At 43.7% G+C, this 70,783-nt stretch overlaps 1 protein-coding gene, 9 non-coding genes and 1 pseudogene across 18 annotated transcripts; 10 read left to right on the top strand and 1 right to left on the bottom strand.

The window, feature by feature from the left end:
• Window positions 1–6,759: 6,759 nt before the first annotated feature.
• TRNAA-AGC lies at window positions 6,760–6,831 on the top strand. The gene has a single exon. It is a non-coding gene; the product is annotated as a tRNA-Ala (tRNA).
• Window positions 6,832–19,700: 12,869 nt separating this feature from the next.
• On the top strand, window positions 19,701–19,773 carry TRNAF-GAA. Its single transcript has one exon. It is a non-coding gene; the product is annotated as a tRNA-Phe (tRNA).
• Window positions 19,774–21,520: 1,747 nt separating this feature from the next.
• LOC112622275 (glyceraldehyde-3-phosphate dehydrogenase-like) lies at window positions 21,521–28,166 on the top strand. 8 transcript variants are annotated; one of them, XM_025381637.1, is made up of 3 exons: window positions 21,521–22,369; window positions 24,451–24,455; window positions 28,156–28,166. In XM_025381637.1, the coding sequence occupies exons 1-2, from the start codon at window positions 21,609–21,611 to the stop codon at window positions 24,452–24,454; spliced, it is 765 nt and encodes a 254-aa protein (XP_025237422.1). In that variant the 5' UTR covers window positions 21,521–21,608; the 3' UTR covers window position 24,455; window positions 28,156–28,166. The 8 variants fall into 8 exon arrangements, with proteins under 8 accessions (XP_025237422.1, XP_025237416.1, XP_025237419.1 ...); XM_025381631.1 differs by lacking the exons at window positions 24,451–24,455; window positions 28,156–28,166 and having other exon boundaries at window positions 21,521–21,737; window positions 21,792–22,829; XM_025381634.1 differs by lacking the exons at window positions 24,451–24,455; window positions 28,156–28,166 and having other exon boundaries at window positions 21,521–21,929; window positions 22,026–22,829.
• TRNAA-UGC lies at window positions 26,738–26,809 on the top strand. Its single transcript has one exon. It is a non-coding gene; the product is annotated as a tRNA-Ala (tRNA).
• A 3,743-nt stretch (window positions 28,167–31,909) lies between the features above and the next one.
• Window positions 31,910–31,981, top strand: TRNAA-AGC. Its single transcript has one exon. It is a non-coding gene; the product is annotated as a tRNA-Ala (tRNA).
• A 4,425-nt stretch (window positions 31,982–36,406) lies between these two features.
• Window positions 36,407–36,479, top strand: TRNAF-GAA. Its single transcript has one exon. It is a non-coding gene; the product is annotated as a tRNA-Phe (tRNA).
• A 5,729-nt stretch (window positions 36,480–42,208) lies between these two features.
• Window positions 42,209–42,280, top strand: TRNAA-UGC. The gene has a single exon. It is a non-coding gene; the product is annotated as a tRNA-Ala (tRNA).
• Window positions 42,281–47,118: 4,838 nt separating this feature from the next.
• Window positions 47,119–48,198, bottom strand: LOC112622277 (annotated as a pseudogene). Its single transcript, XR_003118968.1, has one exon. The product of XR_003118968.1 is annotated as a pantothenate kinase 3 pseudogene (transcript).
• Window positions 48,199–48,312: 114 nt separating this feature from the next.
• On the top strand, window positions 48,313–48,384 carry TRNAA-AGC. Its single transcript has one exon. It is a non-coding gene; the product is annotated as a tRNA-Ala (tRNA).
• A 13,573-nt stretch (window positions 48,385–61,957) lies between these two features.
• Window positions 61,958–62,030, top strand: TRNAF-GAA. The gene has a single exon. It is a non-coding gene; the product is annotated as a tRNA-Phe (tRNA).
• Window positions 62,031–62,905: 875 nt separating this feature from the next.
• Window positions 62,906–62,977, top strand: TRNAA-UGC. Its single transcript has one exon. It is a non-coding gene; the product is annotated as a tRNA-Ala (tRNA).
• The last annotated feature ends 7,806 nt before the right edge of the window (window positions 62,978–70,783 follow it).

Below are 70,783 nucleotides of genomic sequence, written 5' to 3'. Positions count from 1 at the left end.
TTCTTGGTGGCCTCTCCAAGAAATCACTGTCAAATCCAATATCCTGAAGCTTTTCCTCTATGTTTTCTTCTAGGAGTTGTATAGTTTTTGGTCTTATGTTTAGGTCTTTAACCCATTCTGAATTAATTTTTTTGCATATGTATGGAGATAAGGTCCACTTCTTTCTTTTGAATGTAGATATCCACTTTTTCCAATACTGTTTGTTAAAGGATCTGTCCTTTCTCCATTGTGTAGTTCTTGGCATCATTGTCAAAATTATTCATCCATATATGCAAGGATTTATTTCTGGGCTCTCTGTTCCATGAGTCTATATACCTGTCTTTATGTCAGTACTACAACCATCTTTTTTTTTTTTTTTTGAGATGGAGTCTCGCTCTGTTGCTGGAGTGCAGTGGCACAATCTCGGCTCACTGCAACCTCTATCTGCTGGGTTCAAGCAATTCTCCTGCCTCACCCTCTCGCCGTAGCTGGGACTATAGGCGCGCACCACCATGCCCAACTAATCTTTTGTATTTTTAGTAGAGAGAGGGTTTTACTATGCTGGCCAGGCTGGCCTCGAACTCCTGACCTAGTGATCCACCCTCCTCAGCCTCCCAAAGTGCTGGGATTACAGGCATGAGCCACCGCACCTGGCCCCTACAACCATCTTAACATTGCTTTGTAGTATGGTTCAAAATCAGGAAGAGTGAGTTCTACAACTTTGTTCTTCTTTTTCAAGATTGTTTTGGCTATTCGGGTTCCCTGGAGAGTCTATATGAGTCTTAGGATGGTTTTTTCCTATTTCTGCAAAAAAATACCATTGAGTTTTTGACAAGAATTCCATTGAATCTGTGGATTACGTTAGATAATAGGTACGTATTCACAGTATTAAAGTCTTCCACTCCACAAGCACAGGATGCCTTTCCATTTATTTGTATCTTCCCTGATTTCTTTTAGCAATGTTTTATAGTTTTTCCTGTACGAGTCTTTTACCTCCTTGGTTCAGTTTATGCCTAAATATTTTATTCTTTTTGGTTCTATAGTAAATGGGATTGTTTTCTTAATTTTCTTTTCAGGTTGGTCATTGTAGTTTGTAGAAATGCAACTGATTTTTGTGTGTTCATTTTATACCTTGCTACTTTCCTAAAGTTGTTTATTAGTTGTAATAGCTTTTTTGTGTGATATGATCATGCCATCTGTAAAAGATAATTTTAGTATTCTTTTCCAATTTGGATGACTTTTGTTTCTTTTTTTCTTCTTCCTTTTCTTTTCTTTTCTTTCAAGACGGGGTCTGGCTCTGTCGCCCATGCTGAAGTGCAATGGTGTGATCTCGGCTCACTGCAACCTCCGCCTCCCAGGTTCTTGCCTCAGCCTCCCAAGTAGCTGGGATTACAGGTGTATGCCATCGTGTCTGGCTAGTTTTTCGTGGTGATGGGGTTTCACCATGTTGCCTAGGCTGATCTTGAACACTTGGGCTTAAGCAGTGCACCCTCTCAGCTTCCCGAAGTGCTGGAATTACAGGCGGTAGTCACCGCAATGGGGCTCTTTTTCTTGTCTGATTGCTCTGAGTAGGACTTCTAGTGCTATGCTGAACAGTAGTGGTGAGAGTAAGCCTCCTTGCCTTGTTCTAGATCTTAGAGGAAAAACTTAAGGCCACTGAATATATTATCTGTGGGCTTTTCATGTATGGCTTTTATTAAGTTAAGGTAGTTTCATTCTATTCCTAGTTTGCTGAATGCTTTTTTCATAAAAGTGTGTTGAATTTTGTTGAATGCTTTCTCTATGTCAGTTGAGATGATCGTGTGATTATTGCCCTTCATTTTGTTAACATGGAGTATTGTGTATCCCTGGATATTTCACTCCCAGGCGTGCTAATCCTCTGATACTACCCTTCGTGGTGATGCAGTTTTCGGTATGCCCCAGTCACCCTGGGATAACAGTGGTGCTGGCAACGTTCTTTTTCACTCTTTTTCTGACCACACCCTACTGTTATGTTTCAGTTATTGCTGACCAGTTGTTGCATTGTTTTCAACAATGCCCTGAGGTATAAATTCCTCTATGAACAAATCCAACCAAAATGTAGCTCCTTAAATGGAATAGTTTCTGATGTAAGTATTTGATATTTGTCCCGACCCCAAAAGAGTTCCTCCTAACTGCCTTATCTCCTGATGCTCTCCTGCATAATAGCCAGACTGCAGTTTAAGATCCATCTTTCTTAGATTCACAAATTTCCTCCCAATTACCTTTCATCAGAATCTCCACCATTCTTGAGAATGCCCTTAGCTTTCAACTTCTCTATTCTCTGTTACAAATTAAATTAATTATTTTGGGAAGGATTGGAAGCTATCTACTTTTCGGCTCACTTCTTCTTTTTTGTTTTTTTTGAGATGGAGTCTTGCTGTGTCGCCCAGGCTGGGGTGTAGTGGCGCAATCTCAGCTCACTGCAACCTCCACCTCCTGGGTTCAAGCGATTCTCCTGCCTCAGCCTCCATAGTAGCTGGGATTACAGGCACACACCACCATGCCCAGCTTTTTTTTTTTTTTTTTTGTATTTTTGGTAGAGATGGGTTTTCGCCATGTTGGCCAGGCTGGTCTCAAACTCGTGACCTCAGGTGATCCGCCCATCTTGGCCTCCCAAAGTGCTGGGATTATAGGCATGAGCCACCATGCCTGGCTGGCTCACTTATTTCTATAGGAAAAATCTCTGAGCTATGACTCTGGAGCTAGAGGTGGGAACAATTGCATGCTTCTCTTTGTGAAAGAAATGTTCTAGATGCTGAACACTCAGTGGACAGAGTGCAGTAGTCTGAAATCCTCTTGGCTTGTATTTCCTGTTTTGAAGCCACTGCCTCACATGCTGCAGTAAGAGCTATTAGCACCTCAGTATTCTCTGTGTGCCATGCTCAAGGTAGAGTATTAACTATCTAAGGATGGAGGAAAGGTTTCTTCTCTGCCCACTGAAATTTGCTGAAAATGAAGTGACAAAGGCAGATTAATAAAAGAAAAAGACACACAGCATTTATTTAACATACATAAGCATGGGGTAATTGCAGGAGAGTGATTGCCCAGTGTCCCAGTGAAGTTCAGATGCATATACGCCCTTCTTCATACGGGAAGGGGAGATTGAAGCTGATCATTTTGTATTCCTTTTTACAGTGACATTATATTGATGTACCATAGTTTTCTCAAATTGACCCTTTTGTCAGACATTTGGCATTTGGATTGTTTCCTTTTTTTTTTTTTTTTTTTTTTTTGTGAGAGTGAGTCTCGCTCTGTCTCCCAGGCTAGAGTGCAGTGGAGTGATCTTGGCTCACTGCAACCTTCCCCTCCCAGGTTCAAGTGATTCTCCTGCCTCAGCCTCCCGAATAGCTGGGACTACAGGCACCCGCCACCACGCCCAGCTGATTTTTTGTATTTTTAGTAGAGACAGGGTTTTTCATCATGTTAGCCAGGATGGTCTCGATCTCCTGACCTCGTGATCCACCCGCCTCAGCCTCCCAAAGTGCTGGGACTACAGGCGTGAGCCACCGCACCTGACCTGGATTGTTTCCTTCTTTTGCTTTACAAACAGAGTTGTGATGAATAGTCATGCATCTATTTTCCTTCTTATGTATGTATGTATGTATTTATTTATTTATTATTTGAGATGGAGTCTTGCTCTGTCGCCCAGGCTGGAGTGCTGTGGTGTGATACTGGCTTACTGCACCCTCTGCCTCCTGGATTCAAGCAATTCTCCTGCCTCAGCCTCTTGAGGAGCTGAAATTACAAGCGCCCGCCATCACACCTGACTACTTTTTGTATTTTTAGTACAGACAGGGTTTCACCATGTTGGCCAGGCTGGTCTCAAACTTTTGGCCTCAAGTGATTTGCTGGCCTCAGCCTTCCAAAGGGTTGAGATTACAGGAGTAAGCCACTGTGCCTGGCCCTTTTAATTTTGATAGTATATATTAGGGATAGCTTTGTAGAAGTGAATTGTGGGTTAAAGGGTAAAAAATTATACCCTTTTTCTAGATACTGCAAATTTTCTGCCCTTGGAATTATACCATTTTCCATTCCCACCAGTACTCTATGAAAAGACTAATTTCTTGGCAACCTTGACAACAAAGTATGCTATTCAATCTAATTTAGTATGTATTTCACTTATTATGAGTAAGGTCAGTGTATTTGGGGTATCCATCACTTTGAGTATTTATCATTTCTGTGTGTTGGTTTCAGGTTCTGTCTTCTAGCTACTTTGAAATATACAATACATTGTTGCTAACTACAGTCACCCTACTCTACTATCAACATTAGAGGCTGGCTGTGGTGGCAGGCACCTCTAATCCCAGCTACTCCGGAGGCTGAGGCAGAAGAATCACTTGAACCTGGGAGGTAGAGGTTGCAGTGAGCTGAGATGGTGCCACTGCACTCCAGCCTGGGCAAGAGAGCCAGACTCCAACTCAAAAAAAAAAAAAAAAAAAAAAGAACCTATGCCTTCTATCTAATTATATGTTTGTACCCATTGACCAACCTCTCTTTGTACGCAGCTCCAACGCACACACCCTTCCCTGACCCTGGTGTCTATGATTCTACTCTCTACCTCCATGAGATCAACATTTTTAACTCCCACATATGACTGAAAAGATGTGAAATTTGTCTTTCTGTTTCTCACTTACTTTACTTAACATAATGACCTCCAGTTCCAATTACAATGGATTATATTAATATCTTTCCTAATAATTAGTGATCTTTACATGTCTGGAATAGACCCCACTTGGACATCTGTATTATTGTTTTAAATGTGCTGTTGGATTCTGTTTACTATTAATTTTATTTAAGATTTAGGCATTACATTTCATATATTTCATATGTGAAATTGACCTGTAGTTTGCATTTTTAGTGCAAACTGAAATGTTTGTGATCAATGTTATACTAACTTTATAAAATGCTGGTTTCTATGCTTCAAATAATTTAAGTAGCATTGTGATTTTTTGATATTTGACAGTTTGGTAGAATTTCTTTATGAAAGTATTTGAGCTTGGTGCCCTTTTTATTGAGTATGCCTGTTAAACTATTTTTCTTAACTCGTCTGTTTAGACTTTCTGTCTCTACAAGGGTTAATTTAAGTATGCTACATTTATCTACAAAATCCATCAAGTTTGCCAGTTATTTGCTAGTTGTGTTATATTATCTCTGATGATTTCAAAAAAGGTCTTCTGTGTTGATTATTTCCTTCAGTTAGTTCTAATTTTGTGTATTTGCACTTATTTTCTCTTTGTTGGCTAGAGGTTTGTCTATTTTGTTGACTTTCAAATATCCAGCTTTTTTATATCTTTATTAGTTCTACTTTGTTTCTAACTCATTCTCTGAATTTATCCTTATAACCCTTCCTTCCTCATGCTTTTGTTTTATTTTGTTGTTCATTTGATAGCATCTTGAGCTGTGTTTGATTCATTTGTTGTTTTTCGTTGTTATCGATATAGGTATGTGAGGGAATAAATTTCCTTCTGATAAATACTTCAGCTCTATCTCACAGATTCTATGTCACATTTGCACTTTTGTCCTTTTCAAAAAATTGTGTAATTAAAATTTGTATTTCCTTCTTGACTCGAGTTGTATTATAGCATGCTTTAACATTTTCAGATAGAAGGGACTTTTATTTTTTATTTTATCAATTTCTAGTTTTATTGCATGATGGTCAGAGAATGATGTTTGTGTAACTAATATGCTCTGGAACTTACGGAGGTTTTCTTCTGTGGTCCGTTTTAATGTATGTTTCACAGGTACTACAAAAGAATGTGGTGCGGAGACAGAGGTATACTGGACCCAAACACTCTCACCACACTCTTCCCCGTTCCTTGATTATTTCCGGTAGTGCCCCTGAATTCACAGTTTTATGAAAAAACACACTTTATTCTTCTTGCATGCGACCCATTGCAAACTTTTTTATTTTTTTAATAAGGTATTCAAGTGTGATTGACGTCCCTTTAATCTCAGTTGGGCTGATAATAGGATTAGATAATTCTATTATTCATCACATCCCCTTATCTTGTCTTTCTGCCCATTTAAGTTACTCTCCAAATATTGGCTGAGACCCTGTGGGTTCGTTGGGCTGGGAGGCAGAAATCCAGAGCTCAGAGGATGAGGTTAGTGAGCCAGACCCGGCACACGGAGGGCACGATGAATCGTTCATACTCGTGTTGAATGTATACCGCCCTCGTATCTTTTTCTGCCGAATCGGGAACGGACCAGGAGCAGATTCTTCCCGAAAGGGGGCGCAATCTGGCACGTGCTCCTCTTCCTAGCGCCCAAGTCCGCGCCTCGCTGGGCTCAGCACCCCGGCCGCCGGCGGGACGGACGCTCGGGTCCAAAGCAGTGGCTGCACCGACACGAACCTGTCTGCTTTTGTCCACCTGTCTTCCCTCGCCATCTGCATCTAATATGGTCTCTAAATGCTTCGCTTTGTACTTTGTGACTTTCTCGCAGCCCTTTAAAGCAGCGGAGAAAGAAAGGAGACAGTCAAAACTCGGGAGAAAATGTTTCATCCCTGGTTCTTCTAGTGGTGGCCGGGAAGTGACTCCGGACTGACGAGCAGAAAAATCCCAGGACCATCAATAGAGGCCTTCGGTGTAGAATGCGGTTTGCTCAGCTATCAGCAAACAGGGACACAAAACCTAAATTTAAGATATAAGAAATAGCTAAATAAAGTAGACTTTGGCTTGTTACAACTAATTGTTCTGAAACGTAGCAAAATGGTCAGATTCCGTCTTGAATACATTCTCGAGAGAGTGCCTTCAATAAGGGGGTGTAGCTCAGTGGTAGAGCGCGTGCTTAGCATGCACGAGGCCCCGGGTTCAATCCCCGGCACCTCCAATCGTTTTTGTATTTAAATTCTTTTCCATTGCTTTACTTTCTTTTCCTTGTTAAACAGAAACCAAACCTATTTCACAAAGGTTTCGCCATTAATATTAGTGCTGTTCCATTTCTACTCCTCAGCCTTGACACGACTCACGGGGGCTGCCGAAGCAAAAGGTGAAAAAGATGGAGCTGGAAGACAAAGACGGCTCCCGATTCCAAAACTTCAATGGCGTCGCCAAATTGACGAGCTCATTAACCTTTGGAGTATTATTACTTTGCAGTATTATTATTTAAAAAGTAGGAAATAAAAGATAAATGTAGAAATACTTAATAAAAGTAAAACGTAAGCTCTCAGACAATTTCCTTTCTTTTCTGGTCCTTAAATAGCCATGATCCATTGCAGGCTGAGCACTGAGAAACGCAGAGCCTTCCAAACCGGGAAATTGAGAAAGTTATTTTCATCAGGGAATGTAGAGGCGTCACACTTCTGACGAAATAGCTCCATTGAGAAGCATGCTCTGCTGAAGATCTCAAAGTTTACGCATTGATTTCCAGTTTTATTCTGTCTTTACTCTTGCCGGATAATTTGACTTCCCTTAGATGACGTTACAGAAGTAATTTTACCTAAGACAGGGGCGCCCTCTATCGTAAAGATATTTTTCAGACTCTTGGTCCACACAAGAGCTTGTTGGAAGAGCGAAATCTCAGCGTCACCTCAGACGTATTGAACCAGAAGCAGCAGTTTAACAGGATCCACAAGAGATTCTTTTGCATATTTAAGAAGCATTATGACGTGCTTTGACGTGGAGTAAGGGTGTATGGTATAAATACACGGCTGTATTATTTTCCCCAATTTTCTACTGTAACATAGAAAACGTAATTGCAAAATAATCTGTTTCTATTGCTGCATCATTTTTGTGTTCTTGTCATTGACTCTGTTCCCTCTCTCTCTGGTAATATTGTATTTATTAATAATTTTTGAATCACTATTCGTGATTGAATATGATGTAACGTTTTCATTTTCTTTTTTCTTTCTTTTTTTTTTTTTTTTTTTGTTTGAGACAGAGTCTCGCTCTGTCGTCCAGGTTGGAGTGCCCTGGCGCGCTCTCGGCTCACTGCAACCTCCGCCTCCCCGGTTCAAGCGATTCTCCTGCCTCAGCATTCCCGAGTAACTGGGACAACAGGCGCGCGCCACAGCGCCCGGCTAATTTTTTATATTTTTAGTAGGGACGGAGTTTCACCATATTGGCCAGGTTGGTCTCGAACTCCTGACCTCATGATCTGCTTGTCTCACAAAGTGCTGGGATTACAGGCATGAGCCACCACGCCCGGCCTTCATTATCTTTTTCATAAAAATTTCTCGGCCGGGCGCGGTGGTTTAAGCCTGTAATCCCAGCACTGTGGGAGGCCGAGACGGGTGGATCACGAGGTCAGGAGATCAAGACCATCCTGGCTAACACGGTGAAACCCCGTCTCTACTAAAAAATACGAAAAACTAGCCGGGCGAGGTGGCGGGCGCCTGTAGTCTCAGCTACTCGGGAGGCTGAGGCAGGAGAATGGCGTGAATCCGGGAGGCGGAGCTTGCAATGAGCTGAGATCCGGCCACTGCACTCCAGCCTGGGCGACAGAGTGAGACTCCGTCTCAAATAAAATAAAATAAAATAAAAATTTCTCAAGTTTTGCAGTAAAGGCTGTGCTAACTTTTAATGTAAACTGGGAAGTTTGTATCTTTGCTCTGAAACATTTTAAATAGGATAAGATCTTGTAATCATTCCAGAATACACAGCCCTCTCCTGATCAACTACCACCAAATCTTCAGGAGCTTTTGTATTAACTCCATTTTGTATTCTAAGCCCTGTGATAGATTTTAAAGATCCAAAACCCTTGCTAATCCTAATGAACGTGTGAGCTGAAGGATATCGCAAGAATTGGGAAATCCTGGGTTTCCGATATAATGTCAGGCCACCTCTCTCCCTGTTAAGTGATTAGGAAATTTTCAGTGGAGAAAATAAGTTCCAAAAGTCGTTCTTTCTCAGATTAAGATGTCTTGGGTTTCAGTTTACTTCTTTAAAGAAAGATTCAGAGCTAGTACTGAGGAGCCACACTTTCTTGATGTGGGAAATAGATCATTTTCTGTTCTGTTGACATTTTTTCTCTCTCTTCTCTTGTTTTCAAAGTACAGTTCCACAATGTCTCTTTGCCACTTATACCCACTGTGGAAGGAGAAAATTATTCACAGGCTTCAGTCATGGGAATCAATTTGCAAAGGAATATAGTAAAAGTGTGAGGAAGAATATCATGAATTATTACCATTGCTTTATGCTAGGGCTCAGGCCCAAATGGAAATATTTTTTATGCTCCCCACAATAGACTTTAAGGAAGTCCACCTCTGTAATTTAAGGTAGAAATGGATAGGATGCAAAAACCAAGAGTTTAATATAAGAAAGCTATAGGAAATATAGGATGGAGATTTCAAAAACATCTTGGGACAACGAAAACAAATGACATATGACAGACAGAAATACTTCTTTGAGAGCAAACAGTGCCTATCTTTGGCCTGGGACAATAGTGAATCATTTTAAGGTACATTATAGATGAATTTTGGAAATTCAACTATATTTTATTTTGGGGTTGTATACTTCAATGAGATCATATGTAAAAAATTTTTTCTACAGGGAGAAATTAAGAACCTCTTTCAAAAATCAGCTGGGCATCGTGGCGGCCACCTGTAATCGCTGCTACTTAGGAGTCTGAGGCAGGAGAATTGCTTGAACCCGGGAGGCAGAGGTTGCAGTGAGCCAAGATCGTGCCACTGCACTCCAGCCTGGGTGACACAATGAGACTCCATCTCAAAAAAAAAAAAATTAAGGACTTCTGAGAGGAATGAGGACGTGGCCATGTGTGAGACCCTGGGTAAATGTGTGGGAAGCGGCAGGTGGGCAGGACCATTGGTTGCACAGTGATATGGAAGCAGACACTACTCATTAGACCATGTAGTCAATCTGAATTAAAAGGTTGAGTTTTATTCTTTTCAAATACATAGTTAATTGAAGAAAAAATATTATTTAACCCTTTACTGTCTAGTTCAGGAATTCTTTTTTAATATTCAATCAAGGTGGGAGACTTACAACAGTGTAATCAAACCTCCCTCTCCCTGTCAACAAATCAAGATGTAAATACCAAAGAATATAGAGTGTGAATTCAATTTCTAGATTATCATATAAAAGTTCCTTACGTGAAAACTATTACTCCACCCTTTTGATCTGTCAACTTTAGGAAAACAATACTCAACCAGTTATAATCTTCTCTGTGGTTCTAGATGCACTAGAGATGTCCTTCACATGTCTGCAGGCTCCCTGAACAGAGTAATTAGGTATGAATGAGTTCTATCTCCTGAGATAAGTGGTTGGTTCATCAGAAAAATCTCATATATTTGGAACTCATCCTATGTCTCCCCATGCATAGATATTTCTGAATGCTTACAGAAACTTAATAAACAATTCTCACAGTGTTCTCTGTACCTTGGGGCAAACAGAGCAAAAAAAAAAAAAAAAAGAAAGAAAGAAAGAAAGAAAAAGAAACACCTCCTTATGAGGAACTTCGGGTAATCTAACTGGTATCTTGGTTTCTTCAGGTGCAAGTCAGAGAAAAATCACATGATGACTCTGGAAACTTTCACATCATCAAACAGCCTAGATAATTTTCCTCACATCGTCCCAGCACTTTCACGTACACACACACGCGCGCACACACACACACACCCCCCAAAGCTTGTAGAGTTTTTTGGGTGACACATCTCTAATACCCAATTTCAGTGAAACCTGCCATTTATGTTTCCTCTTACCTATTCCACTATCCCCATGAGCCAACTGAGAAAAATTCTGCCAAACCATAAGGTGGTCTCAACTTCGAAAGGGGCTCAGTGATATACTTACCAATATAGGTAAAGTCATATACATGGAGGATGACAATGAAGATGAATGAGAAAAGATAATACCTACTGGGAAACTGGCAGGAAATGAGACTTTCTGGGTCTTTTGTGAAAGTTTCAAGTCCATGGCGATAACCAGTGTGAATTCCAGGGTTGAAGATTATCTAGGAAGAAGTTCATTTTTTTGCTTTTCACAACTATCAGTAAATAAGTTCCTAATCTTCATATCTCAAAGGACACTTTGAGTTCTCATTGTACTCACACTTTATTGGTGCCTTCTACTCACTCCCACCTCCACGTATTCAGGTCAGAGCACTGGGCTGAGTTCACTGTGTTTCATCAATGGGCAGGATCCTAAGGAAGAATATGGTAAGTTCAACACGTTCCCAAACAAACTCGCCTCCTCCTCCTAATATCTTATTCATTCCTTCAAAGAACAATAAGCCTCTCTATTCTGCTTTTTTTCCTCCTGTTTGTTGAGGCTTTCTTTTACGGATTCCCCACTTTCTGGCTTGCTCTATAGATCCAATAAGTCTTCGAATCCTGTGTCTAGCTACCTATGAACGTGCTTTCAAAATTTCAAAGTTTTTCTCCATCCTTGAAGCTACTATTTACTTCATGTCTTGAACATTATTCTGGACTACTCCATGAACCTCCTCAGGTGCCTTCATGCTGTAATACAGTCAAGAACCCCTTGGCAATGAATAACAAGTTGCATGTGGTTTTACTCTCACCTGGGGTTTTCTCATCAAAGTTTTGCTCTTACCATTCCTGAGGAGCAAACAGCAATAGCAGAAATGTTTTATTCAGGAAAAAGCTGGTCAGTTTTCTAATGCAAGTTTCCAGTATTTTGTGTTCCATTTCAAACTTTATTTGCCAAAATTTCAATATCCCCCACAGCTGGGGGTCTTCTAACTTAAAATGGTCACAAATCCTGCTTCTACACCCAACACTTAGTGCTAAAACAATGAACCCAGGAATGGTGACCCACAGAATAGAGTGAGATATTCCTTTATTTTTCATTTTATTTAATTTTTTACATCTTTAGATTGGAGAAATACCTTTTTAGGGTTTTTTTTTGTTTTTGTTTGTTTGTTTTTTGAGACAGAGTCTCACTCTGTCCCCCAGGCTGGAGTGCAGTGGCACCATCTCAGCACACTGCAGCCTCCACCTCCCAGGTTCAAGAGATTCTCCTGCCTCAACCTCTGAGCAGCTGGGATTACAGGTGTGTGCCATCATGCCTGGCTAATTTTTGTGTTTTAAGTAGAGACAGGGTTTCACCATGTTGGCTCGGCTGGCCTCGAACTTCTGTTCTTAAATGATCTGCCCCCCTCCGCCTTCCAAACTGCTGCGATTACAAGCATGAGCTACTGTGCCCGGCTACCTTTTAAATTTTAAAATTATTTTTATTTCCATATTTTTATTGTTTTCATATACTGCAATAGTACTTGGAGGACCACACAAATATCTCTTCGCATGAGGAGATGTAGTTCAGTGATAGTACGTGTGCCTTACATACAGGAGGCCTCAGGATCAGCTCCCGAGCACCTCCAATGGTCAGTTTCCAAGTTCTTAATACCACTCCTCAATACAATGCACACTCAGGTGTCTTACTCTCTTTTCGTTGCCTGTCACATGAGAAGTAAACACGTGACTCAAGACGTTAATTTCTTTTTTTTTTCTTGAGTATTTTTTTATTTTATTTTATACTTTAAGTTCTAGGGTACATGTGTATAATGTGCAGGTTTGTTACATATGTATACATGTGCCATGTTGGTGTGCTGCACCCATTAACTCCTCATTTACATTAGGTATTTCTCCCAATACTATCCTATCCCCCTCCTCCCACGCTGCAACAGGCCCCGATGTGTAACGCTCCCCATCCTATGTCCAAATGTTCTCATTGTTCAATTTCCCACCTATGAGTGAGAGCATGTGGTGTTTGGTCTTCTGTCCTTGTTATAGTTCGTTCGGAATGATGGGTTTCCACCTTCATCCTTGTCCCTACAAAGGACATGAACTCATCCTTTTTTATGGCTGCATAGTATTCCATGGTGTATATGTGCTACATTTTCTTAATTCAGTCTATCATTGATGGACATTTGGGTTGGTTCCAAGTCTTTGCTATTGTGAATAGTGCCGCGATAAACATACATGTGCATGTGTCTTTATAGTAGTATGATTTATAATCCTTTGGGTATATACCCAGTAATGGGATGGCTGGATCAAATGGTATTTCTAGTTCTAGATCATTGAGGAATCATCACACTGTCTTCCACAAAGTTTGAACTAGTTTAGAGTCCCACCAACAGTGTAAAAGTGTTCCTATTTCTCCACATCCTCTCAGCACTGTTGTTTCCTGACTTTTTAATGATTGCCATTCTAACTGGTGTGAGATGGTATCTCATTGTGGTTTTGATTTGCATTTCTCTGATGGCCAGTGATGATGACCATTTTTTCATGTGTCTGTTGGCTGCATATATGTCTTCTTTTGAGAAGAGTTTGTTCATATCCTTTGCCCACTTTTTCATGGGGTTGTTTGATTTTTTCTTGTAAATTTAAGTTCTTTGTAGATTCTAGATATTAGCCCTTTGTCAGATGGGTATATTGCAAAAGTTTTCTCCCATTCTGTAGGTTGCCTGTTCACTCTGATGGTGGTTTCTTTTGCTGTGCAGGAGCTCTTTAGTTTAATTGGATCCCATTTGTCTATTTTGCCTTTTGTTGCCATTACTTTTGGTGTTTTAGACGTGAAGTCCTTGCCCATGCCTATGCCCTGAATGGTATTGCCTAGGTTTTCTTCTAGGGTTTTCATGGTTTTAGGTCTAATATTTAAGTCTTTAATCCATCTTGAATTAATTTTTGTATAAGGTGTAAAGAATGGATCCAGTTTCAGCTTTCTACATATGGCTAGCCAGTTTTCCCAGCACCATTTATTAAATAGGGAATCTTCTCCCCATTTCTTGTTTTTGTAAGGTTTGTCAAAGATCAGATGGTTGTAGATGTGTGGTATTATTTCTGAGGGCTCTGTTCTGTTCCATTGGTCTATATATCTATTTTGGTACCAGTACCATGCTGTTTTGGTTACTGTAGCCTTGTAGTGTAGTTTGAAGTCAGGTAGCATGATGCCTCCAGCTTTGTTCTTTTTGCTTAGGATTGTCTTGGCAATGCAGGCTCTTTTTTGGTTCCATATGAACTTTAAAGTAGTTTTTCTCCAATTCTGTGAAGAAAGTCATTGGTAGCTCGATGGGGATGGCATTGAATCTATAAATTACCTTGGGCAGTATGGCCCTTTTCACAATATTGATTCTTCCTATCTATGAGCATGGAATGTTCTTCCATTTGTTTGTGTCCTCTTTTATTTTGTTGAGCAGTGGTTTCTACCTCCTCGAAGAGGTCCTTCACATGCCGTGTAAGTTGGATTGCTAGGTATTTTGTTCTCTTTGTAGCAATTGTGAATGGGAGTTCATTCATGATTTGGCTCTCTGTCTGTTTTTGATGTATAGGAATACTTGTGATTTTTGCACATTGATTTTGTATCCTGAGACTTTGCTGAAGTTGCTTATCAGCTTAAGGAGATTGTGGACTGAGACGATGGGGTTTTCTAAGTATACAATCATGTCATCTGCAAACAGGGACAATTTGACTTCCTCTTTTCCTAAATGAATACCCTTTATTTCTTTCTCCTGCCTGATTGCCCTGACCAGAACTTCCAACACTATGTTGAATAGGAGTGGTGAGAGAGGGCATCCCTGTTTTGTGCCAGTTTTCAAAGGGAATGCTTCCAGTTTTTGCCCATTCAGTATGATATTGGCTGTGGGTTTGTCATAAATAACTCTTATTATTTTGAGATATGCCCCATCAATACCTAGTTTATTGAGAGTTTTTAGCATGAAAGGCTGTTGAATTTTGCCAAGATGGTAATTTCAATGTTATGTTATTTAGACTTCATGAGCCTCAAAACCACTCAAGGCAGTTGGCAGAGTAGAATAAACTTGTTGTTGATTAGTTTCCTATGGCTGCTGTAACAAATTATCCCAAATTAGGTGGCTTATAACAACAGAAATTTATTTATTTATTTATTTATTTATTTATTTATTTGAGACGGCGTCTCGCTCTGTGGCCCAGGTTGGAGTGCAGTGGCGCGATCTGGGCTCACTGAAAGCTCCGCCTCCAGGGTTCACGCCATTCTCCTGCCTTAGCCTCCCAAGTAGCTGGGACTACAGGCGCCCGCTGCCACGCCCACTAATTTTTTGCATTTTTAGTAGAGACGGGGTTTCACCGTGTTAGCCAGGATGGTCTCGATCTCCTGACCTCGTGATCCACCCGCCTTGGCCTCCCAAAGTGCTGGGATTACAGGCGTGAGCCACCGCGCCCAGCCAAAAATTTATTATTTCACACTTCTGGAAGCCAAAAGTCTGATATGAGTACAGTAATGTGCTACAGGTTGACATTTTAGTAAACCACAGACCGCGTATCCTACGGTGGTCTTATAAGATTACAAAGATTTACATTTTCCCAATCCTAAAATTCACACAAAATATCAGAATTGCTGTTGCCTTAGCATTACAGAAAATATTCCTGATACATAGAGTTTAAGATTTGCTTGCTGTTCTTTTTGTTTTTACAATGAGAACAATGTGTAAACCATTTTCTTAGGTCAATTCTTTCCTGAATTTTCAATGCGGTTATGTTATACTTTTGAAATGCAGTTAATTTGCTCTATTTGGAAATAGATTTGCTGATCCCAAATCAGGAACAGTGCTTTTCTTTTTACTGTTAAGGTACCTTTTCATGGTGTAACCGTGCCTAAGAGAGGGGGCACTCAGATATAGGGAAATCAAAAACAGTGGAATTGGAAACACATGGTAATTGTCTTTATGACATAGAGCACATACTCAGATAATGGTGGTCACCAGTGTTCCAAATACACAAGAGTTATGAGGGGGTATAGCTCAGTGGTAGAGTGTGTACTTATCATGCACAAGGTCTTGGACTCATTCCCGAGTACCTCCAGAGGTCCATTTCCTTCCTGGTGGCACTGTAAGAAGAGCTCCATGACCTTCCCTAGCTGTCCAAAATTTCCTGCCTTGTCAAGATATCTGGGTTGACCTCTACATCCCTCTCTCATACAGAGAGGTAATTCTTGTTCATTCACTTAAGGTTATTTGCTGCTTATGATTATCCACCTATTCTTTCTAAGCAGTCCCAGCAGTCACTAAGGTGAACCACGCACTGTGGAAGCAAGTACTATTCCTGGCCATCCAGCCAATTTCTAGCTGTAAATGAAATAATCAGAAACCACAGAACCGTGTGGCTTAAGTCCTTTTGTGTGTGTGGCGTTTGTTTGGTTGGTTTTTTTGAGACAGAATTTCGCTCTTGTTGCCCAGGCTGGAGTACAATAATACAATCTTGGCTCACCACAACCTCTGCCTCCTGGATTCAAGTGATTCTCCTGCCTCAGCCTCCTGAGTAGCTGGGATTACAAGCATGCACCACCATGCCCGGCTAATTTTATATTTTTAGTAGAGGTGGAGGTTTCTCCCTCTTGGTCAGGCTAGTCTCGAACTCCCAACCTCAGGTGATCCATCCACCTTAGCCTCCCGAAGTGCTGGGATTACAGGCTTGTGCTACCATGCCTGACCTTGCGTTTCTTCTTCTAAACAAAGTTGCAGAAACCCTACAAGCTTTCACTAAACGATTTCACTGCCAGTGGCTGAGGACCTGATATGCTGGTGGTCACTCTTTCCATTAGAAACCCACAAACTCTAAAACTTAATGTAAACTATTTAACTACAAGCATACAATAAATGGCAAACATAATGACAAATGACAAAAAGACCACAGTCCCTTCAGCTGACATTTGGTAGGGGGAACATACTTCTCTGGGTCCTCTAAGGAAGTTTCTGCCCTGAGATGCAAGCACTCTGAACTCCAGGGACCAAGACCAGTATAGGGTAAAGCTCATTTCTTTGTTTTCCATAAATAAAAATAATGAATGAACTTTTATTCTCCCAATCCCAATGGATCCTTTTCTACTGGCTGCACTTATTCTCCAGGAATAACCTCTTTCTAAGCTACTGAACAACCCACACCTCCAGATTAGAGTTCTTTGCACAGTTTCTGATGCTGGTATCACAGGGCTAAGCAGAAATCCACGCGGGGATACTCTGCAAGCATCTCAATACTATCTCGTTGAAAGGAATTCTCCTTATATTTTCAGCTCTATTTCATTTAAACAAAAGATAAAAAATTAAGTTACTAAACACCCGGAAGGCAGAAAAGCGATCTCTCTCTCTGCATCTGTAGAAGCCAAGTAAGCGAGTGGGCATCCGTATGCATCCTTTCTTTTATTCACTTTCTAAACGCTGTGATGGTCCACCACCTACCAGGTGGTCACAAGCCATCGCTAAAGTCAATTTTGAGGTCCACTTGTGAGGGATTCACCTGTTACCTCTGCACCTATAATAGGACTAAGAAGACGGTGGCTGCACACGTAGTTAACCTGTTGTACCGCGACTTTGCCTTTCCGTAGCCGCTGTGCGAATCTGCAGAGTCATTTTGAGCCAAGAGGTGGACGTGAGGAGAAAAGAAGCTCATTTCAAACGCCAGGAGGAGTTTCTTCAGGGTGAAATTGACTTTCTATCGGCTTCATTCTAAAGGAAATATGTGGAGCAAACAAACGGGAACTTTCTTTCTCATCTTTTGCATTAAAAGCAAAGCCTAATAAAATTAGACGTTTCCACTGTCGTGCTCAGTCTCGAAGCTGTCGGCGGATCCCGCTTCTAACTCTCAACACAGGCACGCAGGAAATCGGGAAATCCCTGCAGCTCCCTCAGAAGCTACAGTATCAGCGGTTCCGGAACCACAAACAAAAAAACGCAACATCACGTGCTCCCCCAAAGAGCCCAAACTATCTATCGAGCGACGGAAAGAGCGGCGAGGCGCTCTCGAGGCCGTGGCAGTCTGGACAAAACGAACTAGGTCTCCTTCCTGGTCGACCCTACTTCCCTAGGGACAAAAAGGAACCTCTCTTCCCTCATATCCAGAGGAAGCGATGGAGAGATGCATGCTTAGGCTCACTACCATCCCGTCCATCCAAGTCCTAATAATCTTGAGGATGCTTTTCCTTGCCCTCTACCCCTCTCCCTTTTTGTGTTTCTTTCTCCACTTCACCGCACCCCGTCTCTTCCCTCTCTCCACCAGCGGGCGCTCGGCTCCTCTCCACCTTCCCTCCCGTTTACTTCTGAATGAACTTTTCACAATAGTACAGTGCACTCCTAGAACCATTCACACACATTTTAAGCACTGTGTTGATATTTATATATGTAGCCACTGTTTTAATTTCCACATCACTTTCCGCTTTTTTTCCCTTCTCTATATGCTCAACTTCAAACATTTCTGCAGCATAGGCTGAGGCTGCGCTCAGCTAGGGAGAGACGTCAGGCGGCGGGGATAAACCTAGAGGAATGTTGTTTCCTGTCTGGGGAGGCTCAGGCCTTACAAGAGGGAGAGAGGAAAAAAAAAAAAAGCCTGTAAGAGAATCTAAATTTTTTAACAGAAAGCCTGGACTCTCTCGGAATAGGAGACCGAGTTTGAAAACTGTCCAGACATAGCGACGGTTTTATTAAAATTCAATTTGCAAGTCGTTGTTGGCTGTAGTTATTTCCTCATTCCAGAGAGGATTGTTTCAGACATTCGGTAAACGCTGAAATTGTTTCTAAGTTATTTAACAAGAGGAGTCCAATGTTCTCACACTTTTGAAGTTATATAAGAATTTCTAGGCTGAGGTGGGAGAACTGATTGAGCCGGGAGGCGAAAGTTGCAATGAGAGGAGATTGCCACTGCACTCCAGCCTGGCAGAGTGGGACTGTCTCTCTCTCTCTCTCTCTCGCTGGAATCTTCTCTCTCTATATAGATGTATTTTTATATTATATAATATTTATATCATAATATATTTTTATTTTTAATTTTAAATTTATATATTTATATGTATTGTATATATTGCGTGGTCACACTAAAATAAACATATGCTTGCCGTTTCCACTCCCTGGGTCTCCGTACCACCTAAGGAGGATGTGTTAGCACTAGACTGGTAAAAGGACGAAAACAGAGAAAAAGAATTGGCTCGCTCAGGATTTCTTCAGTTGCAGGCTATAAACCTACTACCACGTTAACGTGTCCAATAATCTTCTGTTCCTTTTTGGCGTGTCATTGAAGAACAAGACAGAAAACAAAACAAAAAAGAGCCAAAAGAAGAGAAAAGGAAAAGTCTAGATACTTTCATTTTAGTTTTAGATAATTTCCCTTAGTTTTCTGAGCAGCGTTTCCATGGTGACCAAGCATGGGAGCATCTTCCTGATCTGACCTATTCCTCGCTTTTTCTTTTTTTCTTTTTCTTTTCTTTTTTTCTTTCTTTCTTTTTTTTTTTTTTTTTTTTTTTTTTTTTTTTTTGTTTAGAGACGAAGTCTCACTGTCGCCCAGGCTGGAGTGCAGTGGTGCGATCTCAGCTCACTGCAACCTCGAACTCCCTAGTTCAAGTGATTCTCCTGCCTCAGCCGCCGAAGTAGCTGGTACTATAGGCGTGCGCCACCACTTCTGGCTAATTTTTATATTTTTTGTAGGTGGGGTGTGTTTCACCACGTTGGCCAGGCTGGTCTTGAACTCCTGACCTCAAGTGATCCACCCACCGCAGCCTCCCAAAGTGCTGAGATTACAGGCGTGAGTCACCGTGCCCGGTCGTCTCGCCTTTTCTTTCCCGTCTTTTGCGGGGGAAAATTGGATCCTATTTTCGGACATAAATTGCAGCAGAACTTGTATTTTTGGATTGTCGGGAAGGTGAGTGAATGACGGGTGATACTGAAGACAACAGAATTAGGCATTGGAAGATACACTGACCTTACAAATGGCAATTTTTATATTTTGAAGAAATGACTAATGAAACAAACCTAGGGTGGCCGAAATAGCTCAGTTGGGAGAGCGTTAGACTGAAGATCTAAAGGTCCCTGGTTCAATCCCGGGTTTCGGCAGATGTCTTTTGGTTTTTGCATAGTTGTCTTTCCCTTATACAACACTTGCACACCAATTCCAGAGGTCTATATATAACTCCAATTTTTTTGCTGGTTTTTGAAAATTCCATAAAGGTAATGTACATATATATGTATGTATATTTGTATCACTCTCTCCACTGAAATCTTCCATGAAGTGTTAACTGATGGCATGTAAATTATTTAAAATCTGAAATCTAGAAAGTTACCAATTTTAAAATCTAAGAAATTCCGATATGCTATAGACTGTGGCAATTACAATTTATTTCTAATTTGATGTTATTTATGTGTGTTGGGTGGGGGTATTTTAAATCACAAGAAATGTGAAGAAACCTGTAAAAGAAGACCTATGTGGTGGTGGTGGTATATTCAAGAAACATTTTGCAATTAGAAACCCCTCGGTTTGTATCTTGAGTCACCTCCATAGCTCTGCAGTTAAACTGCTGGAAAAATAACTTTTGTTTTGTTTTGTTTTGTTTTGTTTTGTTTTTTTGAGGCAGGGTCTCACTCTGTCACCCACACTGGAGTGCAGTGGTATGATCACAGCTCACTGCAGCCTCAGCCTCTCTGGACTCAAGCGATCCTCCCATGTCAGGCAGGATCTGAGACTACAGAAATACAACAACAAGCCTGGCTTTCTCTGTCTCTCTTTTGTACTTTTTTTGTAGAAACTGGGCTTCACTATGTTCCCCCGGCTGTTGTTGAAATCCTGGGCTCAAGCAACCTGCCCGCTTCTGCCTCCCAACATGCTGGGATTACAGGTGGGAACCACCGCACCAGACCTAATTACAGGAATATTTTAAGTTTCTTACTGACAGGACATTTCTTCAGCCTGGAACGCTTGTCTAGAATTTCCAAATCTTAAGTTATTTCTTTGTTGGTATCCAGGAAAGAATAAAAATAAGTATTTCTTTTTTTTTTTTTTTGGAGACGGAGTCTTACTATGTCACTCAGACTAGAGTGCAGTGGAACGATCTCAGCTCACTACAACGTCCACCTTCCCCACACAAGCAATTCTCCTGCCTCAGCCTCCCAAGCAGCTGGGATTACAAGCATCCACCACCACGCCCGACTAATTTTTTTTTTTTTTTTTTTTTTTGAGACAGAGTCTCGCTCTGTCGCCCAGGCTGGAGTGCAGTGGCCGGATCTCAGCTCACTGCAAGCTCCACCTCCCGGGTTCATACCATTCTCCTGCCTCAGCCTCCCAAGCAGCTGGGACTACAGGCGCCCACCACCTCGCCCGGCTAGTTTTTTTGTATGTTTTAGTAGAGACGGGATTTCACCACGTTGGCCAGGCTGGTCTCCAACTCCTGACCTCGTGATCCGCCTGCCTCAGCCTCCCAAAGTGCTGGAATTATAGGTGTGAGCCACTGTGTCTGGTCAAAAATAAGTATTTCTAAATTAATTATTCTGTCAAACATTCATGAGGGGCCCTAGAATACTGGAAATGAAAGCAAATGGGCAGGAAAGTCAAGACTCAGGTGCATGTGCCCCATTTTCCTTTTCTCACTTCAACTCCTCTCTTGAAATTCTGTGTTGGGATAATGGGCCTTTTTCATCCTGGTTCTTTTTTTTTTTTTTTTTCATTTGAATATCTTTTTTTCTTTCAAATTGGTGTTTCATTTTCAGTGTTATTTTCGTCTTACTCCTGCATACTGTGTGAGGAGACAATAATCTACAGTACTTCAACATCAGAACTGCAGCAAATTGTGAAAGGAAAATTGGTACCAAATAAGAAGCAACCTAGGCTCTCTGCTCCTCCTGTTCGAGAGTCAGCCGCATTTTCTCTTGCGTCGCCAGCGCATCCCTGAGACACCATGGGGAAGGTGAAGGTCAGAGTCAACGGATTTGGTCGTATTGGGCGCCTGGTCACCAGGGCTGCTTTTAACTCTGGTAAAGTGGATATTGTTGCCATCAATGACCCCTTCATTGACCTCAACTACATGGTTTACATGTTCCAGTATGATTCCACCCATGGCAAGTTCCATGGCACCGTGAAGGCTGAGAACGGGAAGCTCGTCATCAATAGAAGCCCCATCACCATCTTCCAGGAGCGAGATCCCTCCAAAATCAAGTGGGGCGATGCTGGCGCTGAGTACGTCGTGGAGTCCACTGCCGTCTTCACCACCACGGAGAAGGCTGGAGCTCATTTGCAGGGGGGAGCCAAAAGGGTCGTCATCTCTGCCCCCTCTGCTGACGCCCCCATGTTCGTCATGGGTGTGAACCATGAGAAGTATGACAACAGCCTCAAGATCGTCAGCAACGCCTCCTGCACCACCAATTGCTTAGCACCCCTGGCCAAGGTCATCCATGATAACTTTGGTATCGTGGAAGGACTCATGACCACAGTCCACGCCATCACTGCCACCCAGAAGACTGTGGATGGCCCCTCCAGGAAACTGTGGCGTGATGGCCGCGGGGCTCTCCAGAACATCATCCCTGCCTCTACTGGCGCTGCCAAGGCTGTGGGCAAGGTCATCCCTGAGCTGAACGGGAAGCTCACTGGCATGGCCTTCCGTGTCCCCACTGCCAACGTGTCAGTGGTGGACCTGACCTGCCGTCTGGAAAAACCTGCCAAGTACGATGACATCAAGAAGGTGGTGAAGCAGGTGTCGGAGGGCCCCCTCAAGGGCATCCTGGGCTACACTGAGCACCAGGTGGTCTCCTCCGACTTCAACAGCGACACCCACTCTTCCACCTTCTACGCTGGGGCTGGCATTGCCCTCAACAACCACTTTGTCAAGCTCATTTCCTGGTATGACAACGAATTTGGCTACAGCAACAGGGTGGCGGACCTCATGGCCCACATGGCCTCCAAGGAGTAAGACCCCTGGACCACCAGCCCCAGTGAGAGCACAAGAGGAAGAGAGAGGCCCTCACTGCTGGGGAGTCCCTGCCACACTCAGTCCCCCACCACACTGAATCTCCCCTCACAGTTTCCATGTAGACCCCTTGAAGAGGGGAGGGGCCTAGGGAGCCCCACCTTGTCGTGTACCATCAATAAAATCCCCTGTGCTCAGCCAAAAAAAAAAAAAAAAGAAGCAACCTCAGGGTGGGGACACTGACTGTACAGGAACTAGGAATCAGATACTTTATCCTTTAAGTCACTGACGCTTTCTCAACTCAGAAGCTTGTGTTTTATTTCAGTAAGAAATATTTGATAGGCTGGGCGTGGTGGCTCACTCCTGCAATCCCAGCACTTTGGGAGGCCAAGGCAGGTAGATCACCTGAGATCAGAAGTTTAAGACCAGCCTAGCCAACATGGTGATACCCTGTCATTACTAAAAGTACAAAATAATAATAATAATAATAAATTAGCCGGGCGTGGTGGTGGATGCCTGTAATCCCAGCTACTCAGGAGGCTGAAGCAGGAGAATCCCTTGAACCCGGGAGGCAGAGGTTGCAGTGAGCCTAGATCGCACCATTGCACTCCACCCTAGGCAACAAGAGCAAGACTCTGTCATTTAAAAAAAAAAAAAAAAAAAAAAAAAGGAAATATTTGATTACACAAATGACAGCATTAAATGTTTTCTTGACTAGCACAGTAATGATTCCTTTACATTTTGTTGAAATTGAAGGCCTAGGGTAATTCTAAGCATGATTTGTCTCTCATTCAATACCTTAAAAATGAGGCTAATAATGATTATGTAAAATGGGATGTTGTAAAGGTCTAAGGAGATCATGCATAGAAATGCATTTAGTCAAGTCCTCTCGTGGTGTGAAACCTAATTACTGGCAGGCCATGTTCCATGTCCTTTGGCTCTGGGATTCTCCCAGAACAGCACCTAAATAGATAACATTGTCTCTAGACAATGCTGTCCAATCAAAAGATTATACAAGTCTTCTACTTTAGCTTCTGGGATAATACAAATCTTAAACGAGAGCCACTTCTGTAGTTTTAAATTTTCTAGTAGTCACATTTAAAAAATAAACAGGCAATACTTATTTTATATCATTTTTTAATAACTTCAACTTTTAGCTATGGAAAATGGGTCATACCTGTAATTCCAGCGCTTTGGGAGGCCGAGGTGGGCAGATCAGCCGAGGTCAGGGATTCGAGACCAGCCTGACCAACATGGTGAAACCCCGTCTCTACTAAAAATACAAAAATTAGCTGGGTGTGGTGGCGCGCGCTTGTAATTTCAGCTACTTGGGAGTCTGAGATAGGAGAATCACTTGAAACCTGGAGGAGGAGTTTGCAGTGAGCCCAGATAGCACCACTGCACTCTAGCCTGAGACAGAGCAAGACTCTGTCTCAAAATAATAATAACATTAATAATAATAACTTCAACTTTTATTTTAGATTCAGGGGGTACATGTCCAGGTTTGTTACATGGGTATATTGCATGATGCTGGGGTTGGGGTGGGATTAATCCCATCACCCGGGTAGTCAGCATAGTATCCAATAGTTAGCTTTTCAAGTCTTTCCCCTTCTCGCCTCCTCCTCTAGTAGTCCCCAGTGTCTATTGTTTCCATCTTTTATGTCCAGTTTTACTAATATATGTAAATCACCTTGTATGTCCAAAATATTGTTTTAACAAGTAATCAATCTTAAAATTATCAGTGAGATATTTTATGTTTAAAAAATGATACTACATCTGGTCAGGCGCGGCGGCTCCTGCCTGTAATCCCAGCACTTTGGGAGGCCGAGAAGGGCAGATGACGTGGTCAGGAGTTTGAGACCAGCCTGGCCAACACGGTGAAACCCCATCTCTACTAAAACTACAAAAAAAAAAAAAAAAGAAAATTAGCCGGGCATGGTGGCACACGCCTGTAGTCCCAGCTACTCAGGAGGCTAGGGCAGGAGAACAGCTTGAACCCGGCAGGCAGAGGTTGCAGTGAGCCAAGATTGTCCCACTGTGCTCCAGTCTGGGTGACAAAGCAAGACTCCACAAAAAAAAAGGAAATTACATCTTTGAAATCTGGTATATATTTCTCACTTTCAACACATCTTAACTTGGACTGGGCAATTTTCAGTACTCAATACCCATTGTGGCTAATGATAACCATAATGGACAGTGCAGATTTAAACACATACTTTACATATTTTTAGGTTTTCAAAATTGAGTATGTATAACAGAGTATGTACGTCTTCAAAATTAAATGTTTAATTTCTCAGAAGAATGCTGTGTTAAATGAGCTCATCCTACAGATTATATGTAAAAAACAAGTTGTTGGTAGATAGCCTGAAAATAGCTACAGATACTTAATTATTTAAAATTCTCCCATTTTTATCAGGCAACCTTCTTATTATGAATTCCCAAGAATCCAATAGACGGCCAAGTTTCTCTTGGTGTAACACAACATAAAGATGAAGGAGTTTCTGCAAACTGTGCTAATATTGCTTTTACAGCATCAAAGAGCCAAGATAATTGTTCCCATCATTTACATGCACACACAGACAGAGTTAGGCAGGCAAACACACATGAATACACATCAATTTTGTATATAACAATTTTCTAGTTTCTCCTTCAGTGAAATCTATCACTCAGTGTTTCCCATTTTTGTTCTAGAAATCTCATCAGCCAACTGAAAAGCCAAGTCTGCCACACAACTTGCAATCTGCCAGTTGTTAAAGGCATCAATGTTATTTTATTAACATTGGCAAAGGCTCATATGTGGGCAAACCAGAATGAGAAAGAGTTAATAGTCACTAGAAATTTGGTGCTTAGAAATGGGTTTTCTTCTCATCTTCTTATATAGTTCAAAGGACACACAATAAGTCCCAAGATTCAAGAACTTCTTAGGAACAAACTTGTTTGTTGACTACAAATATCACGAATAGGTTTCTAATTTCCATATCTCAAAGTACACTTTTTAGTCTTTATCCATCCTCCATGTAATGTGTCTACTACTACTAACGCTTACAAATCCCAGGCTGGAGACGGAGTTAATTGCCTGAATTATCTATGTAACATCCTCACAAACGTGCCCCACAGATACTTTAAATTTAGTATGAGCCAAACTCATCTCCATCTTCCAATCTATCTCCCATTCCTAAAAGCTGTTAAAACCTCTCCCCTTTTCTGCACCTGCTTGTGTTTGACAATAGACTTTGTTTTTTTTAAACCATTCTTCAATCCTGTTTGTATTTATCTTCGGTCTTATTCTCATAATTCAACCCTTCTCTCCATCCCCATAGCTGTTTTTCATTCACGCCTTATGAATCCCCTCCCCTCCCCTCCCCTCCCCTCCCCTCCCCTCCTCTCTTCTCCTTCCCTGCCCTGCCTTGCCCTGCCCCGCCCCGCCCCTCCCCGCCTCGCCCCGCCCCGCCCCTCCCCGCCTCGCCCCGCCTCGCCTCGCCTCGCGTCGCCTCGCCTCGCCTTCTCTCTCTGTTGCCCAGGCTGGAGGGCAGTGACGCAATCATAGCTCCCTAAAACCACCAACTCCTGAGCTCAAGCCATCCTCCCGCCTCAGCCTCTGGAGTACCTGTGAGTACAGGCGTAAGACGCCACACCAGCTAGGGACCCTTATGAAAACATGCTGAGTGCCTCGCTCTCAGGTTTTCTTCTGATTGTGGCTTTCCTCCACCAAATTTTACCTTTAATATTCCTATTGAGCAAACAACAATTATGAACCGTTTTAGGCAGGAAAAGGCTGAATTTCAGTGGCTTCGTGTGGTATCTGGAAGAAATCAAAAGAAACGAAAACCAGAACTTGATTCTTGCCAAGCATAATAGTAAGAGACCCGAAGAACTCAATGTCTTGAAGCCACAATGGAAACTTCTTGTAGTTATTACCTGACACTTTCTAATCTTTTGTTTTTCATTTCAAGTCCTACATAGTATTCTAAAGAATCTGTATCCCCCATTAGTACCAAGTATCTCCTGCTCAGAACGGCTCTCCACACTCCATAATACTGACCACTACTACCAGCATGCTCACGGAGAGTCTCAGGAAATGAAAGTTACCTCCTGGAAATTATTACAAACAGCCCTCTAAGCAAGGGGGTGTAGCTCAGTGGTAGAGCGCATGCTTTGCATGTATGAGGCCTCGGGTTCGATCCCCGACACCTCCAACTGATGGTTTTGCTCTGGCAGTTCTCAAGCAGCAAATTTCTGCCTTCTCACATTTTTCTATCCTATTTCTGCACAAATAGACAGTAAAAATGTAGCTCAATACGCAGCTTAGAACTATCTCCACTGGCTATGCCGTGAGCCTCGACATCACCTAAGGCGATTGCGACAGCAGAAGGAAGACAAACAAGAAATGAGGGGGAAAGAAGAACGGAATCGCAACAGGGTCTCTGGAAACCAAACAAAAGCGTGCACATTCACAGGCGGCTCGCGTTCCCTCCCATTTTGTACTATGATTAAAGAGACGCCAAGACAAAGGAGAAGAAGGAAGAAAAGCACTCTGCAGCCATCTATTTTTTTTTTTTTAAGTTATTTTTGTTTTCTGGGTTAAAGAACAGAGCGAAAGCCTCTGTCCACTGATTTCTCCACCAGTCTTTCCTTGTTGACCTGAGCAGAGAGCGCAGCCACCAGTGTGATCCGGTACTGAGACAAGGGCTGCTGTGGCTCTCCAGCCGCTTGAGATTGGAGTGGCAGGACGCTGGACAACCGAACGAAGACTGTAGGGGAATCAGAGGCCTTCAACGTGCGAGGAGCAGAAAGCAATACGGATCAACATTCCGTACTGATATTCCATAAGACTAATTTGTATTCCTGTATTTCCTCAGTCACTCCGTTGTTCTCGTTACAATAAAATATTGCCTGGGAACTTCTGGTAACAGCAAACGGAGGCCCCATATAAAAAACTAGGAAAAGATTTTCTGTCACAGTGGAAAATACATGCAGACTAAAAGGTAAGTAGATCGCAGGTGTGTTCGGCACTTCCTGCCGTGGGAAAAACCAGACAAACATTTCATGTTCTTTCTCGATCCATCTGATTACATCTGCTTTTTTTGGAGAGGGAACTCCCAAGAAATCCTATACACTCATGATAACTTTTAGGGTTTCCAGTGATGTATGATTTCAAAACTGCTGTTCTCTCTGCACGTATTTCCTGTTGAATTAAAGTGTCTTTGAGAGGCAAGAGAGTATGACGTTTGTTCCTAGTCCGCCAGCCTATCAGGCTGGCATGATAGATACACTCTATGAGGCTGATATGACCTTACTTGCTTCTTTTGTCCAGTGAAAATATCTATAACCGGCATCCAGGAGGGATACCGTCTGGTGAAACCTGCTTAGCTGAGGTCTGGCCGTGTGTGTGCCTCCAGACCAATCATATGTTTGTTTTGAGATACATTTTTTGGAGGAAGGTAATACACACATGCCATGTATTTTCTTTTTGTTTCATACTTTTTCTTCTTTAATTTCCTGATATCCATTGGTTTTCTCCAGGCAAACGGTGGCATGTTAGCCACAGTGGACACTGCACAGGAGAGCAAGGGGTGGGGGATTTGGGTGCTGCAAGCAGAATAATAAATTTCAGGCCCAACCTTAGGTCTGTTGAATCAGAACTGCTGAGTATGGGGCTCAGCCTCCTGTGTTTGAATAAGCCCTCAAGTGATTCTGATGCTAAAGTTTGTGAAGCACTGCTCTAGAAGTTTCAGAAGGTCCCAGGGTCAGGTACCTGCTGAGGAGGAAGAGTTGGTCCTGGGGTTCCCTACCTATTCTCAATCAAAAACTCAAACCTAGGAAAGCCAGTGAGTATTGTATTCATCTTATGTCAGGGCTGGGGTTTCATTTACCATTTCTTTGACCTTTTGAATATTTTAGGTAACTTTTCAGGTCACACACAACAGACTGATTTTCCTCTGGAAGAACTCACAGGAATTCTTTTGAACCAGGAGACTCTTTTGAACCAGGAGACTCTTTTGAGCTGAAATACCTGGAGCTTTCTCAAGCTATTTGGGTCCTTCAATTTGAAACCCAGGCTTGGACGATTCTAAGCCCTATGACAGAGAGTAATCATTTTCTCTCCACCTTCAGGGTGGGGACTAACCCTCAGGGCTGGGAGTACTGCTGTCTCTTCAGCCCCACCAATTCTACCAATGTTCTGGTTGTTGAAATCCAGTGTATGCATGAAATGTAATAAAAGTATCTTCGCAACAGTAAGTAGAGAGTTCCTTGTTGTGAGTAGACCATTCCTCTTCCTCCTTGGAAAAAATTCTCTATCCACTTTCTACATTTTCACGTTTGTCTCTTCCTCTACACACACACCTCAGCTGCTGCTTTATTTCCACTTGTCTCATGTAAGGATCTTCTTTTCTGTGGTAACCTTGGCTTTTCCCACTGTTCATGCTTCCACGAGTTGTATGTAAGTAATATAGGAGCACACTGCAAAAGTGTAGGTGATATTGTCCAGAAAGGAACCCGAATTTCAGAGGCTTGCTGATGTAGAAGAAAGCCAAGATATTAGACTCATAGAGCTTCCCTCTGCTGGGTAGGTTGAAATCTGGACACCCTGAATTCCATAAAAACAAGGTAGTACTCCTTCTGAAAACCCTCTTAAGTTTAAAATATACTGGAACTGCCCTACCTTTCTTGTTTTCCATGACTTGTATTCCAAGCTTGACAAGCTAAAACAAAAACAAAAGCAAAGAACACTCTTCCTACCTATAACAAAGGGGCTTAAGCAGGAGGGTCTCTCTTCCTGTTTCAACACTCCTCCCTCGCGAACAGTAGGGATTGGAAATAGGCGGCTTCTCTGTCGTTTCCTCGGAAGCCACCAGTACCACCCGCCTGTACCAAAACTCAAGAGTACCCGTGATCCCCAGTGTCCGAGTCAGTAAAGGAGCTGCGAGGCATTCTCAATGCCGCGACTGCCTTAAGCAAAACGAGAGAGATCTTGCGGGAAAGTGTTTTCAGTTCACTTCTACAGGGAATGAGCCCTCTCGCTTATCGCCGACACCGAGGAAACGCAGCGGAGATGGGCTTCCGGGCTGCACTCCGCCTCCCGGCCCACCCAGATCCTCCGGCAGCCTCCGGGGCTCGCCCACTTCGCTTCTCCTCCGCCTTTGCCGCCGCCGCCGTAGGTTGCGCATCCCACCGCGTCCCTGCTTCCCTCTGGAGCTCGTTTCGTAGGCGGTCCTCGTTCTCTCCATCCATCGTTTCTTGACTGTCAGAACTGGAGCAATAGCGTCCGCAAAACGAAATCCATGCTGGGTTTCGAGACCACGGTGCTGGCCCAGGCGCTGGCGAGGGTAAGGACTGGCAGCGACCCACGCTCCTGGTTCTTCATTTCTAATAGCTGGGAATTCCACTTTCTCACCTCCTCGCCTGCACCTAAATCCCCGGAGGCGGTACTGACCCTTCTGTTTTAGTATCCACCTACGTTAACTCTTGATAGAAGAGTGCAGCCCTTGAAGGAAGAGGGAAAAGAAATTTGAGAGGGGATAATTAAAAAAAAGCTTTTTGGTTTGAAATTATTTCAAACCTACAGAAAAGTTGCAAAACTAATACAAAGAACTACCATACACACGTTACTCAGATTTAGCAGTTCCCGATATTTTGCCACAATGATTCTCCTCTCTCTTTACGCCTAAATACACACGCACACTATTATTTTTCTCATGGACTTTATTTTTATTTATTTATTGAGACAGGTCTTGCCCTCTTGTCCAGGCTGGAGTGCAGTGGTGCGATCTCGGCTCACTGCAACCTCTGCCTCCGGGTTCAAGCGATTCTACTATCTCTGCTTCCCAAGTAGCTGGGATTAGAGGCATGCACCACCACGCCAGGCCAGTTTTTGTATTTTTAATAGAGACGGAGCTTCACCATGTTGGCCAGGTGGTTCTGGAACTCCTAACCTCTGGCCCGCCTCGGTCTCCCGAAGTGCTGGGATTACAGGCGCGAGCTACCCCTGCGCTTCTGTATTCTTTTAAATCATCCCCATCATTCTGGCACAGCAAGATATCTTAGGTTCATCTTGTAGTTTTCCTGGCACAGTCCTGGAATCAGTGTAGTTGACAATAGTAGCTATTTTCAATTAGTATCTCTGGTTCCTTTTAGTAGAGAATGGTATTTGAAAATCAAAATATAGAGTTATCTTGCTCATTGTTTCTCAGGTATTTCTTCCAGGCCCAGTTAGCAGACAGATCTGTAGGGAAAATGTACTTTTTTTTTTTTCTTTTTTTTCTTGAGACAGAGTCTCACTCAGTCGCCCAGGCTGAGTGCAGTGGCGCGATCTTGGCTCGCTGCAACGTCCTCCTCCCGAATTCAAGCGATTATCCTGCCTCAGCCTCCCGAATAGCTGGGACTACAGGCGCGGCCCCCACACCCGGCAAAGTTTTGTATTTTTAGTAGATACGGGGTTTTGCCATGTTGGCCAGGCTGTTCTCGATTTCTGACCTGAAAGAAGTGATCCACACGTCTCAGCCTCCTGAAGTGTTGAGATTACTAGCGCTAGCCACTGCGCCCAGCTATGTATAATTTCATACTGATGCCTCCAATTCCCATCAACACCAACAGGACTATTCTTTACCTTCTTTTTCTTACAGTGACAGCCTGTTTCCAACAACACACACACTCTCACACACTCATTTTCCCAATCCTAAAATTCACACAAAATCTCAGAATTTCTACAGCTTTAGCTCTACAAAAAATAACCCTCATACATAGAGTTTAAGATTTCTTTCCTCTTCTTTTTGTGCTTACAATTAAACAACGAACTGTGTAAAGCGTTTTCTTAAATCAGTTATTTCAATGGGGTAATGTTATTGTTTCACAATGCAGTTTTAATTTGCGTCTATTTGTATTGAATTTTAGGGTATTTTCACACACACTTGAGTCAGTTTTATTTTATGACTATGTGAGACTAACATGCTTCCAAGAGTCAAAAGAATACAGAATATTATAATCAGAAAATTTGCAAGAGAATGTTGTATGCCAGGACACACTCAAATAACTGAATGGAAGTATGCTCCAGGAAATCTAACGCGATGGGGAGACCACCTTGGGGTGAGTTGATCTTGGGCTGACCACAAATCAGGAACAGTGCCTTTATTTGTACTATTAAGCTGCCTTTCTTTTGGTGTAGCGGGCCCTAAGACAGGAAACGCTTCTTGTAGGAAATTAAGAGTGGAATTGGAAACATAAAGATTGTCAAGACAGAGCCCAGACTCAGACAGTAATAGCCATGAAAATATTCTCTGAAAAAACAGACTTGCGGAGGGGGTATAGCTCAGTGGTAGAGCGCGTGCTTAGCATGCACGAGGTCCTGGGTTCAATCCCCAGTACCTCCACGTTTTCTTTTCTTCCCCGGGCACCAGTAAGAACACCAGTAAGAAGCGGTCCATGATATTCCCCAACTTTAAAATTTTCTCTGTCAAGGTGAATTGTGTTGACATTTCTCTCTCATACACAGAGGTGACTCGTGTTTATTCCTTTGAATCTATTTGCTGCTTAGGATTATCCACTTATATTTTCTAAGCAGTCCACCAGTTACTAACATGGACCACGCACGAGGGAAGCAAGTAGTATTCCTGGCCATGCAGCCGATTTCTAGTTGTAAATGAAATCATCAGGAACCATAGAACCGTGCGGCCCAAGTCTGATTTCAGATCAGAAGCTAAAAGCCTCAAGTCCTTTTCTGTTTCTTCTTCTAACTCCCTCTAACTAGGTTGCAGAAGCCCTACAAGCTTTCACTAAACGATTACACGGCCGGTGGTTGACGATTTGATGGGCTGGTGGTCACTTTTTCCATTAGAGACTCACATAGTTTGAAACTTAGACTATTTAACTACAAACACAGGGCAAATGATGAAAAGATAGTCACCTCAGCTGAAATTTGGTGGAAGTAAAAAGTACTTCTCTGGGTCCTCTGAGGAAGTTTCTGGTCTGAGATGCAAACACTCTGAACTCCAGGAACCAAGATCACTATAGGAGAAAGCTCATTTTGTTGTTTTTCATACATAAAAGTAGTGAACGTTTATTCTCCCAAGCCCAACGGATCCTTTTCTACCTCATTGTACTTACTCTCCGGAAATAATCTCCTTCTAAGCTAGGGAACAACCCATATCTCCAGATTAGAGCTCTTTTTAGAGTTTCGGATTCTGGCATTACAGTAGTAGGCAGAAATCCACAGGGAAATACTCTGCAAGTATGTTAATACTAACTTGTTAAAAGAAAATCTGCTTTTATTTTCAGCTTTATTTCATGCCAACAAAGGGGAAAAGAAATAAGTCACTAAACACCCAGAAGGCAGAAAAGCGACCTCTCTCCATCTGCAGGAGCCAAGCGAGCGTGTCGGCTTCTGTGTGCATCCTTTCTTTTACTCACTTTCTAAACGCTGTAACGGTCCACCATCTACCAGGGGGTCACAAGTCATCGCTAAACTCAATCTGAGCTCAGCCCACTCGACTTGTGAAGGGTTCACTTATATTGCCTCTGCACCTGTAATAGGACTAAGAAGACGGTGGCTGCACACTTAGTTAACACCCGTTGTACCGCGACTTCCCCCTGCTGCAGCCGCTGTGCAGCTCTGCAGAGTCCTGAGCCAAGAGCTGGACGTGAGGAGTAAAGGAGCTCGTTGCAAACGCCAGGAAGAGTTTCTTTAGGGTGAAGTTGGCTTTCGATTGGCTTTATTCTAGGAGATACGTGTGGAACAAACAAACGGAAACTTTCTTTCTCATCTTTTGCATTTCAAGCAAAAACTAGTAAAATTAGGTGTTTCCACTGTCATGCAAGCTGCCGGCAGATCCCACTTCTAACTCTCAACACAGGCACTCAGGAAGTCGAGAAATCCCTGCAACTCCCTCAGAAGCTACAGTATCAGCGGTTCCTGAAGCGCAAACCAAAACCCAACATCACTCCAAAGAGCTCAGCCGGTCTGTTGAGCGACGGAAATAGCGGAGAGGCGCTCGTGAAGCCGTGACAGCCTGGGCAAAACTAACCAGGTTTCCTTCCTGGTCGAGCCTACCTCCCTAGGGACACCTCCCTTCCCTCACGGCCAGAGGAAGCGACGGAGAAATGTGGCTTTTAGATTCACTCTACGATCCCGTCCATCCAAATCCGAACCATCTTAAGGATGTTTTTCCTTGCCTTCTCTCTCTCTCCCTTTCGTGTTTTTCTTCCTCCACTTCACAGCACCCCACCTTTTCCCTCTCTCCGCCGTTTGGCGCTCGGCTCCTCTTCACCCTCCCTACCCTTTACTTCTGAACGAACTTTTCACAATAGTGCAGAGCAGTCCTAGAACCATTTACACATATTTTAAGCAGTGTTGAGATTTATATGTAGCTGCTGTTTATATTTCCGCATCACTTTCCATTATTTTCCTCTCTATATGTTCAACTTTAAACATTTCTGCAGCATGGGCTAAGGCTGAACCCAGCTGAGAAGAGACCTGAGGCGGCGGGGATAAACCTAGCGGAATGTTGTTTCCTGTCTGAGAAGACTCGGACCTTACACGCGGGAGGAAAAAACAAAGCGTGTAAGAGAACATATATTTTTTTAAATTTTATTTATTTATTTTTTAGGAAATCATCCAATCATCCAAAAAAAATTTTTTTTTTGGAACGAAGCTTGGCTCTTGTTGCCAGGTTGGAGCGCAGTGGCACGATCTCGGGTCACTGCAAACTCTGCCTCCCGGGGGTTCAAGCGATTCTACTGCCTCAGCCTTCTGAGTAGCTGGGATTACAGGCGCCTGCCACCACGCCCGGCTAATTTTTGAATATTTAGTAGAGACAGGGTTTCACCATGTTGACCAGGCCGGTCTTGAACTGCTGACCTCAGGTGATCTACCCGCCTCTGCCTCCCAAAGTGCTGGGATTACAGGCGTGAGCCACCACGCCCGGCCTTAAAAACAATTTCTTATCGACCCTTCCATCAAATTTTGGCTAAAACCGAAAGCCTCGACTCTTTCAGAATAGGAGACTCAGTTTGAAAACTGTCCAGACACAGAGAGCGTTTTATTAAAATTCAGTTTGCAAGTAATTATTGGCCACAGCAATTCTCTCATTCCAGAGAGAATTGTTTCTGAAATTCTGTAAACGTCTTAAATTGTTTCTAAGTTATTTAGCAAGAGGATTCCAATGTCTTGACACTTTTGAATTGATATAAAATTTCTAGGCTGAGGTGGGGGAACTGATTGAGGCAGCAGGTGAAAGTTGCAGTGAGAGGAGATTGCCACTGCACTCCAGTCTGGTAGAGTGGGACATTGTCAAAATAAAAATAAATAAAATCTCATGATCACAGATGTGTATGTAAAAAGCATTTTTTTTTTTGAGACGGAGTCTTGCTTTGTCGACCAGGCTGCAGTGTAGTGGTGTGATCTCGGCTCACTGCAACCTCCGTCTCCTGGATTCAAGCGATTCCGTAGCGGGACTACAGGGGCGCGCCTCGACGCCGGGCTAATTTTTGTGTTTTCAGTAGAGACAACATGGGGTTTCACCATGTTGGATAGGCTAGTCTCGAACTCCTGACCTCAGGTGATCTGCCCGCCTTGGCCTCCCAAAGTGCTGGGATTACAGGCGTGAGCCACCGCACCCAGGCGGAAAAAACAATACTTATGCCTCAATGTGCAGACCACAATTCTTTGAACCCTAAAGCGTAGGCCGGGAACGGTGGCTCACGCCTGTAATCCTAGCGCTTTGCAAGGCCGAGGCGAGACCAGACTGACCAACAAGGTGAAACCTCGTCTCTACTAAAAATACAAAAAACTTAGCTGGGCGTGGTTGCGCGCGCCTGTAATCCCGCCTACTGGAAGAGATTGAGTCGGGAGAATCGCTTGAACCTGGAAGATGGAGGTTGCAGTGAGTTCAGATCGCGCCACTGCACTCTAGCCCGGGCGACAGAGCTAGACTCCGTCTCAAAACAAAGAAACAAAGAAACAAACATATTATACTTTCTATTTTCACTCCCTGGATCTCCGTGCCAACCAAGGTGGGTGTGTGAGCACAAGACTGGTAAAAGCAAGAAAATAGAAAAAAAGAACTGCCTCGCTCAGGATGTCTTTTTTCGGAAGCTATAAACCCACTACCATGTTAACGTGTCCAATAATTCCTTTATGCCTTGTCATTGAAGAGCAATTCAGAAAAAGAAAAGCTGAAAAAAGAGAAAAGTAGGCCGGGCGCGGTGGCTCACGCCTGTAATCCCAGCACTTTGGGAGGCCGAGGCGGGCGGATCACGAGGTCAGGAGATCGAGACCATCCTGGCTAATACGGTGAAAATACAAAAAATTAGCCAAGGCGTGGTGGTGAGCGCCTATAGTCCCAGCTACTCGGGAGGCTGACGCAGAAGAATGGCATGAACCCGGGAGGCGGAGCTTGCAGTAAGCCGAGATCTCGCCACTGCACTCCAGCCTGGGGGACAGAGTGAGACTCCGTCCCAAAAATAAATAAGTAAATAAATAAAATAAAAAATAAAAAAAAGTAAAAGCAGAGGTAATTTCATTTTGAATTCCTTAGTTTTCTGAGGAGTGTTTTACACGGTGACCAAGCATGGGAATATCTTCCTGATTTGACCAATTCCTCGCCTTTTCTTTCCCGTCTTTTGCTGGGGAAAATTGGATCCTATTTCACACATAAATTGCAGCAGAACTTATATTTTTGGGGTGTAGGGAAGGTGAGTGAATGACCAGTGATATTGAAGACAACAGAATTAGGCACTGAAAGATACACTGACCTTACAAATGGCAGTTTCTGTATGACAAAAGGAAGTTGTGCACAGCGGCCGAAATAGCTCAGTTGGGAGAGCGTTAGACTGAAGATCTAAAGGTCCCTGGTTCAATCCCGGGTTTCGGCAGAATCCTTTTGGCTTTAGCATGTCATTCCCTTAACACAGTACTTGCTCACCAATCCCAGAGGTCTATATATAACTCCACTTCTTTTATTTATTTTTTTTATTTTATTTTTTTTTTTGAGACGGAGTCTCGCTCTGTCGCCCAGGCTGGAGTGCAGTGGCCGGATCTCAGCTCACTGCAAGCTCCGCCTCCCGGGTTCACGCCATTCTCCTGCCTCAGCCTCCCGAGTAGCTGGGACTGCAGGCGCCCGCCACCGCGCCCGGCTAGTTTTTTGTATTTTTTAGTAGAGACGGGGTTTCACCGTGTTAGCCAGGATGGTCTCGATCTCCTGACCTCGTGATCCGCCCGTCTCGGCCTCCCAAAGTGCTGGGATTACAGGCTTGAGCCACCGCGCCCGGCCTAATAACTCCACTTCTTTTTGCTGTTTTCTGAAAATTCCATAAAGGTAATGTACATAAATATATATATTTGTAACACTCCACTGAAGACTTCCATGAGGTGTTAACTGACAGGACGTAAATTATTTAAAGCCTTAAACCTACGAAGTTATTACTTTTAAAACCTAAGAAATTCCAATATGCTATATGCTGTGGCACTTATAATTCATTTCCGACTTGATGTTATTTATGTGTGTTGGACAGAGGTGTTTTAAATCACAAGAAATGTGAAGAAACCTGTAGAAGAAGAACTATTATACTGTATGAGCGCATATATGTGGTGGTGGTATATTCAAGAAACATTTTGCAATTAGAAAAACCTAGGTTTGTACCTTGAGTCAACTCCATAGCTCTGCAGTTAAACTGCTGGAAAAATAACTTTTGTTTTGTTTTGTTTGAGGCAGGGTCTCACTCTGTCACCCATGCTGGAGTGCAATGGTATGATCACAGCTCACTGCAGCCTCAGCCTCCCTGGACTCAAGCGATCCTCCCACGTCAGCCTCCTGAGTAGCTGAGACTAGGGAAATGCAACAACAAGCCTGGCTTTTTTTTTTTTTTTTTTTTTTTTTTTTTTTTTGGAATTTTTTAGTGGAGACTGGGTTTCAACTTGTTGCCCTGGCTCTTTCGCCCTGGCTCTTCTCGAAATCCTGGCCCACCTCTGCCTCCCACCGTGCTGGGATTACAGGCTGGAGCCACCACACCAGGCCTAATTACAGGAATAGTCTAAGTTTTCTTACTGACAGGACATTTCTTCCAACTGGCACCCTTGTCTACAATTTCCAAATCTTAACTTATTTCTGTGCTGGTATCCAGGAAAGAACAAAAATAAGTACTTCTATATGAATTATTCTGTCAGACATTCATGAGGGGTCCTGGAATACTGAAAATGAAAGCAAATGGGCAGCAAAGTCATCAAGACTCAGGTGCATGTGCCCCATTTTCCCTTTTTCACTTCAACTTCTCTGTTGAAATGCTGTGTTGGGGGTAATGGGTCTTCCCCCTGCCCTTTTTTTTTTCTTTCAAATTGCTGTTTCATTTTCAGAGCTATTTTCCCCTTACTCCTGCATACTGTGTGAGGAGACAATAATCTACAGTACTACAACATCAGAACTGCAGCAAGTTGAAAAAGGAAAATTAGTACCAAATAAGAAGCAACCTCAAGGTGCGAACATTGACTGCACAGAAACTGGGAATCAGATACTTTATCCTTTAGGTAACTGAGGCTTTCTCAACTCAGAAGCTTGTGTTTTATTTCGTTAAGAAATATTTGATTAGACAAATGGTAGCACTGAATGTTTTCTTGCCTAACACAGTAATGATTCCTTTACATTCTGTTGAAATGGAAGTTCTAGGGTAATTCCCCGCATGATTTTTCTCCTATTCAATCGCTTAAAAATGCGGCTAATAATAATTACGTAAAATGGGATGTTGTAAAGGACTAAGGAGATTATGCACAGAAATGCATTCTGTCGGGAACACTCGAAGCATGAAACTTAATTACTCAGAGACCATGCTCCATGCTCTCTGGCTCTGGGAATCTCCCAGAACCACATTTAAAGAGATAACATCATCTCTAGACAATGCTGTCCAACAAAAGATAATACAAGTCTTCTACTTTATCTTCTGGGATAAAAATAATTTTTAAAAAAATACAAGTCATAAATGCGAGCCACTTTTGTAGTTTTACATTTTCTAGTAGTCACATTGAAAAAACAGGCAATATTTATTCTATATCTTTTTTTTTTTTTTTTTTTTTTTTTTTTGAGACGCAGTTTCGCTCTTGTTGCCCAGGCTGGAGTGCAGTGGTGCGATCTTCGCTCACCGCAACCTCCGCCTCCTGGGTTCAAGCGATTCTCCTGCCTCAGCTTTCCGAGTAGCTGGGATTACAGGCATACGCTACCACCCCGGCCAATTTTTTTGTTTGTTTTGTTTTGTTTTGTTTTTTGAGACGGAGTCTCGCTCTGTCGCCCAGGCTGGAGTGCAGTGGCGCGCTCTGCAAGCTCAGCCTCCCGGGTTCACGCCATTCTCCTGCCTCAGCCTCTCTAGTAGCTGGGACTACAGGCGCCTGTCACCACGCCCGGCTACTTTTTCGTATTTTTTAGTAGAGACGGGGTTTCACCGTGTTAGCCAGAATGGTCTCGATTTCCTGACCTCGTGATCCGCCCGCCTCGGCCTCCCAAAGTGCTGAGATTACAGGCCTGAGCCCACTCGCCTGGCCTTAATTTTGTATTTTTAGTAGAGACGAGGTTTTTCCGTGTTGCTCAGGCTGGTCTCGATCTCCCGATCTCAGATGATCCGCCCGCCTCTGTCTCCTAAAAGTGCTGGGATTACAGGCGTGAGCCACTGTGCCCGGCCTCTGTATCATTTTTAAAATAATTTCAACTTTCATTTTAGATTCAGGGGGTACATCTGCAAGATCGTTACATGGGTATATTTTATGATGCTGGGGTTGGGGTGGGATTAATCCCATCACCCGAGTAGCGAGCATAGTATCCAATAGCTAGCTTTTCAAGCCTTTCCCCCTCCCGGCTACTCCCTAGTAGTCCCCGGTGTTTACTCTTTCCGTCTTTTATGTCCAGTTTTAATAATATATGTAAATCGCCTTGTATAACAAAAACATTATTTTAAGTAATCCATCTTAAAATTATAAGTGAGTTATTTTATATTAAAAATGATATTGCATCTTTGAAATTCGGTATATATTTTATACTTACGACACATCTTACCTCGGACTGGGCAATTTCATGCATTCAGTAGCCAATGTGGCTAATGGTAACCATATCGGACAGTGCAGATTTAAACAGGTACTTTATATATTTTTAGGTTTTCAAAACTGAGTATGTATGACATGAGGGTGTTCTGTCTTCAAAATTAAACGTTTAATTCCTCAGAAGAATGCTGTGTTAAACGAGCTCATCCTACAGATTATACGAAAAAAAAAAAAGTGTTTTGATCATGTTGTTGGTAGATAGTCTGAAGATAGATATGGAGATTTAATCATTTCAAATTCCCCCCTTTTATGTGGCAAACAAAAAAACATACCTTCTTATTATGAATTCCCAAGAATCTGATAGATAACCAGGTTTCTCTGGGTGTGACATGACATAAGGATGAAGGAGAGTTTCTGCAAACTGTCCTAATATTGCTTTTACGGCATCAAAGAGTCAAGATAATCCTCCCCGGTATTTACATGCACACACACAGAGACACAGACAGGCAGACACACACGCGTGAATACACATCTATTTTGTGTGTAACGCTTCTCTTGTCTCTCATTCAGTGAAATCTATTACTCGGTGTTTCCTATTTTTATTCTAGAAATCCCATCAGTCAACTGAAAAGACAAGTCTGGCATACAACTTGCGATCTGCCAATTCTAAAATGGATCAATGTTATTTTATTAACATTGGCAAAGGTTCATATATGGGCAAACCAGAATGAGAAAGAGTTAACAGTCACTAGAAATTTCGTTCCTGGAAATGGGTTTTCTTCTTATCTTCTTATATAGTTCAAAGAACCCAGTCTCACCATGATAAGTCCCAAGATTCGAGAACTATTTAGGAGCAAACTTGTTTGTTGCCTACAAATATCACGAATAGGTTTCTAATTTCCATATCTCAAAGTACACTTTTTAGTCTTTATTCACCTCCATGTAATGTGTCTACTACTACTAACGCTTACAAATCCCAGGCTGGAGATGGAGTTAATTGCCTGAGTTCTCTGTGTAATATCCTCACAAGTGTGCCCCACAGATACTTTGAATTTAGCATGAGCCAAACTAACTCATCTTCTCCATCTTTCAATCTTTCTCCCATTCCTAAAAGAGTTGTTAAAACCTCTCCCTTTCTGCACCTGCTTGTCTTTGGCAATAGCATGTTTGTTTTTCTGAACTACTATTCAATCCTATTTCTATTTATCTTTTGTCTTACTCTCATAATTCAATCCTCCTCTCCACCCCCAAAGCTGTTTTTCATTTATGCCTTATGAATTCCCTCCCCTCCCCTCACCTCCCGTCTCCTTTTCTCTTTCTCTCTCCTTTCCTTCCTTCCCTCCCTACCTCTGTCTTTCTCCTTCCTTCCTTTCTTCCTTTCTTCTTTCCTTCCTTCTTTCTTTCCTTCCTTCCTTCCCTCTTTTCTGCCCCCCGCCCCACCCCCGCTTACTCCCTCACTCCCACTTTCTCTTGCTTGCTTGCTTGCTTGCTTGCCTTTCTCACTCCGTTGCCCTGGCTCGAGGGTAGTGGCGTAATCATAGCTCCCTACAATCACCAACTCCCGAGCTCAAGCCATCCTCCCGCCTCAACCTCTGGAGTAGCTGTGAGTACAGGCCTAAGACACCAGGCCAGCTAGGGACCCTTATGAAAACATGCTGAGTGCCTCGCTCTCAGGTTTTCTTCTGATTATGGCTTTCCTCCACTGAAACTAGGCCTCATAATTCCTAGGCCTCAAAAAAAGAAAAAAACACCAGATGGCCATGGATAGCCCCCCGATGTTCCCAGAACTCAAACAGAAAAACAATTCCGGGAAGTAACCTTATGGGGTCCCACCCTTGACCCTGACTCAATGTTCCTGGAATTAACAATTCCAGGAAAGAACCTCATAAGGTCCTGCCCCAACCAATCAGAACAAGACACCTTGCTCAGGCCATAGCTAGACCCAATTATCACGCGCCTAAAGCTTTGTTTGAATTTCGCGCCCTAAGCTGTGTTTGAACTTGTGTTTGCCTATATAAACAGCCTGTAACAAGCACCCGGGGTCCCAGGGCCAACTTAGAGCTTGGGACCCTAGCGCGCTAGCAATAAATAACTCTCTGCTGTGAATCTCGTGTCGGTGATCCTTCGCGGCAACCCTTGCCCAGGAAGGAATCGAGAGTTCGGTTCCAACACCATCAAATCTTACCTTTGATATTCCGACTGAGTAAACAACAAATATGCAGCGTTTTAGGCAGGGAAAGGCTGAATTTCAATGGCTTTCTGTCATATCTGGAAGAAATCAAAAGAAACGAAAACCAGAACTTGATTCTTGCCAAGCATAATAGAAGGAGACCCGAAGAACTCAATGTCTTGACAATGGAAACTTCTTGTGATTATTATCTGACACTTTTCTATCTTTTGTTTTTCGTTTCAAGCCCTACACAGTATTCTAAAGAATCTGTATCCCCCATTAGCACCAAATATCTCCTGCTCAGAGTAGCTCTCCATGCTCTATAGTACTGACCACTACTACCAGCATACTCACGGAGTGTCAGGATGTGAAAGTCACCTCCTGGAAATTATTACAAACAGACCTTTTTAGCAAGGGGGTGTAGCTCAGTGGTAGAGCGCATGCTTTGCATGTATGAGGCCTCGGGTTCGATCCCCGACACCTCCAACTGATGGTTTTGCTCTGGCAGTTTTCAAGCAACAGTCTTCTGCCTCCTCACATTTTTCTATCTTATTTCTGCACATATAGAGAGTAAAAATGTACTCCAATGCATTGCCTTGAACTATCTCCAACCTCTATGCTGTGAGCCTCAACATCACATAAGGCTATTGCGACAGCAGAAGGAAGACAAAAAAGTAACGAAGGGGAAAGAAGAACGGGATAGCAACAGGGGTCTCTTGAACCCAAACAAAAGCGTGCACATTCACAGGCGGCTCGCGTTGGCTCCCATTTTGTTTTGGTTTGTTTTTGGGTTTTTCTTTGAGACGGAGTTTTGCTCCCGTTGCCCAGGCTATAGTGCAGTGGCACAATCTGGGCCCACTGCAACCTCCGTCTTCCGGTTTCAAGCGATTCTCCTGCCTCAGCCTCCCAAGCAGCTGGGATTACAGGCGCCCGCCACCAGGCCCAGCTAATTTTTTTGTATTTTTAGTAGAGACGGGGTTTCGCCATGTTGGTCAGGCTGATCTTGAACTGCTGACCTCGTGATCCACCCGCCTCGGCCCCCCAAAGTGCTGGAATTACAGGCATAAGCCACTGCACCCGGCTTTCCATTTTGTACTGTGATTAAAGAGACGCAAAGACGAAAAGGGGGTGAGTATGTTTTTGTTTGTTTTCTGGGCCAAAGAACAGAGCGAAAGCATCCGTCCACCGATTTCTCCACCAGTCTCTCCCTGTCGACCTGCACAGGGACACAAGTGCGATCCAATACTGAGACAAGGACTGCTGTGGCTCTCTAGCCACTTGAAATAGGACTGGAAGGACGCTGGATGACCGAACAAAGACTGTCGGGGAATTAGAAGCCTTCAACATGAGAGAAACAGAAACCAATATGGATCAACATTCGTACTGATATTCCATGAGACTGATTCATATTCATATTCCTGTATTTCCTCAGTCACTGCAGTATTGCCTGGGAACTTCTGGTAACAGCAAACGGAGGCCCTTATGAAAAAAACAGGAAAAGGTTTTCTGTCACAATGGAAAATACATGCAGAGTAAAAGGTAAGTAGATCGCAATCGTGTTGGGCACTTCCTCCGATGGAAAAAAACAAACGTTTCATATTCTTTCTCAATTCATCTGATTACAACTGCTTTTTTTTGAAAAGGGAACTCCCAAGAAATTTTATGCATTCATGGTACCTGTTAAGGGTTTCCAATAGTGTACAGTTTCAAAACTGCTGTTCTCTCTGTACACATTTATTTATTGTTGAATTAAAGTGTCCTTGAGAGGCAAGAAACTACAATGTTTGTTCCCAGTCCACCAGCTTAACACTCTATCAGGCTGGCATGTCTTTACTTCTTGATTCTTTTGTCCAGTGAAAATATCTATAACTAGCATCCAGGAGGAATACTGTCTAGTGAAACCTGCTTAGCTGAGGACTGGCTGTGTGTGTGACCCCAGGCCAATCATATGTTTGTTTTGAGATACATTTTTTGGAGGAAGGTAATTCACACATGCCATGTATTTTCTTTTTGTTCCATACTTTTTCTTTTTTAATTTCCTGGCATCCATTGGTTCTCTCCAGGCAAACAGTGGCATGCCAGTCACAGTGGACACTGCATGGGAGAGCAAGGGGTGGGAAATTAGGGTGCTGCAAGCAGAATGCTAAATTCCAGGCCCAACCTCAGATCTATTGAATCAGAATTGCTGAGTGTGGGGCTCAGTCTCCTGTGTTTGAATAAGCCCTCAAGTGACTCTGATGCTAAAGTTTGAGAAGCACTGTTCTAGAGGTTTAAGAAGGAGGTCCCAGGATCAGGCACCAGCTGAGGGGCAAGATTTGTTCCTGGGGTTCCTTGCCTATTCTCAATCAAAAACTTAAACCACGTGGGAAAGCCAGTGAGGTCTGTAGTTGCATTATGTCAGGGGTGGGGTTGGATTTACCATCTCTTTTTTGTTTGTTTGTTTTTGTTTTGTTTTTTTGAGAGGGAGTCTTTCTCTGTCAGCCAGGCTGGAGTGCAGTGGCGAGATCTTGGCTCACTGCAACCTCCGCCTCCCGGTTCAAGTGGTTCTCCTGCCTCAGTCTCCTGAGTACCTGCCACCATGCCCAGCTAATTTTTGTATTTTTCGTAGAGACGGGGTTTTGACGTGTTGGTCAGGCTGGTCTCAAACTCCTGACCTCAAGTGATCTGCCCACCTCAGCCTCCCAAAGTGCTGGGATTACAGGGGTGATCCCACCACGCCGGCCTATGCTTTTCTTTTATAGGTAGGGAGGGCTAGGCAAAATTTTGTATTTCTCTACTAAAAATACAAAAATTAGCCGGGCGTGGTGTTGTACCTGTAATCCCAGCTACTCAGGAGGCTGAGGCAGGAGAATCGCTTGAACTCAGGAGGCAGAGGTTGCAGTGAGCCAAGATTGTGCCATTGCACTCCAGCCTGGGTGACAGAGCAAGACTCCATCTCAAAAAGAAAAAAAAAAAAAAAAGAAAGAAAGAAAGAAAAAAGAAAAGGAAAAAGAAAAGTGTTTTCTGTTTGATTTTCAGATGCTTAGATTGCTGAGTGCTCTCCTATTGCAATAGTCTTTCTTTTGAATATTATCTCTTCTTATTTTAGCTTGGATTTGTCTTTATGTGACAGTGATAGACGAGCTTGTGTTTTGCATTTTTGAGGCCCTGGGTTCAACTCTGTGTACTTTTATTTTTTACTTTTCTCTGACTCACTCCTCAAACCCACTCCTCAAAGAACTCTGATTCAACTCTTCCAATTTTCTTTCTTTCATTTCTTCTATCTTCTCCCTTCTCTTTCTTTCTTCCCTTCTCTCTCTTTCTCTCCTTTTTTTCTTTCTTTTTCTCTCATTTCTTGATCAAATAAAAAGTAAAAACAGGCCGGGTACGGTGGTACACGCCTGTAATCCCAGCACTTTGGGAGGCAGAGGCAGGTGGATCAACTGAGGTCAGGAGTTTGAGACTAGCCTGAACAACAAGGTAAAACCCTATTTCTACTAAATACAAATAATTAGCTGGGCGTGGTGTCACATGCATGTAATCGCAGCTACTAGGAAGGCTGAGGCAGGAGAATCGCTTAAACCCGGGAAGCGGAGGTTGCAGTGAGCCAAGATTGAGCNAGGCAGGAGAATCGCTTAAACCCGGGAAGCGGAGGTTGCAGTGAGCCGAGATTGAGCAATTACATTGTAGCCTGGTCAACAAGAGGGAAGAAACTCCATCTCAAAAAAAAAAAAAAAAAAGAAGAAGAAAAAGTAAAGACATGACCCAATTAGTTGCCTTTAATGCTCTCCTATTTGCATTTCCTATTTCCAGCCTCAGCATCACCCAAAGCAAATGACACAGCAGGAGAGAGTAAGAGGAAAAGAAGAACCAGCTTTTCAAGATCTCTGGATCATGTTTCCATGTCAACTGCAAAATTATTTGCCTTGCCCTAGATCCAAAAGATTTTCTTCCATGTTTTTTCCTAAAAGTTTTATACTTTCATGTTTTACGTTTACATCCTTGATCTATTCTGAGTTCATTTTTGTGTAAGGCATAATATTGACATTCTTTTAAAATTTTTTAAAATTCAAAAACAAAAATTTTTTTGATAGCCGGGAGTGGTGGCAGGCGCCTGTAATCCCAGCTACTCGGGAGGCTGAAGCAGGAGAATCACTTGAACCCAGGAGGCGGCAGAGGTTGCAGTGAGCCGAGATCATGCCATTGCACTCCAGCCTGGGCAACAGAGCAAGACTCCGTCTCAAAAAACAACAAAAAAATTGAGACAGAGTCTTGTTCTGTCGTCCAGGCTGGAGTGCAGTGGTAGTATCATTGCTCACTGCAGTCTCAACCTCTAGGGCCCCAGTGACCCTCCCACCTCAGTCTCCCTGAGTATCTGGAACCACAGGCGCAAGACCACTATGACTAGCTTTTTTTTTTTTTTTTTTTTTTGGTAGAGGCAGGATCATCCTTTGTTGCTCAGGCTGATCTGCAACTCCTGGGCTCAAGCAATCCTCCCGCCTCAGTCTTCCAAAGTGTTGTTGAGGCTACAGGCATGAGCCAGGGGGCCCAGACTTGCTTCCTCCCTTTCTTATACAATAACATAAAAATACAACAATGTAATACAATAGTCTTGAAATCAAGTTGACTATTTCTTCCCCTTATATTTTTATTCTTAATGATTATTTTAGCAATTCTAATTCGTTTAACTTCCTACATATATTTTAGAATAATCGTGTCTATATTAATAAAAATCTTGCTTGGATTTTGATAAGAATTTCATTAAACCTATATGTCAATTTGAGAAGAACTGCCATCTTTACCATGTTGAGTTTTGCAAACTGTTAACCCTGTACATCTCTCCAATTATTTAGTTTTTGTTGTTGTTGTTGTTGTATTTTTGGTTTTTTAAAACTTATTTCATCAGCATTGTGTACATTACATTGTGTACGCTTCTTTTTTTTAACGGAGTCTTGCTCTATAGCCCAGGCTGGAGTGCAATGGCGTGATTCGGCTCACTGCAACCTCTGCTTCCTGGGTTCAAGTGATTCTCCCGCCTCAGCCTCCTGAGTAGCTGGGATTACAGGCATCTGCCATCATGCCTGGCTAAGTTTTGTATTTCTGTAGAGATGGGGTTTCTCCATGTTGGCCAGGCTGGTCTTGAACTCCTGACCTCAGGTGATCCAACTGCCTTGGCCTCCCAAAGTGCTGGGATTACAGGCTGGCGGCACCACGCCCACCTTACATTGCATTGTGTCTTTTTCAGCATTATTCAGGTTTTGTTAGATTTACGTCTAAGTATTTCTTTTTTGTTAGAAATTATACATGTTACTGTCTTTTTTAAATTATTATTATTTTTTTTCACGTTACTAAGTTCTCTCCTTTAATATGGCAATATTCAGCAGCTTACTCTACTCTTTTATCCTTTGGTTCCCCGTGACAAACAATGCAGTAATAATGCCCCTGGATTCAGTTCCTCTTGGATGACATTTATTAGCAGAGAGAGAGACCTGGTGCTTTAGCTGAAATTTGTCAGCCCAAGAAGTGCACTAACTGCTCCAAAGTATTCCTCAGGTTCTAGAAACAATGCTTTCAGTTGACCTTTTGACCAGAAACTCAGTGCATATGCCAAAAGTTTCATTGAGAGGGAATTGACATGTAAAACGGTTCCAACAAAGACAACTCTGTTTATTTCCTCATTAACAGCACACATTCGTGCCACAGAACCAAAGCTATTGGTGATAGTAACTAAAGTAGCTCTTGCCAGATCTTCTTTACTAACAGATTCTGTCTTCTCCTTATAAATCATATTCCTAAAACTAGATGTTACAGTCCAACCTGGCAAACCAAATCTTTCATGATCTCCTCCATAAATATCACAGGACAGCTTGTCAGCTTGTGTGCTGTCACCTTTGGATGCCATTTCAAGAGCCTCTTCAAAACTTTCACAGCCATACGATAAACTGCATAAACCCAGAAAGGTACCCTCTCCAAGGCTTGTCCCAGTCACTCGTTTGTAGTTGTCTTTGGAATGGACTGCTAAAATACTGACTCCTGAGCCAATGCTCACTACAAGCAGCAGATAGGGATCATCCGGGTTAAAAGGCATCTTTTGGCGTCGCTGAGGTTCTGGGCATTAGCTAAATAACAGCACTCTGCTTGTCCATTGAAACTGACAGAGTCTATACACAGCAAACGCTTTATAAGACAGTCAAGTTCATCCAAGTGGAGGTTTCCAATTGTGCGAAAATCTTTTTCAAACTTGTAGGCACCACCTCTTGTAGCACATAGCACCGTTTGCAATGTTGACAAGTTTTTATCTCTTCCCATTTGGATAAAAGTAGACAGGTCCTGGGTTGGAAAACTGATAAAGTGCAAGTCCCCTCTTTGGCCGAAAAGTGTTAAATCTTTCAGTTCAAGGTGTACATCCCGAATGCCGGTGGATCCATATGTAGGAATTAACAGTGGAATTGGAAACATATAATGATTATCCTGACACAGACGGCAGACTCAGATATTGGCGGTCACCAATGTGTTTTCTGAACCACTTGGGTCGTCGAGGGGGTATAGCTCAGTGGTAGAGCGCGTGCTTAGCATGCACGAGGCCCTGGGTTCGATCCCCAGTACCTCCAGGTTTCGTTTTCTTCCCCGGGACACCAGTAAGAAGCGGTCCATGACATTCCCCAACTTTAAAATTTTCTGTCTGTCAAAGTGAATTGTGTTGGTCTCTGCATTTCTCTCTCATACAGAGGGTGATTCGTGTTCACGTGAGGTTATTTGCTGCTTAGGATTATCCGCCTATTCTTGGTAAACAGACCCATCAATCATTAACATGGACCACGCACGGGGAGAAGCAAGTAGCATTCCTGGCCATCCAGCTGATTTCTAACTGTAAATGAAATCATCAGAAACTGTAGAACTGTGTGGCCCAAGTTTGATTTCAGATCAGAAGCTAAAAGGCTCAAGTCTTTTTCTGTTTCTTTTTCTAACTCCCTAACCAGGTTGCAGAAGCCCTACAAGATTTCACTAAAAGATTACACTGCCAGGGGTTGATGATTTGATGTGTGGTGGTCACTTTTTCCATTGGAGACCCACAAACTCTGAAACTTAAACTATTTAACTACAAACACACAGCAAATGACAAACAGATAGCATTCACCTCAGCTAAAATTTGGTGGAAGTAAAAAGCACTTCTCTGGGTCCTCTGAGGAAGCTTCTGGTCTGAGACGCTAACACTGAACTCCAGGAACCAAGATCAGGATAGGAGAAAGCTCATTTTGTTGTTTTACATAAATAAAAGTAATGAACGTTTATTCTTCTAATCCCAAAGGATCCTTTTGTACCTCACTGTACTTACTCTCCAGGATTGACCTCCTTCTAAGCTAGGGAACAACCCGTACCTCCAGATTAGAGCTCTTTGTGGTATCACCATGCTAAGTAGAAATCCTCAGGGAAATTTTCTGCAAGCATGTTAATACTGTCTTGTTAAAAGAAAATCTGCTTTTATTTTCAGCTCTATTTCATGCCAACGAAGGAAATAAAAAGTTACTAAATACCCAGAAGGCAGAAAAGCGACCTTTCTCTCTCTCTCCATCTGCAGAAGCCAAGCAAGCGTGTGGGCTTCTTTCTGTATGCATTCTTTCTTTCTTTTTTTTTTTTTTTTGAGATGGAGTCTCGCTATGTTGCCCAGGCTGGAGTGCAGTGGCGCGATCTTGGCTCACTGCAAGCTCCGCCTCCCGGGTTCACGCCATTCTCCTGCCTCAGCCTTCGGAGTAGCTGGGACTACAGGCGCCCGCCACCACGCCCGGCTACCTTTTTGTACTTTTAGTAGAGACGGGGTTTCACCGTGTTAGCCAGGATGGTCTCGATCTCCTGACCTCGTCATCCGCCCGCCTCGGCCTCCCAAAGTGCTGGGATTACAGGGGTGAGCCACCGCGCCCGGCCTGCATCCTTTCTTTTACTCACTTTCTAAACGCTGTGACGGCCACCATCTATCAAGCCATCGCTAAAGTCAATCTGAGGTCAACCCACTCGACTTGTGAGGGATTCATCTATACTGCCTCTGCACCTGTAATAGGACTAAAGAGGCGGTGACTGCACACGTAGTTAACACCAGTTGTACCGTGACTCCGCCTTTCCGCAGCCGCTCTCCAGCTCTTTAGAGTCCTTTTGAGTCAGGCTGGAAGTGAGGCATAAAGGAGATCGTTGCAAACGCCAGGAGGAGTTTCTTCAGGGTGAAGTTAACTTTCAATCGGCTTCATTCTAAGAGAAATATGTGGAGCAAACAAACGGGAACTTGCTTTTTCATCTTTTGCATTTCAAGCAAAAACTAATAAAATTAGATGTTACCACCGTCAGGCTCAGTTTCGAAGCTGCCAGTAGATTCCGCTTCTAACTTTAAACACAGGCACGCAGGAAATCGGGAAATCCCTGCAGCTCCCTCAGAAGCTACAGTATCAGCGGTTCCTGAAGCGCAAACCAAAATCCAACATCCCTTGCTCCTCCAAAGAGCTCAGCCGGTCTGTTGAGCGACGGAAATAGCGGAGAGTTGCTCTTGAAGCCGTGACAGCCTGGCAGAAACGAACCAGGTCCCCTTCCTCGTCGAGCCTACCTCCCTAGAGATAAAAAAAATACCTCTCTTCCCTCATATCCAGAGAAAGCGACGGAGGAATGTAGCGCTTAGACTCACTCTACCATCCCGTCCGTCCAAGTCCTAATAATCTTGAGGATGCGACAGAGCGAGACTCCGTCTCAAAACAAAACAACCCTAAAGAAGAGAGAGAATGTGCTGGAGGATAGGAAGTATCTAGGAGAACCTTCTTCTTCTTTTTTTTTTTTTTTTTTTGTATTTAAATTTAAGCCTTCATTTATATAAAATAAAACGCATGAAACCTATTCAGTTTATGGCTTATTATATATATAACCAAAACTCAGACCAAGATACTGAATTTTTCAGCAACCAACAGCTGCCTTTTGCCTCATTTCAATCATCCTAACTCTCTGACATCCACCTCCATAGATTATTTTCGTTATGTTTTAAATAATATAAGGCCGGGCGTGGTGGCTCAAGCCTGTAATCCCAGCACTTTGGGAGGCCGAGACGGGCGAATCACGAGGTCAGGAGATCAAGACCATCCTGGCTAACACAGTGAAACCCCGTCTCTACTAAAAATACAAAAAACTAGCCGGGCGAGGTGGCGGGCGCCTGTAGTCCCAGCTACTGGGGAGGCTGAGGCAGGAGAATGGCATGAACCTGGGAGGCAGAGCTTGCAGTGAGCTGAGATCCGGCCACTGCACTCCAGCCTGGGTGACAGAGCAAGACTCCGTCTCAAAAAAAAAATAAATAAATAAATAAATAAATAATATAAGTGGGACCATATAATATCATCGTATTTTGGGCTGCTACAAAATCACTCAAGACTGGTAATTTGTAACCAACAGAAACTTATTTCCTTCCTTCCTTCCTTCCTGGTAATTTGTAACCAACAGAAACTTACTTCCTTCCTTCCCTCCTTTCCTCCTTCTTTCTTTTCTTTTCTTTTCTTTCAACAGAGTTTCACTCTTGTTGCCCAGGCTGGAGCCATCTTGGCTCACTGCAACCTAAGCCTCTGGATTCAAGCAATTCTCCTGTCTCAACTTCCTGGGTAGCTGGGATTACAGGCGAGTGCCACCACACCTGGCTAATTTTTCTGTGTTTTTAGTAGAGATGGGGTTTCACCATGTTTGCCAGGCTGGTCTTGAACTCCTGACCTCAGGTGATCCATCCACCTTGGCCTCCCAAAATGCTGTGATTACAGGAAACAGCCACCGTGCCAGGCCTAGAAACTTATTTTCTCACAGTTCCGGAGGCTGGGAAGTCCAAGATCAAGGCACTGGCTCTGGTGTCTGGTGATGGCCTTTTTGTTGTGTCCTCACATGGCAGAAAACTGAGGGCAATAGAAAGATGAATTTCCTTTGTCAAATCTTATTATAAGGGTACCTAATATTATTCATGAGGAAGGAACCATCATGGCTTAAACTTCTTAAAGGCCCTATCTCTTGATAATTATCACATGGTGACACCTAAGCTTTGGAGGGGACACTTTCAAACCATAGCAAATCTGTACTCATCTGTATATGGATTCTTTTACTCAATTTCTGTAAAAAAAAAAAATTAGATTCATTGTCGATATATTGTTGCTAGTAACAGTAGTTATTTTTTATTGCTCTAGAGTGTTCCATTGTCTGAATACTGTACATCATGATTTATTCATTTTACTGTCCAAGTACATTTGCAGCACCCCCAGGTTTTGGTTGAAATGTTTAATGCTGCTGTAAATGTTCTGATACATGTCCTTCAAGGGAAATGCTCATGCACTTCTCTTGGGCATAAATGTAACTGTCTAGTTTTGGGTCACAGGTTTTATATATATATTTAGTTTTAGTTGATATTTTCAGATAGTTTCCCAGTGTAGATATAGCAGTTTACAGTCTCATCAGCCATGTTTGCATGTTCCAATTGCTTCACATACTCAGCAACACTTGATATTGTTCACTTTTCACGTTAAATGATTCTGATGAAGAGCAGTATTATTTTGTGTGTGTATGTGTTTTTGATGGTGTCTTGCTCTGCTGCCCAGGCTGGAGTGCAGTGGTACAATCTCAGCTCACTGTAGCCTTTGCTTTGCAGGATCAAGAGATTCTCATGCCTCAGCCTCCCCAAGTAGCTGGGACTACCGGGGCACGTGGCAGTCTAAATTTTTGTATTTGTAGTAGAGACCAGGTTTTGCCATGCTGGCCAGGCTGATCTTGAACTCCCGACCTCAGGAGATACATCCGCCTCGACCTCCCAAAGTGCTGGGAGTATAGGCATGAGCCACCGTGCTCAGCTTTGTTGTGCTTTTAATTTGCATTTCCTTTTTAGCAAAAGATGTTGAGCATATTTTATATCACTCAAGAGCAATTTTTTGTGAAGTGCACATTAATTTGCTCTTTCTTATTGAAGTTTTAGTCTTTTTCTTAGTACTTTGTAGAAGTTCTTAACATATTCCAGATAAAGATCCTTAGTAAAACATAAGTATTGAAATGTCTTCTCCTAGACTGTGGCTCATCATCTCTTCTTATTTTTATTTATTTATTTTTTTTGAGACAGAGTCTGGCTCTGTCGTTGGGGCTGGAGTGCAGTGGCCAGATCTCAGCTCACTGCAAGCTCTGCCTGCCACGTTCACGCCATTCTCCTGCCTCAGCCTCCCGAGTAGCTGAGACTACAGGCACCCGCCACCTCGCCTGGCTAGTTTTTTGTGTTTTTTAGTGGAGACGAGGTTTCACCGTGTTAGCCAGATGGTCTCGATCTCCTGACCTCGTGATCTGTCCGTCTCGGCCTCCCAAAGTGCTGGAATTACAAACTTGAGCCACCGCGCCAGGCCCCCCACCCTTTTTTTTTTTAAAGACAGAGTCTTGCTCTGTTGCCCAGGCTGGAGTGCAGTGGCGTGATCTCGGCTCACTGCAAGCTCCACCTCCCAGTTTCACGCCATTCTCCTGCCTCAGCCTCCAGAGTAGCTGGGACTACAGGTGCATGCCACCGCTCCCAGCTAATTTTTTGTATTTTTAGTAGAGATGGGGTTTGCACCGTGTTAGCCAGGATGGTCTTGATCTCCTGACCTCGTGATCTGACCACCTCGGCCTCCCAAAGTGCTGGGATTACAGGGGTGAGCCACTGCGCCCAGGCTCGTCTTTTCTTAAGTAGGATGGGGCTTGAAAAACTTTGTAAGCAGATGAAAGAGAAGAAATGGACACAGACAAGTTGAAGACCCCAGAGAAAGTTCCATCTGGACATCTTACCTCTTGGCTGTGGGAGAAAATGCCCTCAGGCAGTTGGCTGGAGAGAAGAACCTCAGAATAAACTGATGGGCTGAAATGTTCTAGAAGCAGAAACAGTGTGATTTGGTCTGTGATTCTCTTACTTTTCTCCTAGCAGCTTTTAGAGGATATAGTTTAGAGGTAAGAAATACTGAGATATGAGGCAGTGGATTTTCTATCTGGCCAACTTATCATATTTTTGAAGACCTCTCAGAAATATGGCTAAAGCATCAAAAAAGATCTTCACGATGTTTCTTAGTGAGAGAGGTGTGGCTCAGTGGTAGTGTGTCCTTGCCTTGCACAGGGTTCAAAAGCACACACGTTCATCTGTTTTTCACAATTCTTGCCATTCTGTACTTTTCTCCTTTTAAAAACACGTTTTGCGTGGTCACACTAAAATAAACATACTTTCTTTTTTTTTTTTTTTTTTTTGAGACGGAGTCTCGCTCTGCCGCCCAGGCTGGAGTGCAGTGGCCGGATCTCAGCTCACTGCAAGCTCCGCCTCCCGGGTTCACGCCATTCTCCTGCCTCAGCCTCCCGAGTAGTTGGGACTACAGGTGCCCGCCACCGTGCCCGGCTAGTTTTTTGTATTTTTTAGTAGAGACGGGGTTGCACCATGTTAGCCAGGATGGTCTCGATCTCCTGACCTCGTGATCCACCTGTCTCGGCCTCCCAAAGTGCTGGGATTACAGGCTTGAGCCACCGCGCCCGGCCTAAACATACTTTCCATTTCCACTCCCTGGGTCTCTGTACCACCTAAGGTGGATGTGTCAGCCCGAGATGAGTGACAGGAAGGGAATAGCGAAAATGAATTGTCTTGCTCAGGATTTCTTTAGTCAGAAGCTATAAACCACATTAACATGCCCAATAATCTTTTATTCCTTTTTGCCATATTGTTGAAGAGTAAGACAGAAAAACAAGAGCCCAGAGAAGAGAAAAGGTTTTGAAAAGCCTAGAAATTTTTCTGTTGAATTCCCTTGGTATTCTGAGCAGTGACCATGTTGGAGAACATGTTCTTGCTGTAGCAGGATGAGCCACAGACAGAACTCCTCAGACACCAGATTAAAGAAAGAAGAGGTTTTTATTTGTCTGGGAGCATCGGCAGACACTCTTAAGAGCTGAGCTCCCTGAAGACAGAGTTCCTGGCCCTTTTAAGGGCTTACAACTCCAAGGGATTCCACGTGAAAGGGTCGTGATAGATTGAGAGCACATGTGGAAAGAGTGGGGGGTTAATCTTTTAACCTCAGGCCTGGTCATCAGCGGCACTGGCTGGTCTTGCCACTGACTTAATTCCTGTTGTTTTTCAACTTTTCCTTCCTCCTCCTCTTCAGAGACAGGAGACAGTAGAGAAATGGTTTCTCTCCTCATTCCCCCCTTTGAGAACCTCACTCACTAGTGGGAGTTCTCACTCTCACCTTCACTACCCAGGTCTTCCTGCCAGTCCAGTTCCATTGACTTCTAGAGTTACATACTTTCCTGTTTTCCAACGGGGATCAAGTAGTTCTAATGGGTTATAGCACACATCAGTCTGGTCCCTTCCTGGGCTGCATACCTTGCACTGGGTGGCATTATACACATAAGTCCCTTTTAAACAAAAAGACTGTTTGAACTTTTTGCCCTATCTCAGTCTGAGGAAGGTCAGTTGAAGTCCTTACTGTACAAGTCCAAAATTTAAGAAAAATGAATCCCATGATGAACTTCCTCACGCTTCAGCCATGTGTGGACCAGTCAGCTTCTGGGTGTGACTGGAGCAGGGCTTATCATCTACTTCAGAGTCACTCTGCAATGGTTGTCCAGCTTTGGTCTTGCCTCCCGGGTTTCAGGTTCTGCAGGTTTTACACAGCTGTGGTGGATCCAGGCTGGGATTCCCTCTACCTTCAACAGCAGTGGGAGTGGTCAGGACGACAGTCTGGGGTCCTTTCCACTGTGGGCACAAAGAGGCTATGTTCCAGTCTTTGATCCACACTCGATCACCTGGGGAGAAAGGGTGAACTGGGGAGAATAAGCTAACAGGGCACCTCTCATTTAGCCAGGCTGAGATTGTGTGTGTAATTTTTCCTAAAGCCTGTAGCTGTTGCTGTAACTCAACTTCACCTAACTCTCGGGAGTGCCTAGAAGTCCCCATAATATGGGAGGGGGCCTATGATATAATATTTCATAAGGGGAATATCCTGTTCTTTTAGAAGGGGTACATCTAATTTTAAATAATACCACAGGGAGATCCTGTATCCATTTTAATCTTGTTTCCTGACACACTTTCCCTAAACTATTTTTGATAGTCCGATTCATCCGTTCCACCTTTCCGGAACTTTGAGGCCAGTAGGTGGCATGCAGTTTCCATGTGATCCCCAATACCTTTGCTGTCTTCTGTACCAAGTCAACCACAAATGCTGGTCCGTTATCTGAGCCGATCCATAAGGGCAGTCCAAATTTAGGAATAAGATCTCGAAGAAGCACATAGGTTACTTCACGAGCTTTCTCAGTTCGTGTTGGATAAGCCTCCACCCACCCAGAGTAGGTACACACAAGAACTAGTAAATACTTGTTACCTCCACACTTTGGCATCTCTGTGAATTCCACCTGGCAATCTTCAAAAGGGGCTGCTCCATAAGCTTGTATGCCGGATGGAACGGTGGACCTTGCCTGCATTGTGCTGTCAGGTAACACACCGCTGGCAGGTAACACACCACTGCGTCACCGTTTTGGCAAGGGCTGACAAATGCAAGATGTAGAAACACTGGCCTAACAACTTTTCAAGTGACTCCTGACCTAGATGGTTGATTTCGTGCACAGCCAGTACAACTGCAGCTCCTAGCAGCTGTGGCACAGCTACTCTCCCATCTGGTAACTGAATCAGTCTTTCCTCCATCACTTGCCCTCCCTCTGCCTGGAGAAAGTCCTTTTCTTCTTTAGAATAAGTAGGTACAAGATCAGGTGCTTGAGGGAACAGAGGGGCTGTGACTGATGCCCGGAAGAGGGCAGATGCTGCTTTTCGAGCCTCTGAGTCAGCGCGGGAATTCCCCAAACCCACCAAGGTGGAAGCTCACCGGTATCCTCTGCAATGCATAACTGCCACCTTGTGGGGTTTCCATACTGCTTCTAATAATTGTAAGATTTCTTGTGGATATTTTATGTCTTTTCCCCCACAGTTCAATAGGCCCTTTTCTTTATGTAATGCTCCATGCACTTGAAGGGTTAAAAAGGCATACTGAGAATCAATGTAAATGTTTACAGTCTTACCTTCACTGAGTTCTAAGGCCCGAATTAAAGCAATGAGTTCAGCTTTCTGAGCTGAAGTGCCCTGGGGCAACGATCTGGCTTCAACAACAGTGTCCAGGGTTACCACTGCATACCCTGTGCATCTCTCTCCTTGTGGGTTGATGAAGCTGCTCCCATCCATGTATAGTTCCCAGTCTACTGATGCCCAAGGCTGGTCCCGGAGGTCAGGTCTGCTAGAATAAACTGAGTCCAACACTTCTACACAGTCATGCTCGACAGGGCTCTCTTGATACTGGGAGGAAGGTGGCGGGGTTCAGGGTGTTACAAACTTTAATAGTTATACGGGGATTTTCACAGAGCAAACTTTGGTACTTGGTGAGTCTAGCATTCATTAGCCAATGATGCCCTTTAGTATTCATTAAAGTCACCACAGCATAGGGAGCGTTTATGTTCAGGTTTTGCCCAAGAGTCAGCTTATCTGCTTCTTGTACTAGTAGGGCAGTTGCTGCAAAGGCCCTCAAACATGGGGGCCATCCTTTAGAAACACCATCTAGTTGTTTGGTGGGGTAGGCCACTGGCCTCGGCCAGGGCCCCACAGTTTGGGTTAAAACTCCAACTGCCATCTTTTCTCTCTCTGACACATACAATGTAAAAGGCTTTGTCAGATTGGGTAGCCCCAGGGCTGGGGCTGACATAAGTTTTTCCTTTAACTCATGAAAGACTTGCTGTTGTTGGGATCCCCATTCAAAAGTTTCCCAGTCCTCCCCCCCACCCTTTGTGACCTCATACAAAGGCTTGGCTAATACTGCAAAGTTTGGGATCCACAGTCTGCAAAACCTCACAGCTCCTAAGAATTCTCTCACCTGCCTTCTGGTCTTAGGCTCGGGTAGATTGCAAATGACCTGCTTTCTTTCTGATCCCAGGCTGCGCTCCCCCTGTCGGATAGTAAATCCCAAGTAATGTACCTGCTGTCGGCAGATCTGAGCTTTTTTCTTGGATATCTGATACCCACAGTCTTCCGGGTGCTGGAGTAGGGCATCCGTTTCCTTGGCGCACCCGACTGCCGTGGGGTGTCCCAGCAGAAGGTCATCAACGTACTAGAGCAACACGCAGCCTAGGTCTCTGGTGGGAAACTTCTGGAGGTCTCGAGTCAATGCTTCCCCAAAGATGGTGGGGGAGTTCTTGAACCCTTGGGGAAGCTGGGTCCAAGTGTACTGAGTCAGTGACACCTGACTCTGGATCTTCCCACTGAAAGGCAAACAGTTTCTGACTCTCAGATGCTAAAGAAAGCGTCTTTCAGGTCCAAGCAGGTGAACCAGCTGTCCTCAGCTGGCAGCAACCCCAACAATGTGTACGGGTTAGGTACTGTTGGATGTGAAGTCACTGTAGCTTGATTAACTAAGTGCAAATCCTGTACCGTCCTGTAGTCCTTGGTCCCTGGCTTGGGAACAGGCAGGAGGGGAGTGTTCCATGGAGACTGACAAGGAACTATAATTCCAAAGGTTCTTAGGCGCTTGAGATGGACCTGGATACCTTCAAGAGCTTCTCCTGGGACCGGGTACTATTTTTGCCTAACTGGCTGGGCCCCAGGCTTAACTTCCATAAGTACGGGGGCTTGGTTGACTGCCAACCCTGGAGGGTTGTCCTGTGACCACACTTTTGGCCACTGGTTAGCTAGAGCTGGTCTTATATCTTGGCCTGGCTCAGTTAAGAAAAGTCTCCATTCCTCCTCTCAGGGGACCGTAAGGGTCATAGTGACTCCTGTTCCGGGTAACTTTAGCAACAAATAGCCATACTCTGTAAAAGAGATGGTGGCTTTCAGCTTGCTAGGCAAGTCCCTTCCCAACAAGAGCAAGGGACAGTCAGGCATGTACAAAAACTGATGAATCACTTTATGTCCTCCTACAGTACAAGTCCGGTGCAAGCAGAAAGCTTGCTTTGCTGAAACCCCTATGGCTCCGATTGCCAATAGTCTTTTTGGATAAGGGGGCAAATGGGGCAGTTACTACCAAATGTTCAGCACCGGTATCAACAAGAAAATCAATGTCTTTACCCTCGACTGTCATCCTGACCATAGACTCTTTGGGGGCACTTGAGCCCAGTCCCCCTCGTCCAATAACCCTTTTGCCAGGTTGAGCAGGGCCCCTTCCTCCTTGTCTGGGGCCTCCTGCTCTGAGTCACCTTGTTTTCCTTTTAGCTAAGGGCATTTGTTCTTCCAATGTCCTATTTCTTTACAATAAGCACACCTGTTATGCTGCAAACGCTGACAGCCAGGCTGAGTTTCTTTCCCAGGCCCCCCCTTCCCTTGCCTCTTTGGGGGGACCCCTCTGATTGCTGCAGCTAACAGGTCAGCATTTCGCCAGGCCTGACGTTCATCCTTTTTGCAGTTTTCCTTGCGGCTTACTGCATCCCTGTTTACTAACACCTGGTTAGCTATGTCTTTTTTTTTTTTTTTTTTTTTGAGACAGAGTCTCGCTCTGTCGCCCAGGCTGGAGTGCAGTGGCCAGATCTCAGCTCACTGCAAGCTCCACCTCCCGGGTTCACGCCATTCTCCTGCCTCAGCCTCCCAAGTAGCTGGGACCACAGGCGCCTGCCACCTCGCCCGGCTAGTTTTTTGTATTTTTTTAGTAGAGACAGGGTTTCACCATGTTAGCCAGGATGGTCTCGATCTCCTGACCTCGTGATCCACCTGTCTCGGCCTCCCAAAGTGCTGGGATTACAGGCTTGAGCCACCGCGCCCGGCCCTGGTTAGCTATTTCTAATAACTGTGATGTATTCATCCCTGCAAAGCCAGCCTGTTTCTGCAGTTTTCCTCTAATGTCTTCTGCGCTTTGACTAACTAAAGCCATGTTAATCATGCGCTGATTTTCAGGGCTATCGGGATCAAAGGGAGTATATGTACGATGGGCCTCACACAGTCTCTGGTAGAATTGTGCTGGACTTTCTTCTATTCCCTGAACGACCTCAGAGACTTCATTAACGTTTGTGGCCTTCTGGGCTCCCCTCTTTAATCCTTCCAAGAGAGCTTCCCTGTATTGGTTTAGCCTTTCCACATCCTCTCTTTCATTTGGGTCCCACTGGGGTCGGTTGGTTCCTGGTAACTAGGTCTTTACATACTCTTGGGGGTTTTGGTAATCAGCCACTTAGTTGCTGCTTGGAGCCCTCTCCGCCTTTCATCTGTGTTAAAGAGGAACGTGAGCAACTGGTAGCAATCAGCCCAGGTGGGGTTGTGGGTCTGGATAATAGTTTGGAGCAAATCAATTAGAGCTTGTGGCTTTTCAGTATAGGACAGGGTACCAGTTGAGAAGGTCAGCAGAGGTGAAGGGCTGGTACACAAAAACATGCCTCTCCACCATGTGACCGTCCTCATCTATCCCAGTATACTGCTGCTCTTTCAGGGGCATTTGTATCCCAATTTTGGGTCGTAAACGAGCTGCCAAGGGAGGGGTTTCTCCCAAGTCTTCATCTCCTCTCTTGTCTACTCTGGGTGGCCTAGGGATATGTATGTTTTGCAGAGGGGCAAGCACTGTGGGCTCAAGAGTGGGGAGCCTCTCTCCCTGGTAAGGGGAGGGCACCACTGGGATCACTGGTGCCATCTCCTGCAATGGATCTTCTGATGTTGGGTTGAACAGAGCTTCAGGAGTTGATTTCCCTTGGCAGGTGGAGTGGGATCCTTCCTTGGCTATCTTTCTCTTTGCTACTAGGACTGCTGCTGCCTGCCCGCTTAGCCACCGTTGGGGGTCTAGCACCAGCTGTAACCAATTATCTATGTATGGGAACTGGTCTGAGTATCCTGCCTTACCAGTTACCCTGTGCCATACTTTAGAAACAAGGGACCTGTCCAAACTTCCTTCTGATGGCCAACCCACTTCTAATGTTGGCCAATCTATTTCACACAAAGTTCTAAGTTTTCCTGGTGTCATAGTAACCCTATAGTCTCCACTAAATCCTTCCCTGAAATTTTGCAACATAGTTCCTAGTGGAGTGGGCTTTCTTTGTGTCTGACCCATGTTTCCATGAGACAAAACACCCCACTCACACCACATGCACACATCACAGAACAAAGAGCGGGTAAAAAGGGCACACACACACACTCTTTTAGTTTACACCAAACCAGAATCAAAACCAAAATCAGAGTATCCAGAAATCCAAGCCAGGTGAAAACCAAATCCAAAGTATCAAGCAATTCAAGTCAAGTAAAGCCAAAGTGCTGGCTCAGGCAAGCCTTGGGTGATCTGGTGATCAGGCCACGCTTCCACTCAAATGGAGTGGGCAAGTTCCAAAGACCAGTTTTACCACGTTTCAGATGTCCAGACTTAAAGGGCCAGTTCCTTCCCCATGTTCAGCCACCGTGTGGATCCTCTATGGGGCCTGCTGTGCACTGCTCTGAGGAGGCATTCCACCGGGGCAATTGCCTACCCGGGAGCGCTCTCAGGACCCCGTCCCTCAAGCTGGCCAGAGTACCCCGCAGGGATGTTCCACAGGGCAGGCCTAAGTGGCCTAAAGGGCTGCCTCGACCGCGTGTTAATCACCTCGATTCCCGGTCAGGGAACCAACAAATGTAGCAGGACGAGCCACAGACAAAACTCCTCAGACACCAAATTAAAGAAGGAAGAGGTTTTTATTCCACCGGGAGAAATGGCAGACTCGTCTTCAGAGCCGAGCTCCCCGAAGACAGAGTTCCTGGCCCTTTTAAGGGCTTACAACTCCAAGGGGTTCCACGTGAAAGGGTCGTGATAGATTGAGAGCACATGTGGTTAGAGTGGGGGGGTTAATCTTTTAACCTCAGGCCTGGTCATCAATGGCACTGGCTGGTCTTGCCACTGACTTAATTCCTGTTGTTTTTCAACTTTTTCTTCCTCCTCCTCTTCAGAGACAGGAGACAGTAAGAGAAATAGTTCTCTCCTCATTGCTTTGCTCTATTCTTCACCTTTGCCTTTTCTTTCCCCGGCTTTTGCTAACCCATTCATTGTCCTTAAAATTGGGTCCTATTTTCAGACATAAATTGGAGCAGAATCTATATTTTGGGGATGAAGGGGTGAGTGAATGACAGGGGATATTGAAGACAACAGGACTGGAAGATATACTGACCCTACAAATGACAGTTTTATATTTTGAAGAAATAGCTAAAAGAAGAGGCTTAAAGCAGCTGAAATAGCTCAGTTGGGAGAGTGTTAGACTGAAGATCTAAAGGTCCCTGGTTCAATCCCGGGTTTCGGCAGGCTTCTTTTTTCAGTTTTAGTTTTGCCTAATAGAACTCTTATTTTTATTTATTTATTTATTTTTCTCGGAGTTTCACTCTTGTTGTCCAGGATGGAGTGCAATGGAGCGAACTCGGCTCACTGCAACCTCCGCCTCCTGGGTTCAAGCCATTCTCCCGCCTCAGCCTCCAGAATAGCTGGGATTACAGGCAGGCACCACCACGCCTGGCTAATTTTGTATTTTTAGTACAGACGGACTTTCTCCATGTTGGTCAGGCTGGTCTCAAACTCCCGACCTCAGGTGATCCCTTAGCCTCAGCCTCCCAAAGGGCTGGGATTACAGGCGTTAGCCACAGCGCCCGGCTAATACAACCCTTATACAACACTTGCATGCCAATACCAGAAGGGTGTATAGAACTCCAATTTTTTGCTGTTGAAAATCCAATAAAGGTACTACACACACACACACACACACACGTGTGTGTATATACATATATATATATGCATGTATATATGCATCACTCTCTCCTTTGGTTTCATATTCCACTGAAGTCTTCCATGAAGCGCTGACATTAAATAAATTATTTAAAGTCTTAAACCTAGGAAGTGATTTTTTTTTTTTTTTGAGATTGAGTTTTCCTCAGGCGCCCAGGCTGGAGTGCAGTGGCGCGATCTTGGCTCACTGCAACCTCCGCCTTCCGGGTTCAAGGATTCTCCTGCCTCAGTGGCTGGGATTACAGGCGCCTTCCATTTCATGTCGTATACAGTATTCTAAATAATTTATATCCCCTATTAGTACCGAGGATCTTCTACTCACAGCCGCTGCAGACGCTCCATTATACTCAGAAAAAGAAAGCTACCTCCTGAAAATTATTACAAGAAGGTTTTTCAGGAAGGGGGTGTAGCTCAGTGGTAGAGCGCATGCTTTGCATGCATGAGGCCCCGGGTTCGATCCCCAGCACCTCCAAACGTTGATTTTTGCTATGGCAGTGCTCAAACCTAATGCTCAAGCAGCGTTAGACTCCGAATTCTCGAGCAACGTAGACTTCTTCCTCCGCACCTTTTTCTATCCTATTTCTGCACATATAGAGAGTAAAGACGTAACCCAATGGGTTGCCTCCATTTATAACCAATCTCTATGCTGTGAGCTTCGACATCACCGAAGGCGATTGCCACGGCCGAAGGAAGGTGAAAAAGAAATGAGGAAGAAAGAATGGGATCCCAACAGGGCCTCTTGAACCCAAACAAAAGACTGCACATCCACAGGCGGTTCACATTAGCTCTCATTTTGTACTATGATTAAAGAGAAGGAAAGACAAAGAAGAAGAAGGGAGAAAAACGCCGCGCGGCCTTTTTTTTTTTTTTTTTTTTTTTTTTGAGACGGAGTCTCTCTCTGTAGCCCAGGCTGGAGTGCAGTGGCTCGATCTCCGCTCACTGCAACCTCTGCCTCCCGGGTTCGAGTGATTCTCCTGCCTCAGCAGCTGGGATTACAGGCGCGTGCCATCACGCCTGGGTAATTTTTGTATTTTTAGTAGAGACGGGGTTACATCATGTTGGCCACGCTGGTCTCGAACTCCAGACCTCAGGTGATCCACCCGCCACAGTTTCCCAAAATGCTGGGATTACAGGCGTGAGCCACCGCTCCCAGCATCATCTTTTTTTTTTTTACATTAGTTTTGTTTTCTGGGCCAAAGAACAGAGCGAAAGCATCTATCCACTGATTTCTCCTACAGTCTCTCCCTGTAAACCTGCGCAGAGAGCACAGCCACAAGTGTGATCCAATACTGAGACAAGGACTGCTGTGGCTCTCCAGCCGCTTGAGTTGGGAGTGGAAGGATACTGGATGACCGAACGAAGACTGTCGGGGAATTAGAGGCCTTCCACATGCTAGGAGCAGAAACCAATATGGATCAACATTCCGTACCGATATTCCATACAATTGATTCATTTTCCTGTATTTCTTCAGCAATTCCATTTCCTCGTTAAAATAAAACATTGCCTGGAAACCTCTGTTAACAGTCAACGGAGGACTCATATGAAAAAGTAGGAAAAGTTTTTCTGTCACAATAGAAGATAGATGCAGAGTAAAAGATGAGTGGATCGCAGATGTGTTGAGCACTTCCTTAGGTAAAAACAAAACAAAACAAAAATTGTTTTGTTCTTTCTCGTCATTCCCATCACATCTGCATTGTATGACCAGGGAACTCCCAGGAAATCCTGTCCACTGATGATACCTTTTAGGGGTTTCCAATGCTGTATGTTTCAAAATTGCTGTACTCTGTGTGTAGGTTTGCTGTTGAATCAAAGCATCTTTGAGAGGCAACAGAGTATGATGTTTGTCACCATCCACCAGTCTAACACTCTATCAGGCTGGGATGTCCTTACTTCTTGATTCTTTTATCCGGTAAAAATATCCATAACCAGCTTCCAGGAGGGATACTGTCTTGTGAAACCTGTTTAGCTGAGGATTGGCTGTGTGTCCCCAGGCCAATCATATGTTTGTTTTAAGATGCATTTTTTGAAGAGGTAATGAAGACATGCCATATATTTTCTTTTCATTTCTTGCTTTTTCTCCCCTGCTATCTACTGGTTCTCTCGAGGCACTTTAAGGAAACAGTGTCATGTTTGCACAAAGGATGCTGCACAGGAGAGCAAGGGGTGAAGGATTAGGGTGCTACCAGTGGAATGCCAAATTCCAGGCCCAACCTCAGATCTACAGAATCAGAATTGATAAGAGTGGGGCCCAGCTGCCCGTGTTGGACAAGCCCTCAAGTGACTCTGATGCTAAAGTTTGAGAAGCACTGCTCTAGAAGTTTCAGAAGGAGGTCCCAGGGCCAGATGTTTGCTAAGGAGAAAGAGTTGCTCCCGGGGTTCCCTGCCTATTTTCAATTAAAAAAACTCGGACCACCTAGGAAAGCCAGTGAGGTTTATATTTGCCTTACATCAGGGGTGAGAGTGAATTTGTTATCTCTTTGAGACCTTCAATATTTTAGATGGCTGGAGCTCACACACAAGAGCCTTTGATTTTCCTGTAGAAGAACTCACAGGGGTTCTTTAGAGCCAGGAGACTATTTCCAGCCAAAATACCTGGAGCCCTCTCGAGCTATTTTGGCCTTTCAATTTGAAACCTAGGCTTGGAAGTTTCTAAGCTCTAAGGAAGACACTGTAATCACTCTTTCTCCATCCTCACGGTTGGGATTCACCCTCCTGTCTCTCCAGCCCCCACTAATTCTGCCAATGTTCTGGTCTAAGATCAAGTTGTTAAAACCCAGTCTATGTGGCTGGGGGCGGTGGCTCACACCTGTAATCCCAGCACTTTGGGAGGCCAAGTCGGGCGAATCACGAGGTCAAGAGATCAAGACCATCCTGTCCAACATGGTGAAACCCATCTCTACCAAAAATACAAAAATTAGCTGGGCATGGTGGCCAGGGAGGCTGAGGCAGGAAAATAAAAAAATTAGCTGGGCATGGTGGCTGCGCCTGTAGTTCCAGCTACGGGGAGGCTGAGGCAGGAGAATCCTTTGAACCTCGGAAGCGGAGATTACAGTGAGCCGAGATCGCGCCACTGCACTCAAGCCTGGTGACACAATGAGACTCCATCAAAAACAAAAAACAAAAACAAACAAAAAAGTTCAGTCTAATGCATAAAATGTAATTAAAATATCTTCGCAGCATTAAGTAGAGAATTCCTTGTTGTTAGCAGACTGTTCCTCTTCCTCCTTGGAAGATGTTCTCTGTCTGTCCACCTTCTGCGTTTTCACATTTGTCTCTTCCTTTCCACACCTAAGCCAGCGCTTTATTTCCACTTATCTCGTGTAGGGATACTCTTTTGTGTGGAGACCTTGACTTTCCACACTCTTCTTGCTTCCAAGAGTTGGGTGTAGGCAATGTAGGAGCCCACTGCCAAAGTGTGGGTGATATTCTCCAGGAAGAAACCTAAATTTCAGAGGCTTGCTGATGTGGAAGAAAGCCTGGGTTATTCGATTCATAGAGCTTCACACTGCTAGGTAGATTGAAATCTGGACACCCTGAATTCCTTAGGAACAAGGTAGAAGTGCTTCTGAAAACCAATTTAAGTTTAAAATATACTGAGGCTCCCTGACCTTTCTTGTTTTTCACGACATATTCCAAGCTCAAGAAGTTAAACTCTCTCTCTCTCTCTCTCTCTCTCTCCCCCCCCTTCTCTCCCTCTCTCAAATACAAAAACAGAACACACTCTCCTACCTATAACAAAGGGGCTTAAGCAGGAGGGTCTCTCTTCCTGGTTCAACACTCTCCCCTTCGCGAACAGTAGGGATTGGAAATAGGCGGCTTCTCTGTCGTTTCCTCGGAAGCCACCAGTACCACCCGCCTGTACCAAAACTCAAGAGTACCCGTGATTCCCAGTGTCCGAGCCAGTAAAGGAGCTGCGAGGCATTCTCAATGCCGCGACTGCCTTAAGCACAAACGAGAGAAATCTTGCGGGAAAGTGTTTTCAGTTCACTTTTCCTACTGGGAATGAGCCCTCTCGCTTATCGCGGACACCGAGGAAACGCAGTGGAGATGGGCACCCGGGCTGCCCAGATCCTCTGGCAGCCTCAGGCGCTCGTCCACTTCGCTCCTCCTCCGCCTTTGCCTGCCCCGCCGCAGGTGCGCGCCCCACCGCTCCCCTGCTTCCCTCCTCGCGCTCTTTTCGCAGGTGGTCCTCGTTCTCCTCTCCATCCGTCGTTTCTTGAGTCTCAGAACTGGAGCCACAGTGTTCCCAAGATGAAATCCATGCTGGGTTTCAGCCACGGTGCCGGCCCAGGGGCTGGCGAGGGTAAGGACGGTCGGCGACCTACGCTCCTGGGTTTTCATTTCTAAGAGCTGGGATTTCCACTTTCTCACCTCCTCACCTGGACCTAAATCCCCCCAGGCGGTACTGACCCTTCTGTTTTTGTATCCACCTACTTTACTCTCCGTGTGACAGCCCTTGAAGGCAGAAGGAAAAGAATATGTAAGAAGCGAGAAGTTAAAAAAAAGTTTTAGTTTGAAAATATTTCAAGCCTACAGAAAAATTGTAAAAGTAATACAAAGAACTACCATACACTCGTTACACAGATTTAGCAATTTCAAATATTTTACCACATTGATTCTTCTTTCTTTATCTGTCTCTACAAATATAAATACACACACACATTATTTTTCCCGATCGGTTTTTTATAGTTTGCATATATCACGTATTTTTTATCTCTAGTAATTCAATGTGTACTTCCTACAAAAAAGAACATTCTCTTGTAAACCACAGTTAATTTTCAAACTCAGAAAATTAAACATTAATACAATACTATTATTTAATATACAGTCTATATCTAAATTTCACCATGAATTCCAACGTATCCTTTCTTGTTTCTTTAGTATCCTTTGATCTGAAGTGGTTTCCCAACCTTTCTTTTGTATTTTATGGCATTGATTTTGAAGAATTCAAGCCAGTTGTCAGTAGAATGTCCTTCAGTTTGAGTTTTCTGATGTTTCCTCAGGATTAGATTCAGGTTATGCACATTTGGTGAGAATATAACATAAAATATGTTGTGTTTTTAGTACATCGCATAAGGATTTTTCCCCCCATTTTTGGTGATGTTAACTAAATGTAAAATCATAATTTCCTCCCCATGTAGCTAGTATGTAATCTGTAAGGAAATATTTGAGGGTATGCAAATATTCCATTCTTCATCAAAGTTTTACTCATAGTTTTATGGGTTGATCAATGAATTTTGCCTTAATCGATCATTACTGTGTTGGTATCACGATATTTTAAATTTATCATTTCTTCCACATTTATTAGTTGGTATACCATGGTGCAGTAACATGTCCACTGTCCCCCCACTTTCCTCTTCAGTAATTTATTTACTACTAGTAATGACTCAATCTTTTTTGTCCAATGGATTGAAATATTATTATTATTATTGTTATTATTTTATTTTTGAAACAGGGTTTCACTCTGTCACCCAGGGTGGAGTGCAGTGGCGCGATCTCGGCTCACTGCAGCCTCTACCTCCATGTTCAAGGGACTCTCCCTTTAGCCTCCCCAGTAGCTGGGACTACAGGCTGTGCCGCCATACCCAGCTGATGTTTGTATTTTTTGTAGGCACTGGATTTTGCCATGTTGCCCAAACTGGTCTCAAACTCCTGGGCTCAAGCTATCAGCTTGCCTCAACCTCCCAGTGTTGGGTTTAGAGGCCTGAGCCACCATGCCTGGATGTTCTTTAAAAATTAATTAATCTCAATACTCAAAGTATCCCCAGGTCATGTATCCTTTTTCTTTTTCTTTCTTTTTTTTTTTTTTTTTGAGACGGAGTCTGGGCTGGGCTGGAGTGCGGTGGCGTGATCTCGGCTCACTGCAAGCTCCACCTCCTAAATTCATGTCATTCTCCTGCCTCAGCCTCCCTAGTAGCTGGGACTACATGCGCCCGGCACTACGCCCGGCTAAGTTTTTGCATTTTTAGTAGAGACGGGATTTCACCGTGCTAGGCAGGATGGTCTCGATATTCTGACTTCGTGATCCGCCCGCCTCGGCCTCTCAAAGTGCTGGGATTACAGGCGTGAGCCACCGTGCCCGGCCCGTCATGTATCCTTTTAAAATATGCCTACATTGGCGGGGCGCGGTGGCTCATGCCTGCAATCCCAGCACTTTGAGAGGCGGAGGCGGAGGCGGGTGGATCACCTGAGGCCAGGAGTTGGAAATCTGCCTGGCCGACATGGTGAAACCTTGTCTCTACTAAAAATACAAAAATTAGCTGGGCTTGGTGGAACTTGCCTGTAATCCCAGCTACTTGGGAGGCTGAGGCAGGAGAATCGCTTGTATCCAGGAGGTGGAGGTTGCAGTGAGCCGTGAGCCGAGATCGCACCACTGCACTCCAGCCTGGGAGACAGAGCAAGACTCCTTCTGGGGGGTGGAGTTGGGGGGAGATGAATTATACAGTGAAACTTTCTTGAACCTGAAGAGTCTGGTTTTTTTAAAAAAAGTTTTTATATCACAAATTTAATTCCCTTAGTAGTTACAAGGTTATAGAAAAATATATTTCATATTGAGGGAGTTGTGGTAGTTAGTGATTTTCAAGGAATTAGTCCATCTCATCTAAGTTTTCAAATTTGTGTGTAAAGTGTTGTTCATAGTATTCCTTTACTCTTTTGATGTCAGCAGAGTCTGTAGTGATATACTCCTCTTTTTATTCTTGATATTATAATTTGTGTCATCTCTCTTCTTAAAAATTCTCAGTCCTCCTAGAGGACTTCTTTTATTGATCTTTTAAAGGAACTAGTTTTTGCTTGTTTTTCCATTTGTGTGTGTGTGTGTTCAGTTCCATTTATTTCTGCTCATTTGCTTTCTCCTATTTGCTTTGGGTTATTTTGCCCTTTTCCCCACCTGAGTTCTTCACGTAAGAGCTTAGAGGACTGATTTGATACTTTTTTCTTTTTTCTTTTGTTTTTGGCCAGGTTAGTCTCCAACTCCTGACCTCCTAATCCACATGTCACGACCTCCCAAAGAGCTGGGATTACAGGTGTGAGCCACCGTGCTGACTTTTTTCTTTTCTAATGTATGCAATTAGTGCTGTAAATTTCTCTCTCAGAGCTCCTTTAAGTTGTCTTGGAAATTTTGATACACTGTGTTTTAATTTTTATTCAGGTTAATTTAGTTTTTGATCTCTACTAAGGCTTTCTCTTTGTCCTATGGACTGTTTAGTAGTGTGTTTTTCATTTTCCAAGTGTTTGGATATTTTTGTTGTCTTTCTGTGACTGATTTTTAGTTTGATTTCATTGTGGTTAGGGATCATACCATATCAGTCACTTCTTTTAAATTTGTTGAGGCCCAAGATATGTTCTATCTTGATCTATGTTCTGTATGAATTTGAAATGAATGTGTGTTCTGCTTTTCTTGTGTGGACTGTTCTACACATGGTGCCTGAATTCTGCTGGCTGAAAGTGATTTGGGGTTCTTCAATATCCTTGTAGATTTTCAGTTTATTTGTTCTTTTATTATGAAGGAAGTGAAGTCTCCAATGTAACTGAATTTGTCGATTTTTTTAGTTCTATCATTTTTTTCTTTTTTAAAAAATATTTATTTATGTATTACATTTCTTTATTTATTTATGAGTCAGGGTCTCGCTCTGTCACCCAGGCTGGAGTGTAGTGGCACCACCTCAGCTCACTGCAACCTCCACCTCCCAGGTTCAAGCAGTTCTCGAGTCTCAGCCTCCCTAGTAGCTGGGACTACAGGCGCACATCACCGGACCACTATGCCCGGCTAATGTTTGTATTTTTGGTAGAGACGGTGTCACCATGTTGGCTAGGCTGGTTTCCAACTCCTGGCCTCAAGTGATCCCCCCACCTCGGCCTCCCAAAGTGCTGAGATTACAGGTCTGCGCCCTGCCTTTTTTGTTTGTTTGTTTGTTTGTTTTTTGTTTTTTTTTAGAGACGGAGTCTCACTTTGTTGCCCAGGCTGGAGTGCAGTGGCACGATCTCGGCTCACTGCAACCTCTGCCTCCCAGGTTCAAGCGATTCTCCTGCCTCAGACTACCGAGTAGCTGGGACTACAGGTGCGCACCACCACGCCCAGCTTTATTTTATTTTATTTTATTTTATTTTATTTTACTTTATTTTATTTTATTTTTGCATTTTTAGTAGAAATGGGGTTTCACTATATTGGTCAGGATTGTCTCGATCTCCAGACCTTGTGATCCGCCGGCCTCGGCCTCCCAAAGTGCTGGGATTACAGGCGTGAGCCACTGCATCCGGTCCTTTTTTTTTTTTTTTC

Source organism: Theropithecus gelada, chromosome 4 (genome assembly GCF_003255815.1).
Source record: "Theropithecus gelada isolate Dixy chromosome 4, Tgel_1.0, whole genome shotgun sequence".
NCBI lineage: Eukaryota > Metazoa > Chordata > Mammalia > Primates > Cercopithecidae > Theropithecus > Theropithecus gelada.
This window is presented reverse-complemented; position numbering and strand designations above follow the sequence as displayed.

Bases quoted from the DNA above. Each gene is read 5' to 3' on its own strand.
- LOC112622275 (XM_025381630.1), top strand. From the start codon at position 21,609: ATGGGGAAGGTGAAGGTCAGAGTCAACGGATTTGGTCGTATTGGGCGC.